We start from the raw sequence: 60,948 nt of genomic DNA, 5'->3' as shown, positions 1-60,948 counted from the left end.
AATCCACAGCCCTGGCATTTTTAGCACCATGCACTAACCAGCTGAGCTAATCTCACTACTCCTTCACCCTTGGTGAAGTTTGTTTAGCAAGGATTCAACATCACATTTCCACTCATTTCCCCTTTTAGCTGCAAAGAGCAGAAGGATTTGCCATGCAGCCCTTCACAACTCCTGGAAAACTCCAGCACCTGGGCATGAGATAGTGAGGATAAATGCATTCAGCACTCTATCTTTCAGGACTCATACAAATATAAGAGGTATTGGCTGAACACTTGTGTTCCAGCATTGTCTCTTTGGATGGCCAAAGAGACAGTGGGACGGGCAGCAAAGGCGATGTTCACATTGATGGGCTTTGTCTATGTCCAGAGGGAAGTGAAATAGAAGAACTTCCCATCAACACCTTAATTCAGAACTCAGTTCCTACAAGTGAAACCACAGATTTCCCCTCAGGGGAAGGGAGAGCAGCCTTCAGTCCTCGGAGCCATTGAGATCTGCAAGCCCTTCTACAGATTATTATCCTGATTACACATATGGAATGGAATTTGTTTTGAAGCTATGCACAGAGACGGACACACTGTTTTTCTAGGTCCATGTAGCATTTTAGGCAACATGGGTATGATGTCCATAGTCACAGGCTCCCCAGGGATGTGGCCACAGCCCCTCCAGATCCCTTTTTGCTAAGCAGCTTTCCAGCCACTCTTCCCCCATCCTTTAGCACTGCCTGGGGTTGCTGCAATGAAAATTCAGAACCTGTCACTTGGCCTAGTTGAACCTCAAACAATTGGCCTCAGCTCATTGATCCAGCCTGTCCAGATCCCTCCTGCCCTGCAGCAGATCCACACTCCCACCCAACTTGGTGACATCTGTGAATTTACTGAGGGTGCCCTCCATCCCCTTGTCCTGAACTTTGATACAGATATTAAGCAGGACTGGCTGCAATACCTTGGGAAGCACCACCTGTGACCAACTGGATTTTACTCCAGTCACCACCACACTCTGGGCTCAGTCACTGAGCCAGTTTTCCACACAGAGAAGAGTGTACCTGTCCAAGCCACGAGCAGAGAGTTTCTCCAGGGGAATGCTCTGTGAAATAGTGCCAAACGTTTAACTGAAATCTAGATGGACAATGCAAAGCTAGTTCTTCTCAATGCTTAGGCCCCCCATTTTCCCAGATATGGGGAATGATTTGGTGGAGATCTTGTAGGATATGAAAACTATTGTCCCACCAGAGTTGGAGGACTCCCTGTCTGAGGAGATTCTTCACTCAATTCCTTTCCACCTGCCCACCTTTTGCTGGCTAGTTCCTCTCCAGTCCACATACCAGGGCTGGACAGCCTGTACCCATCCCAGTATGAAACACAAGGACAAAAGTACAGGGATGGAGAGGAGAAGGTTCTCAGGTTGATTCCTCCATAGCTTGAGGAATGGAGCTCCCTGGGTCACCCTGCTGAGTGGACCAAAGTCTTGGACCCATCAGGAGTATCAGGTTATATTCGCCTTTTGTTCTGACTGTGTTGCAGTCCTGACAGGAGCAGTCAAGCAGAGAAACCTTGATGACATGAATAAATGAATAAACTTTGAATAAACTTTGAATCCATGAATAAACTTTGGCACCTTATTTAGATAACAACCTGCAGTTGTTCCCTCCAGTGCTTTCTGTTTGCTGATGGTGTTTGGGGAGCTGAGAATTACAGATTTGGCTGGGCAGGCAGTCACCTCCTCAGGGAGCCCACACAAGTGGGTTAAACAAAGCCTTTATTTCCACACAGTGTTCTCAGGACACAGTGCCAAGATATCACAGACAGCTCAAAACAAAGAGTGGAAAGGAATGCTATGCTCCTGTCATGCTTTTTTATTGCAAACAGCCCTGAGCCACAAAATGCATTAAAGCATGCAGTTAATTGCAGCACATCTGCCATCAGATATTATTGTGTGATGTTTGGACAGTGCATTTCTTCTGGTGAGAAAAGACCTTGAGGCCGGACATTTAGTCTTGCAGAGTCTTTTTGCTGCCTACTCTTCCTGCCCTCGTGTTTCTGACTAGTGTGGAGAAAGGTCAGTTGGTTTCCTGCAGGATTTCAATATTTTGAAATGCTATTTCAGTTCCAGCTTTTGAATGAAAAGGAGAAAATAAAGGAGGAGATTGTATGTAGAGATTGGACCTGAGACATCTGCCTCCAGGGTTGTTCTGGAACCAGGGACTGCAATAGCCCAGCAGATGGGTAGCTGAGGTGTCTGGCAAACAAACTCTAAAAACCAGGCCATTTTCCACTTGAAAACTGCAGAATGTTTTCAATTTGACAAATTTAAACAACAATAGAAAATAAAAAGTCTCCAGCACTTAAGAAATGCTTTCTATTCAAGACCAACTAAGACCAGCTGGGATTACATGCATGGTTTTGCAGTTTTTATCTGGACACTGGGTCTATGTGGATATCACATATTCCAGCATTGGTCGTTGGCTCTGGATCAGTTTTTCCTGAGCTTCTCTGTATATGTTAATGAACATGTTTTAGACACCTAGATTTGTGAAAATTAGTGTATTTACTTTCATCATCTCTTGTTTTTTTAAGTGTGGCTGAGGTCTGTGCTATCAAGTCTGGCTTCTAGACAGCCCCAAGTTGAGAACAGAAAATGGCAAAAGGAGGGTTAATTCCTTTGAATAAAGGAATTGTAATGTGTCAGCGAAAGCAGTCAATAAAAGAGAATCTGACAAAATTTTCTTGACTAAACAGGTCCTGTGCAGGAAAGGATGACAGGATGACACCTTGCACCAAGTAAGGACAAAGTGAAGGGGAAATGTCGCAGGTGTGGAGTCAAGAACCAAAGCAGAGAATTGCATTATCAGGATGCATCATGTGAGAACTTTTGTGGGTGGTCCTCGCAGTCCCTCCACCGGGTCCTGTGCTGTTCATCAGAATTTAGAGATGCTCAGGGAAGGAAGGAGAACCACAGGATGCTGACATCTGCAAATATTGGGAAGTCAGCTTGGGAAGGATTGTGAGAAATTCTAGTAAATGAGGAAGAAGTTGGGGAATGAAATTTAATACCAACAGCTGTAAAGTAACGAGCATCAAAGAAAAGCATTGTGTGCTTCTTGCACTGCACAGAACATGGATTCTCTTTCAATTGCTTCAGAGAACTCGCTCCTCTGGTCATTTTAGAAAGGCTGGAGGAGTACCCTGGTGTGGGATAAATACAGAAAAGCTCCCCTTGCTCACCTCAGTAGTTGCAGGCCTAGGAGCATGTTGTGCTGCTGCTCACACTGCAGCTGCAGGAGGCTGGAGGAGAGGATTGCAATCACCCAGGGTCTGGAAGTAATCCTTAGTGCGATGGCTCTCTTCATTTTGGGAGGTCTGTTAGCAACTCCATGTGCTAACCCAACCTTCCTGTATCCTACAGCTGACCTAGCAATCCTATAGCTCTTCATCAGGCTGGGTTTTACCCCTAAGAGCTTTCTCTAGCCCCACCATTTCACACAGCTTCTATTTGTGCATGATAAGCTGTACCTTCTCTGCCTTCTCCCATGTATTCTTTTATTCTGATCACTCTCTACAACTACTTCAAAGGAGGTTGTATCTGTCTGGGGGTCAGCCTTTTCTCCCAGATAAAAAGCAATAGGACAAGAGGAAATGGCCTCAAGTTGCACTAGGAGAGGTTCATATAGTGCATTAGGAAATAATTGCTTCATTGAAAGGATTGTGAAGCATTGGAACAGGGAAGTGGTGGAGTCCCCATCCCTGCAGGTGTTTAAAAGACATGTAGATGTGGCTCCTAGGGATGTGGTTCTGTGGTGGATGTGGCAGTATTGGGTTAATGGGTGGGTTTTATGACCTTAGAGGTCTTTTCCAACCTAAATGATTCTATGACTCAAGCCATTATTTGTAACACAGATGAGGCTGGTGATGAGTGCCACACTGGGCCTTTCAGGCCTGGCTGCAGGGGAACGAAAGGATGTGTGAAAGGCTAGAGCAGCAGTAACCCTTAGCCCAGGGTTGCATCCCCCGATGACCACTGTGTGTGGGTGGGTAGCTGAAGGTGGGTGAGAGTCGGCCTGTGCACAGGACCTTGCCAGACCACGTCCATTGTGTGGATTTAAAGGAGCCAGATGATGTGTTGTCTCTCGTGCATCTATTTGACAGATTCGTTGCTGGTGTGAGGATGGAATCATAGAATCATAGAATTATCCCGGGATTACTTACCCTCAGCTCTACTCCTGCATTCACATGGCTGAATTTTCAAACCCCAGAGGAGCATCTTCACATTTTTTAATGTGAGAGAAATAAGCTGTGGGGAGTGGTATTGACCGCTCCTCACATTAACATGCCCTGTCATGGGAAATTTTCCCAGACCTGGGCCATTGTAGCTGTTTGGGCATTCATCCATGCTGTGGCTGCTCCATATCTTCCTTGGATTTTGTGAATCTCACACCTTGTTGAGACCTGCTTTTAGTTACTGTATAATCCAGTGAATATGTGAAAGGGGGTCTCCATAGGTGCCTTATCCTCACAGGGAGATGAAAAGTAAGCTAAGTCAGCTGAAGGTAAATATGCAAACTAGGATGAGATTTTCAGGTGGAGGGATAGGTCTTCAAGGATCTTTATTGTCATATGCCATAAATTGACTACTAAAAATACTGTATGAAATACAAACTATATTCAGATACTGTTTGTTGCATGTAAATACATCTCCAGCTCTCAGTGGGTTCGCATGATTACATTAAAATTCACTCTATAACATTAGTGGTACAGCTTCCAGCAATCATATAGTACGTTCCTGTTGATAATGGTTACTACAATGTGTGCTTCCCTACCTAAGAATCCACCAAGTGCCTTGTCCACAATCACATGAGAAGTCTGATGTAGAGTAATAAAAATTTCCATTTGCTGCTTCCAGCCCACATCTTCCTCATTACAACATTCTAATACTAGTTTTGGGAGCAAAGTAATAATAATAATAAAAAAAAAAAATACAGTATGGGAAGAAATCTCATAAATGAACCTAAATCAGTCTAAACAGAACAACACCAGGAAAATAGAAATACGGTTTTATATTTATAACAGTAGAGGTAATCACACCCAAGGATGAGTCCTTGGCCTCTTCCTGCTGAAATTAAGAGGAAAAATTACCACTGACTTCAAAGAGAATAATGAATTATCCTGGGATTGCTAAAGTCACCAGTTACTAGAACTTTGCTTCTATACTACCCTTTCCCACAGATTTACTATCTTAATTTTTACAAGGAATTCAAAGAATGTTGTTTCTTTTAGAAGACTACAAGCTAATGAAAGAATTCAAAATTGTGTGCAGAAGTGTGGGTTGAAATCTTCTTTCAATCATTTTCATGGAAAATTCAGATTGATATGACCCACTCTGCTATGCAACAGGGTAGCAATGATAGATGGTTTTCTTCATATGGGAAAATAATGGAAAAGACATTAATTATGCAAAACTTGTTTGATTTTAAACCCATGTTTGCACAGACCAATCCAGCTAACATTCTTCTCTGGAAATGCACTTGGAGGTGTATTGTGTCAGAACTATCTGCCCCATGCCTCTTCCATACGACTTTTTTTCTGTATGAATTGTCAAACAGAAGGTGAGGACAGGGTAGAAAGTGAAGGCTTTCCTAATCCCTGTTTGACAGCTTGAGTGCTGTATGAGCTTTTTGACAGACGTCCTTCAAGGGCCAACTTCTCCTACATGGAATATTAACTCATCACTACAAAAGCAAAATCTTCTTTTACAAAAACAGGTGCCGAAGAGTAAAAGCTCATTATTATAGAGCATGAATGAATTTCCCTTCAGTTTTTGCTTTTTAGATGTTTATACTTCAAACGGATCTTACTTGGACAGTGCATGTTTTATACTTGATACAGTGAATTAGTTGTGAAAATACTGTGTTCCTTAACTCTGTGAATTCAGACCCACTTTGTTTCCTAATGATATTTTCAATATCTAATGAAAGTTGGACAAGTGTTTGTTGATTCTTATTTAGAATCTGAATGGTAAAAATCTTTTTTGATTGGTCTGATGAGAAGAGTTCAATTTGAGTTTGAGAAAGATCTCAGTGTTCTCAGTTAACACTTTCTGGTGGCAATATTGATTACATTACCATACCCTCTTCAGCCTTGCAGAAGAGAGAACAATTCTCAGAAGGTTGTCAGGAGGCAGATGTTGAGCAGCAGTAAAAAACATGGAAGAAGAAGGGTCTGGCACCAAAATTATTTGACTTTGAGGAAGTGTGCTCTGGTGGAAGTGCCTACAGGCCAAATGTTGATCCTTTACAGAAAACTTTTTACCCATAGGGAGGTTTACTTTATAGACAAGTGCCTTAGAGACCACTTGCAGACTGGAGGGGAAAAGAGTGATGGGTTTTAGGCTTTGCACTGCTTTAATGATATTTTCTTCATTCCCTCAGCCCCACTTTTGCAGGAAAAAACGTTCATATTTTTTTAGTACTACTCTGCTAATGGAACTGCATCTCAGTTTTGCAATATCATGGCATTTCAATTTTTAACCAGCTTTGGGATGAAAAGCATAACATGTTTTAGATATCCTGTATATATGTGTGTATATAGCAAAAAAAAGTTCTTGAAATTTAGATCGGGATTTGCGAATATGACATATTTTGACATTTTGAGCAGAATCTCATTTTGGCATTTGAAATAAATATTGATTCATACCAAACTGTTTCAATTCAAAACTGTTATTTCATTTTGAAAATAGTATTAAATTGGCATTTGCAGCTGAAATGTCAATTTGAAAGAAAATATTTCAGCTTAAGCTGACATACAGGAACAGAACATTTTGATTCAAAATTTCTGTGGGGGAGTAAAAATATTCTTTGTTGTTGTCCAAAACATTTTTTTCTCAATTGCACTAATTTTCATGAAACCAGACCTTCCCACAATAACAACAGGAAAACAACTACTTAACGTAAAACAGTTGAACCATTTTAGTACTTGGCATTATTTGTTTGAATTGATTTGTTTGAATCCAGGCCCAGGGGCAGCTGGACTTTTTAGTGCTGCTGTGCAGACCCAGCTAAAATATTCTTGGAGTTCTTCCTTGTGACAGTTGCTCATGAAGAGTGGAGCTACAATGATTATCAGCCTCACTTTCCTCCCTACACACATATACAGCTCTGAGATGGTGCCCAGTTTCACAAGAGATGATGGTCAGGATTCATCTGCCTGCTCAGGCTCACCCTCTGCAAGATGTAGAGCTTCATTAATTAAATTGCTTTGGGCCAGCTGGGAACTAAATGGAGACTGTGAGCTCTGTTAGACTGGCTTCAAGGTGTCCCTCCTGATCTTACTAGTTCTTTTGTCGTGTTCTTCTCAGATTTCATCCTCTTCAAAACTTATTTCTCCTTCATGCTTCCCAGCTCTTTGCTTTCTTAGTGTCCTCTTTGTGTCTCTCAGGACAGATTTCAATTTCCTGGTCAGTACATCTGGCCAGCTGTGAAACAGAAAAGAAAAGAGGAGTTAGCAACCCTGCTCACCAAGGCATGACTTTCCATTTAGCATCATTTTGTGTCAGCCAAAGCAGAAATGGTAAATGGTGGAGTTGAAGTGGATCTTTGCCTGCAATACTTTAAGGGTTTGTCAAGCCCAGCTTCTGGGACACCATGTGTTGGTGGGTTGCAAATTCATTATAGCATGATGGAGTTCTCAGAGATAAAATAACCACCAAGGACTTGTAAGAGGCCAGAAGCTCAGCAAATGGCAAGGCTTTAGGAAGGTCTCAAATCTACAACTGCCATGTCATGGATAAAGCATCATATGGAATAAGATTTACTGTGTATAATAGAAGAAAATATCATTCCAACTGTTTTAAACTAAAAAAAGCTAAATGCTAGTCCCTACTGATAACACCATTGCTATTATATAGAGATTAGAAAGAAATAGCTAATAAATAATTGTATATATACATAAATGTATGGTTTAAACTGTACATAGCATCATTGTGTGTAATGAATGTGCAATTACTTTAGAATAGAAATATATGTTAAAAACCAACTACATGAAGCAGGTATCCTGTAGAAATAATACAAAGGGTAATGTTTTTAAACTAAAACAGGATAGATTTAGATTAGATATAAGGAAGAAATTTTTTATGATGAGGATGCTCATTGCAAGGGGTATTGGACTAAATGACCTTGAAAATTCCCTTCCAACCCAAGCTATCCTATTGTTATATGATCTTATCTGCTGGACAGCTGCACCTTGCTAGCCAAGGGTTTGGCCAGCAAGCTGCAATTATTTGGGTATTTCCTGAACAAGAAAGAATGTCAAGGGATCTCCTGTCACTAAGCAGAGTTCATAGGATGAGGTGTCAGAATGCAAGCAGAGGCAAATCCTTGAGGAACAGAAAACCAAACAAAACAAACAAACAAACAACAACAAAAAAAAGGAGACAAAATAACTTGAAATATTGAGCCTTGGTACTTTTGGATAATCCCAGGCTGGTGCTTTTGTCCATGCAGGATACACTACCTGTATGCTTATACATCCAGAAGTCAGCAGAGCAGTACAGATTGTGCTAAGATTCACATACAGTGGGTTCCTCCACAAATAAAGCCATTACCAATCACAGAGGTGAAATCTCACCCCTGAGAACTCCAGAATGAATTCTAACTGACTTGCATGGGATCTAAGTCTCATCTACAAACTGAGACCTATCAATGGATCCTAGGAGTCACTGACCTCTCTGTGACACAGTTCTCTGTTGTGTTTTGAAGTTAAAGAGAGAAATCCCTTTCTCCTTTTCAGAAGTGTTGTAAGATGCTATGGTTGGGATTCATCTGCCTGAGGATATTGTCCAGTGGCATTTGATGCCATGGTTCATCCTGCGTAGTCTTCAGCTGTTGTTTGATCTACCAGCCTTACACGAGTGTCTGTGACAGCCATGGTGCCCTGGGCTGAATCCCACTTGCATGAGTGGGTTAGAAGGTCCATGTTAAGGTCACAGACCCTACCACAGGACAAAAGGGTCACTAATGATATAGCCCAGAGGTTTATCTTTGGGTAACTGGAGGTGCACTCTGGTGTTACTCATGTTTTGCTGAGTGGTGTTATCAAGATCCAGCCAGAACCATCACTTCTCTTTGAAATCAAGAATACACCAAGGACAGCAGACTCCACTGCCACCCTTTCAAGGTTAAAGGATTGACTCCTGAGCAGGAGAAGCAGTCTTGACCTTCCTCTAGACTCCAGGCCAGATGAATATGACAAAATACATAATTACCAAGATGGAGATCCCTATTGTACTGCAGCAAGAGCACTGTGGGACTCTAAGCCTTTTAGGGTCCCAGACTAAAAGGACCATAAATTGTATGAATGGACCATAGATCACTACATCTGAGATCCTTGTATAATGTTCCTTTATTTCCATCAAGGAAAAGCAAGGTTATTGGCAACATAGTCCCTTTCATCAGAAGCCTCTAAGATAGATTAGCTCGAAGCATCACTAAACCACCAAGCAGGCATGTGGGAATAAGTGGCTGTTGAGGACTTAATTGCCTCCATTGAAAGCTTTCTGCACACAAGAAGGATTGAACTAGGGCCATTGAAAAGATCCAGGTATCCATGTCTTATTGATTTTTCTGCTATTTTCAGTGGACTAAGCCAGATTGCCTAATGATGATCTTCTGTTCTCCATAATGTGTATTGCTGATCAGCCTGCTTCAGTGTGGAAGTCTGTGCCTGTGGGTTATAGATGTACTAAATACTTATAAACCAGTATATGTGCAGGTTTTGTCAAGCAGGGCTAACCCAAGTGTGAGATCCTCTTTGTCTCTGGCCTTGGAGGATTAGCTTGTACTCCTAGGTGTAAATCAGCAGGGCGGTCTTCTTGCCTCAGAACTTGTATTTAGCAGTGGGGGTTCATATATGGTAGCGCTTATGCAGGTGTCTTCAGAGTCTGCCCCATATTCAAATAATTTTGTTTATTTTATGTTTTTAATGAGGATTTTCTGCCCTTAAGTCCTTGATAGGGAGAACTTCAGACAAAAATTTAAATATCAGTTAAGAGAGATAAAGCAGCCTGGTAACACACCCTGCATCTTTAAAATATGTGTTTGGGAAGAAGGAGCACAGCCAACAGTTATCTTGTGGGTTTGATCCTTGCAAGAAAATTGGATGGAACTTTAGTCTTCATAGCAATCTATCTGCCTGATATGGTGTGTCTTACGGGTTTGTAACCTGCCTATATCTAGGTACTCTGAGCTTTCATCCTCCCCTCCTTTGTTAGGGGAGTGGACATGAAATGCACACTAATCCAGAGGAGGTAAGCAGAAGCATTACTGCTCGTTTTAGATATGTCATCAAAAATCCCAGCTCATACATCATTTTCAGGCAACATCACACTTGTGCAAATGTGGCTGTGCATGCTTCTATGCCAGCCTTGCTCTGATAACACCTACTTGATCAGGTCAGGCTGTCATATTCCATGTGACTTCCAAATTCCACACAAACCATAAATCCATTATCTCTTGTACCCATCAGTATCATAATGATGAATATCAAAGCTGCATCCTGTTACTGTCATGAGGTATGGAATTACACTAGGCAGGAGATATACATTACAAAAGCAACAATAGGCAATGTGGATTTTTCCATGCTTGAACTCCAGTTTTATGTCTGTGTTTACCAAGTACTGGGCTCTTCCTGGCACCATGAACATCAACATAGAGTGGATTGATAATACACTGCAGATAAACCTAGTAATGATCTGTGTTGTTCAGGAATTAATAGGATACTAGGTTATAAATTCACTAGGAAATCACCCAACAAGGCTACAGCTTTGCTGCTGTTCCAAGCACCTCTTGAATGAGACATGTTAGAATGATAACACATACTTAAAAAAAATTAAAAGGAGAAAAATAGAAGGAAAGGGGGAAGAAAAACCAGTAAAATGCAGACAAATAACACACAAGCAGACACTAAACAGCAGAGCTACATGGGGACTGTCCTACAGCTACTACCTCAGATCTAGGCTCTTTTGCCAAGGAGTTTTTCAGTTTTCCTCCTTTTGAACTCTGCAATTTCTTCTGGGAGTAACCCATGAGCTCTATACCTGCAGTGAACAGGTAGGCCATTAGAGAAAGAACCAGTACAGTTTCATCTGAAATAAAGAACAGACTGTAATGGAGACTAAAGAAAAGGTAAGTGTCTTCTGGTGAGAGAAAGGAAAACAAATATGGTCCTGGTTCTGGCCTTATTAATTCTTCTCTTGTACCACTCAACTTACTGCAAAGGATGAGGTCAACTAATTAAATTTTAAGTGTCTAGAGGGCTCTTGGCACTCTTAGACACTTCTGTCAGGACAAGATGAATGACTTTGTTGATTGAGGAGTACAAACTATATCTTTATCAAGGCTGTTTCCAGAATCAATTTAATAAGATGAATCCTGGGAGAATGATTCCGTTATTCCACTATCCTTGCCCACTTCATTAAAGGGAGGAACAGAACAAAACAGCAGTGAAGACCTTGCATTTTGTTCATTTAGTTCCTGCTTCAGAGCTTTTTGGTCTTCCAGGGATGTTTCTTTCAGAAGCTCTCAGCTCACTAAGCTGTGGGCACATTTCCTGGTGGAAATCCTATTTTACAGTCCCTGGAGAAAGCCAGTGGTGTCTGAAAGCTGAACAAAATTTTAACAGCCTTTCCTAAGGGAGATTAGAGTGAAGTTTCAGGTCTTTGACCAGTTCTGCTCTACAAATGGAAATGCCTAGACAAGTTGTCCTCCCATGCTTTATCTAAATTCTTATCTCTGGGAACATGTTTCTCGTTTTTAGAAACATTGACCCCTGTTTATAAACTTCCTCAAGAGTGATGGTGCCTTTGGGGCTGGGTCCCAAGGACAGGGAAGCCAGGAAAATACAGTTCTGATGGGTTCAATGAGGAATGACTGCTTCTGTGAATCTACAACTCAGGTGAGATTTAGCTCCCTGGAATTTTTTTATCTGCAATAGAGATTTCTTCATCTAAGCCAAATATCTTGGGCTCTATTCTGAGCTAGAGTAGGGAAGCTGGTGCTGCTGGACCACAGCAGGAGTTTATCCCAAAGCAGAAGATCGACACCAAGAAACATCTGCTTCTCTGCACTGACTTAAAGGACAGGCAAGGTGACCAGATCAGATGGAAGTAAATAACTTTTAAGAAGATTAAATCCTGCCTGTTGTAGGGAGAAAAGAAATCTTTGTGTTCAGATCCTTTATGGAAGCGGTAACAAAATTCAGCCACACATGTGTGAGCATCAGGGGTTTGGTTTTTGAGTCCACCCAGCAGGACTTCACCCACAGTAGGATGGAGGACATTGCTGCCTGTGTCTGCACAACACTGCAGCAGCTTGTGACCCACAGAAGGTGAAGGCCTGACCAGGGTATCTGGTGATCAAGCACAGTATTAGACTGCCTGAGGCCCACCTCCACACACTGCTCACACAGGTATCAAATAACTGCTTGGCAGTGACTTGACTTCCAACCACTGCACAACAGCAAAAGGAAAGATCCAGTGTAAACAGAACTTGCACACCTCCTGAGCTCACAAATGTCTGAGCAACTGGAGAGGTCTGGTTCTGCACTATCCATCCCAGCCTTAGGCAAAACCCCTCCTTTTGGAGACAGCTGTTACTTTTCCAAGGCCCTCTCTTCCCATCACCTTGTTTGCAAAACCAGCAGGAGAAAATCTGTGGAGTTCTGACTTGGCTTCCTTTCCGAACACTGCATTTAGGGTTTCTTGCTATTAGCACAAATTCTGTAATATTCCAGTCAATTCTCCCAGAAACTTCAGCATGCTCAGGAAGAGCTTGTTTAAATATAAAAGCTGGTGCAATCACATCACAAGTCAAACAGTCTTGTTGAAAGGGAGATGAGTCACCAACTTTCATTCCCTTTCTCATCCTCCATCAGATTTCAGAGAAAGTCTTCTTTGTCATTATGCCACAGCCATGACCAGAATACTTCTTTGTCTTCATTTTACTGTTGTGTTAGGTGGTCAGAAATAGTTTGAAAAGAAGGGATTGAGCATGAAGCAAAACACATCTGTCCTGACATTGCATGATCAAGCCTATGAGACAGAGAATGCTTTGATTTCCTTGAATAGCTCTTGTTAAATGTTATATGAAATTTATTTAGGAAATATTTTTATGCTGTTTTATAATTCCAGCTATGGGAGGACAACAAGAGTTTTTCACTGCTGTTTGGTCCACAAGCTCTTTTAGTTTTGATTTAAAAGCAGATTTGACAGACTTCAGATAGGAGCCCAAGTGGAAATGCTTTCAGTTTTCTCCTCAGAAAGACACATAAGCAGCAACAGCAACACGAGAGACTCTCTACATTTCCATCCTACCAGGGTGCTCCAACAAAGCAATGACAAAACAATGACAACCTTGTACTAGAAGGGTGGAAGAAAAAATCCCTCTTGTCCTAATGAGTGTCATTTTCCTGGCTCATAAAGAGGTGTTTCTCACTTGAGGTTGGGAGATGGATTCTTTGAGCATCCTTTGCTGCTTCTCACCCATTTATCTTCAAACAAGGATCTCAGTGCTTCCTCCAGGGCTGATCCTCATGCATGTGAGGATGAGAGGGCCCCAACACTCTCACCTGTTCCTGGCTGCATCTTCAGTGTTCAGTGATGTCGCACATCAGGTTGCACCTATCTCTGTGAGTGGCAGTGGGCTAGAATACCTATCATCCCTTCTGGATTAAGACTTAATGAATTCATGCTAGGTAAGGGATTTGGGTTTATGTCAAAACTCAAAAACTCTCATATGCTCTTTACCTAGGTACTGGGTTAATGGTTAAAAGCATTTGAGAGAATCAACAAAAAGTATCTTTGCTGAATTGTATTAATTTTTTCCCTCCAGTTAACGTTCCATAAATAATTTAAAGGGAAAGTTTCTGAATAAAACTACCTGCTGGGATAGAGGACTTCTGATGCTTTCAAATACTGTATTCAGTACCAGAGAAAAGAATTTCTGAACCAGGGTGGTGAAAGTAGGAAATTCAGTAGACCAAGAATTCCACTCATCTCCTTGGAATGGCAAATGAAAATCAGCCTGGCTCTAGGTTTTGTTCTGGTTTGGGGATTTTTTGTTTGTTTGGTTGGTTTGGTTTTGTTGGTTGGTTGATTGGTTGGGTTTTTTTCCTTTCTGAATTTCATTAGCCATTGAATTTTTCCTAGTCTTGGATATTTTTCCAGTGCTCTGCAAAATGCATCTGAGATTTACTCCAGGTCAGGCTTGTGTCTGGTAGTTTTGTATAACCTCTTATCCTTTCTGGTTTTTTGGACATGATGAGTACTCCACTGGAGTTGAAAAGATGTTGCCTGTCCCCAAGCATCACAGGATGCCAACTTCAAGTATCCCATGTTTATATACTCGAAACTTTGTGCTTTTTCCTTGTCTGATAATTCAGCCCCCCAGAGAGTCACCTAGTGTATCATCAAAAATTTCCCAGCCTTCCTTTAAACCTATCTGACTGAAATCTCAAAAGAATGTCTATCCTACAGATAGTCTGCTGCTTGACTGCTTGGCATGCTTGGTTTTGATATCTCTTAATTTTGTAACACCTTCTCCATGTCCAGTCTGCCATTATTTCCCGTGGCAGTACCAGGTGTATGTGTAGAAACCTGCCTTGAAGCAAGGGAAGGTCTAGAGAGGCTATAGAACTGTCCTGTGCTCTTCTATGTCCTGCAAAGTTAACCCAAAATTCCCACAAAAACCAGGTAAAACAGATTTGACCAGACCAAGAAAGAAGGAATTATCCTCTGAATAGGAACTTCAAAAACTTCCATCCATAGGATCTGACCCTTAAATCCATGGCCCACATGTTTTCAGTTCCATAGCATGGACATAAGACCAAGCACGATGTACCAACCTTCACTTAGTAGGAAACACCTCTCAGCATGGCAACCACAGCTGCCCAGCTGTAGATGTTTAGGCAACCCAAGCCACAACGTAAAGCAAGAGATATAAACAAGTGCACATAGACCTCATGGTAAGGAAATACCCAAAAGAGGGTGTCTCAGGACAGAGTGAAAAAAATAAGTAGAAGAGGAATTTATTTTTTTCTTCAGCTCAAAAGCCTACAATAACCCCTATGGAATTATAGGAGGCAGTGACTTGAAACCACCATATTGGCCAACTAGAGAGAAACAACTTCCAGCCTCTTGATTTTGTGCCAAAACATGAATCATCAAGATAAGGAAAGCAGGACATAATGTCCAATATCTATCTGGGAACAGCACAGCCTATGCATGAGGCTGTTCTCCAAATATTTGCTTTGCTTCAACATCCAGTTACTTCTTTCTGTAATTTGACATTTTGCCTATGGGGTATAAGTTTCATTTTGACCCCTCACTAGGACAAATATGGTTTTGTGTAACTTTACTTTTTTCCTCTGATTACTGTCAAAAATCACTCAACTGCTGTGTGACTGTGGGGACAGAGATACTGCAAAAGAAGAAATATTTGGGCCTTGGGACAAGAGTAGATCACCTCTGTCTCTGCAGCGTTAAAGGTGAACTTTAGAGATTACACATGGATGCACAAGATCCTCTGATCCTGAGCATGCGAGGAAATGGCGAAATCTTTTTATTTACTAAGAGGGAATGGGGCCATATGTAGAACAATATTGATAAGGAGAGGTCAGAGCTACATTAAACACACCTTGTTTGCTGTCAGACACCGGTCTCTGAAGTGGTTACTTTAGGAGCTCAGCAAACCAGGCATCTTGCAAGGGCCAATTGAATCAGACCCTTAGCAAGTATTTCTCTTTACTGCCTGTAAAGGGAGTCAAGGCTGACTGCTTCTAATGTGGGTGACCATGCTGTTCTTGTCAAACAAATCCAACTCCTGGTTTTTATGTCCTGACCACAACATCCTTTCCAGGCATTCAGAAGGTGACAGATGAACAGGGAGTATTCTGTGAAGCCAAGCATTGCAAAGCTAGAAAATGACTTAATGAAGGCAGCATCATTAAATCTTCAATTACATAAACAGTGTCAAAATATTTGTAACACAAAGCTTTCTTATTCTTCTGTTAGAATGAAAGGGAAGAAATATGTTTATACACTGAATGAGGCTGATGTTTTCAGCAGGAATTTGATGGAAGGGGAGAAAAATCTTGAGTGTCTCACATACACTGATGACACCAGAGACCTGAAAGTGTCCCTACCCTATATGCACCTAGGGCAGGAAGGAGATTCAAGGAGGAGCTCCTTGGTGTTCAGTCTCCAAGTGATTTTAGGGGAGAAGCAGGAAGTTTCCATGTCACTTGAGAACTGTCAATAAGGAGAGGTGCTGAAGGACTCGCATCCCTTCTGAGTGCCAGCACTATGCCTGAACATGTAAGTCACCAAAGGAACAGGATATAGATTTTGAAAACAGATAACATGGACAGACAAATATTCAGCCTATGAACTCTAAAAGAGATGTTTTAATTAATGTCTTGGACAGCGACAGAGTCACACTTACCCTGGCTTTATTTCAGGAGGTTTAGGTAAGGGTTTCTGGAAGCCTTTTTTCCCAACCAGCCAATATGTTTCTTCTACTCCTTTACCCTAAAATAAAACCAAAAATCCAAATAAAAAGCCGCTTTCTGGCTGCCCTCTGCTTGATATGTAATTTTTCTCTCTAGGTTTCTCTGGTTTTATACAGGCCATGCCTGGAAATCTTGGGCTGTCCTTCAGAATAGCTCAGGGATTATTTAAGTTTCACTTTCCTGAAAGAGGATATTCATTATCCTTGTCCCAACTGTCATTTACAAATTACCCTCATTGATCTGGGTCATTGGACACAGCTGAACAGAAATTGGAAACTACAGGATCACTAATCATCTTATTTGGCAGCACTAGCATTATTAATTGAGAGATTTTACAACTCATTCTGAACTGAATATCAGAATAATAACTTCCTCTCCCGCCATGGATGGTTTAGCTTGTAAGGTGTGATGCATCTGATGAACCCATTTGAGTCAATCACATTTGACTGAAGAAGGGGAGGAAAACCAACAATCATCTTCACATAAATTAGACCCTGAAAGTACTTCAGGCTTATAATTTCCTGAAAGGCCAATTTACCCCCACTAACTATGTAAAGGTTTCTTTCCATCAACTAGACCTGGAATATTTACCCCAAATCTCCACTTGCAGACATATGAACTTGAATGATTCCACTTGTCGTGCAAGATTGTTGGGAGACCTGAGGCCATATTCAGACATTTTATTCTAGGTATTTAAGGCAAGCAAAGCTCCTACTTCTGTATATTGACTATGTAAGGGTAGAAATTATGTTTATTATTATTTAGTACTGCTTTGTTTGGACATTGAAAAGTAGCAGCTTCTGTCAAGGGTGGACTACATAGTCTACTATATAAATACTTATATCCAGCACATACAGCTGACTGCTTGATCCCACAGTCCTTCAATAGCTACATAATGTATTGAAACAAATGAAAGGGACAGTTTTGGAAGGATTCAGATGAAGACTGTTGTATGAAGGCCAAAAAGGAGAATAATATGAAAATTCCTCAAGCAAGATGACTCCCCTGTGACGTGCTTCACACAGCCCTGGCCTTCTTACCCTCAGTTCTGTTTTCCCCCTGGGTATGATTTCATAGCCTTCATTCAGTTTCCGAAGTATATCCACTGTACTTTGGCTGACATGAATTCTGTAAGCTGGGAACAGAAAGCAAAGCAGCTGGATCATTGTACTGCACACATGCTGTGAATTCCCCACTGCTTCTTCCTGACAAGGAAAAGGGCTCCAAAGCAGCAGTGCTCCAATTCAGGTGTGTGGCTGGTGCAGCTGTGTGGTGCTCCTGTATGTGGAGTTTAATACTGACTGATGGACTCTTCCAGGCAGGGCTGTAAAGAGCACAGGGGGAGAGGAGATCTGCGCTGGGGGCTTCCTGGAGAAGGATACCAAACACACTCAGTGTAGAGGTCTATCTCTTCATAAAGATATTAAGTAGTTTCCAGTAACATTTCAGCTAGATTTCTGTTTTATCTATTGCCACAGTATAACTAGGGAATGCGAAAGAAATGAAAAATAGCCAACTGTCCTGCTGTAGACACCCAACATAACTTGAAAACTGGGATGAAGAGCAGAGAGATGGAGTTTGCAAGGGAACATAAAGAAAATGTGGCTATGCATGTAGATATGTCTGGATTTTTAGTAATTTATTCCACCCAGAGCTGCCATTTAGTCTATGAACAAAAAGGGCAAAGGTGGAGAGATTCATTGGATTTCCATCTTCCTCAGATTGTTTTACAGCCACTGCTGGAACTCGCTGAAATTTTTTATTGTTCTGCTTGTGTGAACAAGACAGGAAATATTTCTAAAACATTTCCCCCAAAGTATTTTTTTTTTGGGTTGAGCTTTTATTTCAATTTTGACAATCACATTGCCTTCCCCTTTGAAGGATGTGGTATGAGCTGATTAATTTTTTTTCCATAATAATAAGAAAGAAAAACATCAGTTTGAATATGTAGAGGAAGATCACACAGCTATGAGCTACATTGCCTGAGGGACTAACCTACAATTTGCCTATTTATCCATATGTATTTCTATTAATGTGCAACAATGTTCTTGTTCCTGCAGTGCTCCTGCTGTCTCCAGTCTCAGTGGGATTTCTGTGACCATGGCTATGATGGAAGCAGTGCCTACCCGTGCTTCAACCCTTGCTTTGTGAAAGGTAAGTGAATTATTTTACTGTGCAAGAACAACTCTGAATTAAGGGTTCTTAGCAGTGACTGAAAGCAAGATCCAAACCATGCTGGAGGAAAGTAGGGCAAGATTCATGTTGCTTTTGGTTGATGGGATTCCAGTCAGAGAACTGCAGCTGGAAGGCAGGGTCCTAAAGGCCGACCTACAATGGCAAAACTGGTGTCCTCTCCTTCAGGCTGCTTTGAAATCTGTCATTTGCCTTCCCCCTTTCTGTGGCTGTCCCAAACACTCACGCAGGCCCGTGGACTCCATCCTTGACGCCGTGTTCACCGTGTCCCCAAAGAGGCAGTACCGCGGCATGGTCAGCCCCACCACGCCTGCCACACAGGGCCCTGAAAGACACGGCAGCTGCATTACCCACATGCTCCTGCATAAATCCAGGGGTTCACTGACAAACAAATCTCATCTGCTCCTCTGATACTCAAAAAACCTATTGGGAATACAGGAGAGGGTTTTCTAAAGATCTCATGGGCCTTGCTGCTTGCTAAAATCAGTCAAAAGTTAAGCATTGCTCTGGATTTCATGCTGGTGTTTCATGTCTGAGAAAGGTCGTGTGTGGTAGGCCCCTTGGATCACCAGCATCTGGGAGAAATTTGTTCAGAGTTCATGGAAACTGAAGGACAATCATAATCTCATTTTAAAAAGGTCTTTTTCCATGTAAGAAAACTAAAGTTAGATCCTATGACATGCTCTGTAACCCGCTGAAACAGGATTAAAAATCAGCCTTGTGAGTCAAGAGGTGCTGGCAGCACTCTGGACCACCCTGTGTCCCCTCCTTGGAAAAGAAGACACTGTTAGCTGGCCTGTCTAGCCAAGACCTCTTTTTTCCCTCTTTCTCATTCTTCATACAAGATCTCTTCACTTCCTAAGTAGCTTCCAAAGAATCATTGCCAAGTTGTCAGGGAGAGATATGTGTGCAGGGTCCGCATGATCATGCACAGACTGGGAGATAAAATGTGTGGAAGCCAAACAGCAGAGACAATTTTCATCTGGGGCATTTGGCTTAGTTAATGTTTAGACTGCACTCTGAAAGAGGAGAGGCTAAATTTCATTGCCTACAATAGAAAATATCGGGCTTGAAAAGTAAATGCAAAAATAAAAATAAAAAGCAATGCAATAAGGTGTGGGGCTTCCTGCAGACAAAGGGCAGGACTCTCTGTATTTTCCATCAGAGGCATTTATGAGATATGCCTTTTCAGGCTTTGCCTGCCTTTTCAATGTCATGATCCTTCTGAGTTAAGATTTAGTACAACTGATATCTAGGAAATCTTTTCCTGTGCAAGATTACAAGAGATGTGAACATTGTACATCATCAACAGTACCTGAAATGGTGCTGTAGATTAGGGTTTTCATAATATAAAGAGGTTACAGGTTAAAATGTTGGGTTTAAAACAGTAATAATATAAATAGTAGTAATTGTGGCCTAATTTAGAAATGATAAGTTACTTAGTTTTGTACAGTGCAATTTTATGCTGATTTTAGCATTATTTAAAAATATTGATCCTTTATATGGTTTTCAGATCTATCTTAAAGATAGTAAAACTCCCTTGATGAAAGCTATGGGGAACTTCACAAGAACCCCTCTTGCTGTGACCTCTGAAAAGGTGTCACTCCCCAAAGTTGCCAGATTTTAAAATACTTCATGAGGATGCAAACTCAGAGGTAAGACAGATATTGACTCCTGCCTGATGAATCACTGTTTGATAAAAGATTTTTAAAAAAAGAGAGAGGAAGAATGGTTTATACAAAAAATATTACAAGGACTTGAGCAGCATGGATCAAACTGGATAAAACACAGCAGGCAGAGACTGCTGGATATAATGAAAACCTGATTTAAGGGGGTTTCTTTTCAACTGTGAGTGTACCTCAGACAAAACACTGCTCCTCAGAATCTCCTACAAATTAATTTCCATCCTTATCATTGCTGTCTAATTTGTTTCAAGCTTTTCAGGAGAGGAACTACTAAACTTCCTCAGTGGAGGAAGTTTAATTCAGGTTTTCATCTATAGGCACTTCTCTACACAACTATAAAGGCACTGTTGATAGTCTCAGCCAAGGATCATATGATTCCCTAACTGGTCTTTATTGTGTACATGTTAATGTTGACATATAAGCAAAAAAAGGTCTTGTTGGAGACTTCTTATTCATGCTTCATTCAGTAAGAGGTTTCTCTGAGAAAACACTATGTCACAAAACACTGCCTCTCTTCTTTTTGTGGTGATAAGGTGACAGTAGCCGTCCCAAATCTCATTAAGGACCAAAGCTCCTTCTGTAATAGATGCTGCAAGGACACAAAAAAGTGGTTCCTGTTGAAAAAACAGCCCTCACTGAGGAGGATTTGTGCTCCATTGGTTAGAGCATGCTGCTAGGAACACCAGGGTCATGGGCTTGATCCCTGCATGGGCTACTCACTTGAGAGCTGGACTCCATGATCCTTGTGGGTCCCTTACAACTCAGAGTATGCTATAATTCTGTGATTCCATTTCAGAAGCATACATAAAGGCAGACGAGCTTCTACTGTAGTCAGCGGAGACCAAGTCAATGTGGTCAACTGAGCCACAAGAGCTTTTCCACTCCTGCCCATGAACAGCTTTACAGGGTTCATTTACATGTCCTCAAAATGAGTGCAGACTCCCTGAAAGTCCTGGAAACACCTCCATGGGAGTGCCTGATTCAGGTTTCCTACTCTGCTGGTGCAATCACCCAGACATTTCTGCGCAAAGCTCACAACATAGAAGAGGCAAGATTTTTAGGGCGAGGTGTTATCTTTCTAGAATACTGCTTTTAAGTCTGTCCCATTGCAGAAGGCTCTCAGCTCAAAACCAACCCTACCATATAAGCATTCCCAAAATTACACATTCCCTGTGTTGAAAGCATTTAAGACTTAATTTGGTCACTGCCTTCACCTCCTGTATGTGTTCCCCCTTCTCCAAACAGCTTCAGCAGAAGGCTAAGAAAAACTTCCAATGGTAAATCTCCTACAGTTACAAGTTTCAGAGGAAACCAGACACCCTGTGATGAGGACATCATGGCCGAGTTGCTTAATTACACAGGCCCAGAGGTTTGCTTTGAAGTGTCTCTTTGCCAGGGCTTGCAAGGGTCAGTTAACGAGAGGCTCTGGCTAAGACTCTGCAAAGACCATCAGCAGCGCTGCAGAGTTTAAAAGTCAAGATCAAAGTGCAGGGCTGACTGCCAGAGAGCCTGACTGATACACAAATCTTCTTCAGCCTCTGTGGAAGAGCTTATCTTCTCACCACTGCTTTGGCTGACTGTCCTGCTCCAGCCCAGGCATGGGTAATGGGGAAACAGCTGAGTCAGCCGGGTTATCTTGGACCTGCAGTGAACTCAAGAGAGGACAGCCAAGATTCCAGGATGTGTTTAAAGAAGGGGAGAAAATGCAGACCAAGCACTCCTCATCCTGTCCTCTTTGCCTTACCTATGCATTGCCACAAGTGCATCATGGGCATGGGCCATCAGAAGTTCCCAGAGGTGCAGCTTTCCCTCAGGGTGGAAAAGGCATGGCAAAATGCCAATGCCCAAAATGCATTTACTGCTTTTCTGAGAGGGCATCATGAGCTCTTCTTGGCATCAGTTTCCAAAGAGCAGCTGAAGTACGTGACTGAGGGTCACACCCTTTTTCCATGCTTTCCAGTACAGTGAAAGTGTCAGCCAAGTTCTCCTCTCCCCCAAGAGCTTCCCCAAGGCTTTCATGATGCTGATCATTCCCTCTTCATCCATCTTTTCTCAGGAGAATCGGGGTCTAGGGTTAATCAAACTCAGCTGTGAGCTCTGTGGCTCAGAGAGCTGGTTTGCTTTGGAACGTGTGATTGTGGTTGCTCCCATGACAGTATGATGCTGCCAGATCTATGCAAAACAAGATGTGCAGAGTCCTCCACCCTCTTCCCTTCACACCCAATACAACAGTTCATAGCAATTCTGCTTTCCAGATATCCAGAGTTCATAAAAACAAAAAAATGTTACTACCCCCTGTAGGCATCACCTAGGGATGTATTTTTTGGCCAGCTGCATGGGAGATACATTGCAGAACTGCTGTCAACAGGCAGCAGCAGATGTTGCACAGCAAATTCCTCTCTTTCCATTTTGAAAATATGCTGCTGGTGCTCCAGAGGCTTCTGCTCTGGGCAAGAGAATCTGCAGCCATAGTCTCATCTAATTTCTGACAGAGTATAAAACACACAGTGCTAATGCAATCATTCCTTAATGCTTTACACTCCTGTAAAGGGTCAACTAAGAATCACAAACTTCAAAGAAAGCAGTAAGGAGATGTGTTTTAGAGATAACTCCAAAAGAGGGTCTTATAAGGTCTAGGATTCATATTATTGATTTTAACTCTGCTAAAGTCACAGCTCTGTTCTTGGGATATTCTGACTGAGATACTTCCTTTACTCTGCTTCTGTCTCCCAACAAGTACATCAGAGACCAGGATACTGACATCTGCAAAATGCTTGCACGCTAAAGTTCCAAAAGTGTGGATATTATCAAATAAGCAGAAGGATAAAACCCCATACATTATTAGGTCAGACTCCTGGGCATTCTTAGTCATTGTTTGGCTTCCCACAGTGGGCAGAAACTGGTACTTTAGAAGAAGAGGTAGGAAATCTGGTGACAAACAGCTAGAAAAAAAATCTATTAACACTTGTCTAAAAATTTGTATAAAATTATGAAGGTTCATATCTATAATACAAATACTGATTCATGATAATAGCAGATGTATTTTCCTACATTTAAAATACTTTTGCCAATATAACTGTAGTGCTACTGTATTGGAATTTTTTGTTTTACTTTGAAGTTTAATTACATTTTGCATATATATATATATATATAACTTCCTCCTTTCATTTTAAACAAGCAATCTTTCTGTTGATTGAATACATTATGACTTCTACATCAGAGATAATGCTTTCTTTATAACGTAACTTTTTCTTAAGAGCTGTATCACATTTTTCTTCCAGTATATCCAACCTGTAATAAATATCTTCAATCTTTTTTATGCTTTCACTTTATATGCCAGTGTTTCTGTGCCTTTTTATTTCAGAATGGAGTTGCAAAGACATCACTGGGTGTCTCGATATCCCACTTCTGAAGGTGCTATGGCACATTAAAGAGCTATCCATATGATGAAACCCTTGTGATTAACATGCCAGATGCAGTTCCTAGCTGAGACAGAATACAAATTCTCTCCTTAAAAGGATACTAAGCCACTTTTCTCCAGAAACCCTCTCTGGGTTTTGTTTTTCCATTTTAACTGCCTTGTTGATGTGGAAGATTTTAAAGTGCCTTGTAAGGGTGTTTTTTGGAGGGCAGGCATGAAGAAAGAATTCGGAGTTGGAAATGCAGTTGAGAAGGAGCTCTCTGATGTTCAGTTGCCTACCTGTGTGCAGCCCAATTCGTATCCTGAGGGGAATGTCTGGCATGTGCCTCATTTTGAATGTTCCCACGGAGCTGAGGATGTCCAAGGACATGTTGGCTATTTCAGCTGCGTGCTTGTTTCCATTCCGTTTTGGGAGCCCTGAGGCAACCATGTAGGCATCACCAATTGTCTCCACCTAGCAAATACCATCATATTAAGAAATAAATATAGAAATTGAAAAAGATGGAAAGGAAACACAGAATAAAATTACTTCTCACCTTATAAACATCATGGTTTCCAAGAACAGCATCGAAGAGAGAGTAAAGGTCATTCAGAAGGTCAACTACTTCAATGGGCTCACTGAGGGCTGAAATGGATGTGAAGCCCACAATGTCATTGAAGTAGATGGTCACCTGGTCAAAATACTCTGGTTCCACAGTGCCACCAGTCTTGAGAGCTTCTGCCACTGAACTGAAACAGCAACACAAAAAAGATGGCAGGGAACAAACCCTTTTCTAGTGCATACTCAAGAGCTCAGACTCTTGGTTTTCTGTGTTCAGATCTTCCACGGTATGGCTGTAACCAGCATTGATTAGAGTTTCTTAGTTTGATTTGAAGGTGCTTGTCAAAACTGATGGTCAGGTCTACAATGTTGCTCATTTCTGGGGAAGGGTGCTGTCCAGACTAGATATGGGCTTGTTTTGGGGTGGTTTTGGTTTGGTTTTCTGGGGAATTTTTTACCAGTTAAAGTACCAATACTTACGGTGGAAGCATTTGTGACAGCAGTTTTTCTGTCTTCTGTTTTTCAACCTCTAGCTCTTCAGTCCGCTCACTGATTAAATCTTCCAGGTTGCTTGAGTACTGCTCAAGCATCCTAAGCATTGAGTCAATGATATTGGTCTTTTTCCCTTTGTTGATGGTTTTGAACTGGAAAATCAAACTGGAGAGTTATTTGTCTGTCTCTTTACATCACTGTACCACTCTGAGTTTGGAGAGGAACAAAAAGCAAATATTTCTTTGGAGGTGTCATGCTAAAGACTGAATTTTTAAATGGCAAAAGTTCAAAGATAAAGGAAAAGGTGAAATGAAGGTGATGGCAGCAATCAGTGAGAGTGAGATGAAACATAACCTTACAGCAGTTGTCAACATGTACATTGTTACAGAGTCTTGTCTGGCTGCAGGTTTGCAACCCCATTTATCCCATGAACAATCTTTAGGGTAACTTGCAAAACTTTGCATTCAGAGGCACAAAGTTCAGGGTGTTAGCAACACTTACAACCTTTTTACAGGTTACAGCACTTAAATCCACCTTTGCACACTGACATGCAAGTGTACTGCCACCTCCATTCCCAGTTCTTCATTGAGTTGTGCTTTCTCCTCCTGACCTGAAGCTGAGTTGCTGGAACTTTTGGATAATTTGTGACTTTAGAGGCTACCTTAAACTCAACAGCGGAGTCAGCAGGTTCAAAATTATTCACAGCTTCATAGAACCAAAAGGCAAAAATTAAGCATATTTGTTTACCTCTTTTAAGGAAATGCCCTAAAGTTGTGTCAGGGAAGGTTTATATTGGATATTGATAATTTTTTTTTTCACAGAAAGGGTTTGTAAAACCTATTTGGAACAGACTGCTTAGGATAATAGTTGGAGTTACCATCCGTGTTAGTGCTCAAGAAACATGTGGATGTGGCACTTAAGGACATGGTTTAACAGCACACATGGTGGTGGTATGAGGTTGATGATTGATGATCTTAAAAGACCAGCCTCAATGAGTCTATGATTCTATCACCCTATAAAAACACAGAAACGACACTGCTTGATCAGAAAGGGGGTTATTTTGCCAGTACCTGTCCATGAGATTGGCCAGTAACAGATACCTAGGAAAGCTGTTTAAACAGGCCACAGGTACAGTCATATTTCCTTGGGATATTCTCCAAGCTTCCACCAATCTGGAATTGAGAGACCTCCTATGCCAAACATTCTATCTTTGTCTTTAACATTCTTTGGTGAATTTTTCTTATAGTTATCATTTAAACACTTTAGAAGATTAAAAGAAAAATTGGTCTGAAGGTGAATAATTTACAAATCTTTCATCTCCATGAGACCATCTGTGCAAGTACACTGCTAATGTGAAGACATCAAGCCCATGTCCAGGCTGCTTTATCACCCCTAAGCCAGGACAAGTCTAGGGCTCTGCAATGTCTTCATTCTTTAATAACTGAGTTAAAACAAAAAGAAAAAACCCAAACAATAAAACACTCTGCTGCCAAGAACAAACAATGGGATTACACCAGCTTCTTTATTTACTGACCTTATGAAACACCTCCTCAAATGTTGGACGTCGTTCAGGGGCTTCAGCCCAGCATTGCTTCATTACCTGGATGCATGCCAGGGGGGCTACCTCAGGAGCTACGTTTGGGCGACACAGGGGAGGGGGCTTCTTCACTTTCCTTATAATTTCTGTGGCAAAGAGAAGATTGGGAAACACATTGTAAGATGGAGGGCCTTGATAGGGGCAAACGACACGGACCTTTCCTTATGTCACTCTTAGTCCTCAGCACCCAGTGTCTGTGCCAAATGAAGCTGGAAGTTTCTGCTTTTCACTGTCAGGAGTCTCTTGAAGGATTTAAAGAAGATTCATGTCCCTGGAGAACCAGGTTATGAGTAATAAAGTGGCTGGATGGGGGAAGGACGTGTTACAGATGGATGTGTGAGCCTGCAGGCTTGTATTTAGTGAAATTGCCTCTGACTCTCTCCACTAGGACCTGCAGTCTTCTAAGACAGCAGAGGTTTATGTCTGAGCCCAGACAGGAAGGATACCAGCCTCTGATGCTTCATCATTAACTGGGAACCAGGACGTAGGAGGTTGCTGGGAGTGGCAACAGTGGAAAGTATGTTATGGGGGAGAGGTTGAGTTCAAAACAGTGTCTGGGAAATGACTCCCTGTCTAGAGCTCCCTTCCTAGAAATGAGGCTTGTAAGGGACTGGACTTGGGTTTCCAAACCCTGAGAAGTCAGTCTTTTAACACACACCAAAGTTATGGTATTTGAAATCTTATTTTGCTCAGTGCAGAGCAAGCAAACAGAGTGAAAACCTCTTTCTCTGGCAGAAGTCCTGCTGTTGCTGTGAGTACCCAAAGCTTTTCAGGATTTACAGTCTACTTTAAAAATCTTTGGCTCATCCCTCCAGACTCCACCAAATGAACTAATCCAAACATCTGGCCCCAATACTTCCAGGGGCAGCTGAGAGGAAATGCCTTCCCCAGATTGTTTTAATGTTCACAAGTGAAAGCTCCTTAGGATTGAGACACAATGACTAGAAAGTCATCATTTTATCAGGTTAGAAAACAGGACTGTGTTCAACATTTGCTGGAGGTTCTGCAGGAGGGACAAGGTGGGAGAAACCTGCTAATTGCATCACAGGTTCAGCTCTGATTTACAGAGTGGGATACATCATTAATATCACTGTCGTTGCATTGTGACAGCAGCTTCAGGCATAGAAAACTCAGGGCCTCATTTTTCCAGCTGAACTGGCACATACTGAATTGTCATACCCCACTTGATGGTTGTCCAGCTTAAAATGTGTTGAGAATGGGCTGTCACTGAAATCAACTAATTTTAGATTGTTGTCACTCCCTCCCTGTTTAAGTGCTTCTGACCTGACCCTGACTGCAGTGTATTTGTTCTTCCCATGGATGCACAGCACGGTTGCACCATGAGCAGTTCCTAAAGACTTCACCTGTTTGCTGCTTATGATACACATAAGCAAAAAGATACATCACTTTGACCTCTGTTGAAGAGAGGGCCTCTTTAGAAAAGAAAGGATTAAGGACAAATTGATGAGCAGATGGACAAAATAGGATGTTGGCAAGGGGTCCAGCTCAAAAACTTCAGCCTCCATGATGCACAAAAGAGGGACAATGAGTGGGAAGCAAAGGAGTTTCTAAGCTATGGGAAGTTCTACCCTCAGATTTCACCCCATACTAAGATGAAAAGTCTGAGTTTCCACTGGGAACGGGAGGTGCTGCAGAGGCCTGAAGCATCCTGGAGAGCACCCAGAATCCTGACCCCAGTGAAAGCAGTGATGAGACATGTACCAAGGCTGTGATGAGAACCCTACATTTTGATGTTTATTATGAATGTTATGTTGGAAACAGACTTCTACCACTGAGAAAGGTCATGAGGCTAATACATTATTGCCTTATTAGTAAGGGGACTTGGCCAGGCCTTTTATAAAGTTCTCTGCACAAAGCCTCAAAAATATACTGTAGTAGTTGCCTACCTTCAGCTGAGAGTTCTGATGTGCAGTAAGGTGGACCCCGAGCAACCACTTCTTGCAGGATGATTGCAAAGCTGTAAATGTCGCCCTTGATTGTGCCCTTTCTGCACATGTCTGGGTCCCGCAGTAACTCAGGAGCTGTCCAGAGCAATTCTAAAAAAATTTCAGAGCATTGCATTTCTTACACTTTAACTCAGACTATTGCAAAGTGAATGCTTAAATGAATACCTTATTTCAGTCATTTGATGAAAGGCTGGAAAATACTACATTATTTACTGAATCAAATCTTTTACTTCTAGTGGTATGTTAGAAATACTAAACTTCTGTGTTGACCAAAAAAAATAATTTCCAAGTTTTACTCTGTGGGTTTTCTTAAAAACTGCCACACCAATAATATGTATCATATAACACCAGCATGAACTTCAACATAAGAAGTCATCTCAACCCTGCCAGAAGCTTTAACACCTTTTTTTTTGATTGAAAATGTTCCTGAGACAAAATATTGGCACCAAATCTTGACTCTCTTGTTACAGTTGTTGCTCTTTTACAAAGCAACAATTAGCAACATATTTTCTGTAGTTCTTTTTAGATGAAAATAGTTTCTGTAAAAGCAATTTGTGACAATCTGATGCACAGTCTTTATAATCCAATAGTTCAAAGAACAAAAGACACAGTTGTAAAATATATCCAACTTCATGAAGAAATGAATCTTCAAACTGAGATTTTGTTACCCTGGTAACTGTGCATTCTGAGTAATGGGGATATGGAACATTTCTGCCACTGCAAATGTGTTTATCTTCTGTAAGGGAGGAGAAGAAATCTTCTGTCTGACAACTGCCCTATCTGAGACACTGAAAAGGTGTAAGCATCAAATCCCATGACAGAGGGATCAAACCATGAAATACTATTGGAAAACAAGTTTCAAGAATAATTTGGGATACCAGAAGAACCCCAAAGCAATGGCCACATGAAAGAATCCTGTCCAAGTCTCCAAACCTGGTCCCATGAGGGCTGTTCTTAAGTGGTGGGAATCTCATGTGGCAGCCTTTGGTGATTGGCATGTAGAGGACCTATTTCAAGGAGATCTACATGATTTTGTATTTTAGATTACTTATTTTAACAAGAAAAAGTATCTTTTCATTTTGGATAACATAAAACTCTAAATATTGGATTGGGTCTAAGGCTGTGAAGCCATTCTACTGTCTACAGTACTGATAAAATTTCAGGAACAATTCAGTCCTTCTCCAACTGCAAGAAGCTGAAGTTCTGTCATTGCCTACACTAAAATATATTTACCAAATCACTCTGCTATTCACTTCACTTTCAGGCAATCTGAAAAAACCTTTGCTTACCCTTTTTTATAACAATGCATGGTATAGAGGAAACCAGATGCAGTGAGATTGAGCATGAAAATCCTTGTGTGGCCACCGGCCTGAAATTGTACTTGGACAAACATCTGTTAAATCAATGGACAAATATTAAAAAAAAAAATATTTTGTCATCACACCTACCTTCTGGGGATGGCTGAATATAGGGACATTTCTGTGCCTCTAAGATCTCATTATAACCATAGTCAGTGATCTTCAGGACAAACCGGCCATCCACAACACAGTTACGAGACTTGAGACGTCCATGGGCAAAATCTCGGTGATGCAAATATCTGATTCCCTATGAAACACAGAAAAAAAATCCAGGTTGATCCTTAAGAATTATCTTATCCACCAGCACTCAGAGACACCAAGCCAATTTGTCACCTCAGATGGCATCAAATGCAGCATTGACTCTATGTCAAATGCAGTAGTGATCGAAACAACAAACCATGAGAGAAGTTTAGAAATGGATTAGGTACATGAAATAGGTTTTTCTGGGCCCTAAAGTAGTATTGGAAAGGTCTGACAACTTCAGGAAGAGTCAGATGCCTCCCTCTGTAGCCCCATGTCTCACTGCACCCAGAAGTTCTGCTTTTAGGTAAGGATGAGAAAGTGGACACAAGTGTTACCAAACAGGTCAAAGGAAGCCATGAAGAGATGAGTGGCCCAACCCATCTCCCTCAAGGAGGTTCAGAAGGCAGATCACAGACTACAAGAATGGTTCTGGTGGTCTAGTCTCTGGAATCCACCTATCCCAGATTAGTAGTTCGCCATTAAGACATAAAAACACGGGACATGATTGGAAGTGTGAACGCTGCTAAAGGGACCACATGTGCAGCCATCCTGCGGTAGGGGATGGATACTGGTTCTATGGTGGATGCATTTCTGATTTATGACAAGAAAGGGCCTTTGCAAAGAATAAATTTGTCACAAAATTCTGTTGTTCTAGATGATCAGTTGCAGCCTGATATGTAGTTTTAGCCTCTTGTCCTGCTGTGTAGTTGTAGTTCTATTACCCCAAATGGTGCTTCTCTCAGATGGAAACAAAATAAGGATAAGAAATCTCATTGAGAGACTGGTAGAATTACATCCAGATCTGTTTTCCCTGTGTTATTATTAAAAAACCAACATTCTGATTGAAATAGCTTAGTCATCATAAACGTCCCCTTCAGATCACGCCTCAGCAGGAGCAATGGGTTTACTTTAATTAGATCCATCACAAGAGAGGACTTGAACATCCAGTCCAGTTTCATATCCTCGTTTCTCAGCAAGTCCTCCAGGCTGCCTCGTGAGCAGTACTCTGTCACAATGGCAAAGATGCCACAGTCTGAGAAAAAGCCCAGGAACAGATTCACATTTTCATGACGCAGATCCTTCATCTGGAACAAGACAGCAAATCACAGTGAGACCAGGTCAGCCAGGCACCTGCTTGGTAGCTTCTGCTATCACGAGATGCCCTTTTCACACTTGCACTCCCAAACAGCCTTCCACTGAAAGATGGAGACACAAACAACCTCTCTGGTGCTTATTTTTGGCTACTCAACACTCTTTTCAAGCTTTGCTTTCCTTAGTCTATCCATTATACAAAAAAAGCAAGATAGCAAAAGCAAACTAAAGAAAAGTTTATGTTTTGTTTAGACAAACTGTACTGAATCTTTCACTAGGCAGAATGGCTTTGCTGGGGTAGATTGAGTTCAGCATGTGGATCTTGCTCTGAACTGGAAACAATACCATACCTAGGGAGTCCAAAGTCATCCATCAATGGTGTCTTTGGAGACATGCACTGGTAAATTTGTGGCTTTTACATGCATAAAAATGCCACTGCTATGTTAGCAATAGCTGTCAACAACTAATGTCCTTGGATTTAGAAAACAAGTATGCTTTCTTGCATTTGTAACGATAAAATCGGAGACCAAAATTAAGCATCTGAGAGGCATCTTAGGTGGAAACACAAAGCAAACTCCAGAGAAATGCACAACTGTGTCTGTGTCACACTGTCAACCCATATAACATGAAAATATCTACCAGTGCCTCTCACTGTGGAGGGATGAGGCACACCACTCTGCCTTTGCAGGCAAGGTCACTTGAAGGATTCATTGTACATTTAACATTGCACCAGCTTGGAAGTGGCGGGTCTGGGGTGGGGTTTTACAAGCTGCTGACTGGCATATGGATCAATGGTAAATTGTATCTATGGTCAATTTGTCAGACACAGTTGAGCGTGGTCCACATTTCACCAGACAAGACTCACTGACAACCACAAAGCATGATTTAATGGACAGACATGAGACAAGGGCAACAAACACACCCTGAAGCCAAAAGCACCCCCTGAGAAACCTTCCCTCCACATGTCATCATGCCCTATTCCTACCTTCCTTAAGATGCTGGTGGAGCTTTGCCTCAGATTGTGAATTGCTCCTGTCTCAAATTTTTTCAGCCACACTTGGTCTCCCTGTCCACAATCACAGAATCAGAAAATGGTTAAGGTTGGAAGAAACCAGAGATGGACCATCTAGTCCAACCTGCCTGCTTAAGAAAGGTTATCCTAGAGCACATGACACAGGATTGTGTCCAGGCAATTCTTGAGTATCTCCAGTGAGGCAGACTCCACATCCTCCCTGGACAATCTGTTTCAGTGCTTGGTCACCTGCACAGCACAACTCTTCTTCATGTTCAGGTGGAACTTTCTGTGCACCAGTTTCTGCCTTCTGCCTCTTGTCTACTGAGAAGAGTCTGGTTCTGTTCTCCTGACACCATCCCTTCAGATATTTATAGACATCAGCCTCAGTTGTCTCTTCTTGAGGCTGAACAAGCCCAACTCCCTCAACCTTTTCTCTTAAGAAAGAAGCTCCAGTCCCCTAATCCCAACACAGGTGGGTGACTGACAGAGCAAATCTCTGAGCAACCGATAACATTGGGATCCAAATGGGAATTTCAGGTCCTTGACTTTGAAAGTGGCTGGGGATTTTTAATGTTCTTGGCAACAGATTATTTATATGCTGAACCCAAATAAGAATATCCACAGCAAACCCTCAAAAAAGGGGTGAGGCAGGACCTTCATCTGCATCACAACTTCATGCCTGGAAGTTTTCTTAATACCTGATAAACAGCAATAAATTGATTAAAAAGGAAAATAACTCTGACCAGAGTTTTTCTCTGGCATTAATGATTGATCTTTATTTTGCTCCTCTTCAGGAAAAGTTACCATGCCATTTTTTCAAAAAGCTGCATTTTCAGGAAAAACCTGATGGATGGGGTGACTTTTCTTGCCCATTGCCTCTGCTTAAGCTCCATACAGTCCTATTGCCACAAGGGGGAATTTGATCTTCCATTACTCTATTTGGATCCTGTCTTGTAAGAAAGTTCCTTATCAGAGATGTTACCAAATAAAGGCTGTCTTGTAAGAAAGGTTCTTTATGGTGCCACCACCACCTTAGATGGTGACTTCTCTAACAGGACCAGACTGGCAATGTTACATGTGAATGTTGAATATTCCCATCCCACGTGACTCCAAGTGTCAGGGTGAGGGTTGGGACAGACTTGCCTTAAACACTGCTAAGTCCATGCTTGGGAGTAACTTCTGTTCATACTTAGGGTTTGCTCAAGTTATCTCCATCCTGGGACCTACAGTACTGCAGCCAAACACTTTTTCCCCTGGAGCAGTCCAGTGAACAGAAGCAGTGGGAGAAGACTGCATGAGGTCCCTACCTACCTCATACAAAGCCACGTTGGAGGTTTCATGGGTGGCCACTGTGCTTTTCAAGGAAGCGGAACGGGTTACGGATATCATGCTTCTGTTCTTGGCTGCTATGCTGTTTGCATCAGTCAGACTGTCCAAGGTCAGCCTCTGGAAGGCAAGGAAAGCCGGTGCTAGGCAGCTACCACTTTTGGGTGTAAACCTCCACTCCAGCTCTGTCTGCAGCATGGATTCTGGGTAGGGAAATCATGGGAGTGTCCCCCAGCAGGTCACCCGCTCTGTGTATGAACCAGAATGGACCAGGAGTGGTTCCCAGTGTATTTGAATGCAGACACTTTATTTTAGAAGCTAAGATGGTTTATCCTTTTGGGCATGCCCTGTGTTGTACCATCCAACCTCAAGAACAAGGAATAAGCCCTGGTAGCCAGAAGAAACGCAATCAAGGCTATGATTTTACATCATCATAAAAGCTCTGACATCTTATCTGAAACTCAAAAGCACTCAGTATATGGGAAATTTTCTAATTTGCAGAGGAAAATGACATGAAGAAGTGAAATGATGCTTCCAGAGCTTCTTGAGTATGAAAATACCACACAGCAAATCTGTTCTAGAGTGTTCCCCCAGATTCCTTTCACGAGTAGAAGGACTCACCTTTCTATGTATCTCTGGGTTGATGAAGACGAGGTCATCCAAGGTCAGTATGATCTTGTTTGGACCCCTGAAAAGCTGGTTGTTCAGGATACTCTGCCTGCAAGAGTTGGAGAGTCACAGTTTTCAGTTTTAGGCAGTGCATTGGGTCTGACTGAGGTAACATTCCCAGCCCCTACAGTGCTGTGCTTTGCACTGGTAGCTGAATGGGTGTGGATACCAGATCAGTGTTTTGGCTACTGCCAAGCAGCAGTGTCCTTCTGACATTCCCTCCCCTCACCAAAGGGAATGGGAGTGGGTGGGCAAGATCTTGGGAGGGGACACAACCAGGGCAGCTGATCCAAATTAGCCAAAGGGATATTCCATACCGTATGACATCAGCTTAGATATTTAAGCTAAGGGAGAGAGGAGGAAGGGGGGCAGTCATGAGTTTTCAATGTTTGCTTTCTGAAGGAGCCATTATGTGTGCTGAAGCTCTGCTTCCCAGGAAGTGTCCAAATATTGCTGCTTATGGGAAGTAGAGACTGATCTGTTTCCTCTTCAGCTCTCACACATGCAGATCTCCGCTTGTTTCTTTCTTTTTGCTGAAATAAAACTGCCTTGTCTCACCCTGCTGGTCATTCTACATTTTATTCTTTCCCCTGTCCCAGTGGGAAAGGGAGTAATAGAGAAACTGAGTGGGCACCTGGCACCCAGCCAGAGTCAACCCACTACAGGTAGGTACACCTCCTCTGAACTCCCCACACCTGGCTTCCCTGCACCACTGGACCCTGCCTGCAGTGCTGCATCCAGCTCTGGGTCCCTGACTTATGAAAGTCATGGACCTGTTGGAGCAGATCTGGAGAAGGCCATGAAGATGATCAGGGGACTGGAGCACCTCTGTTATGGAGACAGCTGAGACAGCTGGGACTGTTCAGCCTGCAGAAGAGAAGGCCTTGGCAATTCTGAAGAGCACTTTCCAGTGCCTAAGGAGAGGGGCTACAAGAGAGCTGGAGAGGGACTTTTGACAGGGACACGGGGTGACAGGACAAGGGGGAATGAAAGAGTGTAGGTTTAGATCAGATATTAGGAGGCAATTATTTTCTGTGAAGGTGCAAAGGTTACCCTGGGAGGCTGTGCCAGCCCCAGCCATGGAAGTGTTCAAAGCCACGTTGAGTGGGGCTCTGAGCAGCCCAGTGTAGTTGAAGGTGTCCTTGCCCATGGCAGAGTGGTTGGAACAACATGATCTTTGAGGTCTAAAATGGTGTGGGAGTGGGGAAGGATGTTGGTGAAAGAAGTGGACAAATCACCATGCCTTGGCTTGGACTTAAACGCCAAGTCATGAATTACCCATTTCAACATGGATAGCAACAAAAGCTATCATCTCAAATGGTCTTATCACAGATAGACAACTGGATTTGATCTGCTTACTAATATTAATTGGATGTGTATGTAAGCCATATTTTGTTTTGCTTTGCTTTTATTTGTCATATCCCAAATCATTCTCCATTAGGAGACAAAGACTAGTTTTATTAGTCCAGCTGGTCTGGTCATGAGCAAACCACATTTAAGCACACCAGTCTTTCTTAGGGACTGAAGCTGAAGTGTAGTTAATTTATAAGAGCTGCCTGGACACAAATTACTGTCTAAACATGCTGTCTGAGTGTCTATATTGTAGCGTGGTGCATTTTGAAGCACAGAGCAAGTTGTGCCCTTGTAATGGTCGCAGGTTTATACAGAGGGAAAAGCTGCAAGGGGTGAGCAGTATGGCACACGTGACATCACACCTCATCATTTTGATCCCATTGTTTCACTGGACATCAGGGTCTAACTCTGAACACAAAGCAGCAGTATCTACTAGACAGTCAAAAACACCTCAGCCAGGAGCAGAAAAGGGAAGGGAAAGCTCCCCTGTTGCCCTCAGTGTCACTTCTTTTGCTTAAGGAATTTTGTTAACACTACAGCAGATGACTGATCTGCACTCTCCTAAGTGTTTCCCTGATGAGGTGAACAATAGGTGACTTTTGCTGATGTTACTGTAGAAGGACACCACCACATAAAACAACCCCAAATCACCACAATTCACTTTTCCTTTCCATGTATCATTCTGGACATTTTAGAAGAGCATGGGCAGCTTTTTGAAGCTGAGAGGAAGCCTTGGCCACATAACCACAGGCTTTACTTTGGATGACAATTCTCTAAACACACTGTCCCAAGCCACCCAACTCATCTTCATGAAAAAAAATAATAATTTATGTACCTTTCACAAGGCCATCTGAAAAACCTCGCTTGATAAATCGCATCCTCTCCCTAAGCAGGGAGGAAAGCATCCTTCTGCCAAAAGCTAAGCAGAGAGAGTGGAGTGACTCATTTAAGGTCATGCAGCAGATCCCTGACAGAGCTAAGACCAAAGCTTCCACATTTCAACTCAGACCATGCTGTGGTTTAAATTTAGTTCCAGACATGCCCCTTCCTAATATAAATCACTGTCTGAGTCATGCTGGAATTTTTCTTCCCTTGCAGATGGCCATACATCTTTTCTCATGACCAAGCCTTCCCAAGCACAGCCTGGTGCTGGTGGAAGATCTTACAAACAGAGTAGGCAGAAAGATTGTCATTTATTTACTTAATTGTAGAGGCAGGAGGCCAGCAAACAGAGCAGGGTTTCACAGAGTGGGTGGGTGGAGGCGACCTCATGAGTGTCTGCAGCTCTATCAGAAGCAGCTGTGAAAGTGGGGGAGCTCTTTGGGGCGTTCCTTGCTGGGTGGCCCTTATATCTGGGTTCGGAGGGATGATTCAGGAGTGGAAACAAACATGTCTCGGAATTATTTGAGAGGCAAAGCTGGAGGGAACAATCTAGGAACTCTGCTCTGCTGAAGTAATTGCTGCTCAGTAAATGTGCCTTTTGATTTCAGTCTATTTTCAGTCTGAGTTCAGTCATGAGGACATCAATAATTAGAGACAAACTACTCCAGGGGCTATAGTGACCTCGCCAAGAGCTATCCATAGCTCCTGGACCAACCAATCCATTCTGGCACTTTTCTACCTTGGATATGGAGTTGGGACACAGAGGTGACATGCAATTATGGGAAATTATTCCTTCCCCAGAACACTACTGCCTTTACTCCTAAGATCTCATGCCCAGACCAATACATATATAATGGGAATGACCAGGGAGCTGAACCCCAGGTCAAAACAGAGTGAATCAACTTGATAATAAAGATGTATCCTAAATATTTGCTTCAAATTCTCTCCAGAGGTATTTTCTTTCTTTTTAGTGCATGGAGAAAATACAGAGGGTCAGCCTCACATGTTTAATAGGGAACATGATTATATTAAAGACAGAAATTCAGGCAAGAATGATCTCAAGTTAGAAAAATACTTGGTTTCAACCCTCGTGTCCTCATAACAGATTCCTGTATTTCGTTTCTATGTCATCCTTTACACTTCCAAAGTGATAACCACCTTCCTAATGTTTCAGAAACATCCAGCAACAAACTGCTGGAGCAGGGCAAGGGTGTGAGGAGCCCTTCCCCTCGGGAGGAAGGAGCAGCAGAGGCAATGTGGGATGAACTGACTGCAGCCCCCATTCCCTGGCCCCTGTGCCACTGCTGGGGAGGAAGTGGAGAATTTGGGAGTAAGTTAAGCCTGGGAAGAAGATATTTTTAAGATTTTATTTTATTTCTCACTATCTTACTCTGATTTGATTGGCAATAAATTTAATTTCCCCACATCAAGTCCATTTTGGCTGCTGTGGTAATTGGTGAACGATCCCCTCCTGAGCCCATCTTGAGCCATGAGCCTTTTGTTGTATTTTCTTTCCCCTGCCCAGCTGAGGAAGGGAGAGATAGAACGCCTTTGGTGGATGCCTGGCATGCTGCCAGGGCCAACACACCACAAATGTGAAGAGATATGTGGCTGGAGAGCCAAGAGCAAAATCAGACTTTCTGTGTGTGCATAGTCTAAACTGCTGGCTAAAGCACAAGACTAACAGAGGAGTTAAAAGTGGCACCAACTCAAATACCTGTTGCAATTCTCACCTGATGAGAGAAGCCAGGCCCACAGCACACAACACCAGGACAAATAACAGCATTACTCCCAAGAAAATGACAGCAGGCTCAATCCCTGTGCAAAGATGGGAAAAGAATCAGTGAATTAGAAAATCATTTTGATTTAGGCAATAATGTTAAAAACATCAATATCAGGCCATTGGATTAAAAAGTCAAATATTCAGCCAGAAGAATGCTGGAAGACAATTTTAATGCATTGTTTGTTTATGAATACACAAATACTTACTAACTTGGCATACATAAGACTTCAGCTATGCTAATTATTTATTTCCATGCACTTTTTTTTTTTTTTTAAACCAGACTTAGAGCAGTGGACCAGTGGAAAAATAGTTTTTCTTCAAGTAAATAAATAAACAATTCTTCCAGGAATTGTTAAGTTTTAGAGGAAGCTTCTGCAAAGTTCATAACTTTTTAACATTTGGCCCTTTTCTCTTGAAGAATTGAAATGCTGAAACAAATCTTTATCTTGTGGTACCAAACCAACAGCCAGGGTGAGTCACTGGCCCATCTGGGCTTTTTCATTCTCTGCTGCAGATTTCTAATGTTGAAAAGAGAAGAAGAGGAGGAGCAGCAGAAGGTTGATGTTCTCCTCAACACATCCATCAGCAGAAAGTACTGGAGCCAGACACTTTGCTGATGAGTGTGTTTACTAGAGAGCTAAGGGAAGCTGATATGACTGCATAAGCTAAATTCCAGTGGGAACTGTTTGCTGTGTCTCTTCTGGTTTCTAACTTTTCTATTTATTCTGCTTATATCCATAGATCTATAAACACAAACAAACATGGAGAAATTTGAGTTGACAAAAGGTTCATGACTCTTATCTTACACTGGCACCTATGTGCAAGCACTGAGACCTAGAGCATTGCAGTGAAAGCTGAAGGCATTTTTGAAAACTGGTATTTATTTCAGGAAAAGTCAGAGCATTTTAGCTGAAATTTCGCTGCTTCGGTCTAGGGCCCCAGGCCCTGACTGCCCTCACACAAACACAGAAAGAGGCTGCCCATGAACGCTGTGGCTGCCCCATCCATGGCAGTGTTCAAAATCAGGCTCCACAGGACTTTAGGCAACCTGGTCTAGTGTGGGATCGGAATAGATGGATGGCCTTGAATCATCCCTCCCAAGACATACTATAGTCACAACTAACCAGAAGTAAAAGTAAGCTAATTATGAGCTTATGGGAAAGAGCAAACTTACAGCATGCTTGAGGGAATTTATGGGATTGAGTTAAAGTCATTAGGGAATGCTTTAAGGGAGCTGCAGGAGTACATGAAACTTCTCACACGATCTTTAGGGGAAAGGGCAAACATGGGTAAAGGGAGAGATAGAATGGATCAGGAATGCTCAAGTATGTGAGAGAATGGGGATGCTGGTCACACATAACCATGCTGTGCATTTTTTTCAAGCATTTGATCACTGCAGTCATTCCCACCTTCTTAACCCCATCTACGTTTTTTTCCTGAGTAACTCTGCTCTCTGACTGTGTATGACATTTACAGACTTAACATCAACCTAACTCACAGGGAAGGGAAGTCCTGGAGGCTGCAACCCATGAGAAACTGCAAGTCTGGAGTCAGCCCCTGCAGAGCCTGAAGGGTTTGAGAGATGGCTATGGGAGAATTTAGGTTCGTACAATCTGCCATAGGATGCATTTGTGAGTCTGAAGAAATTGAGGCTGTGAGATCTGCTACCAAACTTGGAGCCTTATTATGAGGTGCATAAGAGCAGCACCAGGCCATTTCTGATGTCCATGTCTCAGCAGTGCCTGTAAAGACATAACTCTCCTGTATGTGTTACTCTGCCAGTGACTGGCTGTGTGTGCACTCTGTGTGTGTGTGTGTTTGTGTCCATGTCCTGGGAACACCAGCTCAGCCCTGCTCCTGGTGAGCCTGGAGTTAGGAAGCACAGCAGCCTGACAACTTCTCATCCAACACCCCTCCAAGCCTAACTTCATACAAAAGCTAGAGTGAGGCTTGTATTTAATTCTAGCGATCATAATAAATTACTGTTTAATTGACAGATGCCTAGAGCTTTATGCCTTTGTAAAGGTATGAACATAAAATCTGAGCTCTCAAAAAATCAGTGGGATTTTTCTATAGACTGCAATGAGATGTTAAATTGCTACATTGTTCCTAGGGGCAGTGTGAAATTAGATATATGATAGTATTATACTTATCTCTTCTATTGCTTGCCAGTTTCTACAAGATCAGTACATCTCCAGTTTTCATGGAGTGACACTGATTTATGTGTCAGCTTAGTTATGCCTAAGCCAAGGAGAATGGTTTTCTCAGCTACTGGATGAAATATTCCATAGATGTAGTTAATTTCATTTGTTTAAGACATAATCTGGAGCAATAGGTGTAAATGCTTAGTATTTTAAGCAAATATGAGGAGGAGGTTGAGTACCCTACCCTGAGATTTTGGCTTTCCTGTGAACTTTAAGACTGCACCATAGTTGCCTCAATTTAAAAACAATAGGTAAACCCAGTGCACAGTGCTTCCTTCAAACCTAGAAAGTAGCACAGGTATCTCTGCCCCCAGATTGATTACTGCCTTGGTTATCTATAATAACTCGAATTATTTTGAGTAATGATTATCAATTTTTTCTCAATGAGCTGAGCTTTGATGGTCCTTCACTCCTCATTGCTCCCTGAAAACAGGAGCAGAGGTGAACAGGCAGGATGCTGAGGGCATCTGCTCTTGTGCAGCTCTCTTAGGCTGTCTTCAAGGCAAATCCTCTTAGTGTCCTGTGCCCCAGAAGGACAGAGACACAGTGCTGGGTGCAGCCTCTGTTATATAATGGCTACTGTTCATATTGGCAGGTGTTGAGTGTTATACCCAGAAAACCCTTCAACATATAACAGTGGTAACAACAACCTTATTGGCCCAGAAGAGTAGTGGGATTAATGGCTCTGGAATTGTTGAAAAAATTGTGTAGTTGTGATATTTAGTGGTAGGATTGGCAGTGGTAGGTTAGGATTCAGTGATCCTAGAGGTTTCTCCCAACCATAATGATTCTATTATTCTATGATCTAACAAGCAATAGGAGAATATTGTGGCTTGATGGTGTTACCTCTGCACAGGATTCCCATTCCAAACAGCATGATAACTGGGCATCTTTATATTAAATCCTTGAATTTAGACTTTTCTGCTTGGGGAGTTCTAATTTAAAGGGTTAACCACTTGGAGTGAGAGAAAAGATGAAAAATGAGAAGCATGAACTCAATGCCCATTCACCCAATTTTTTGGTTCTTTCTTTTCTTTCTTACCTTCAGTGCAGAGAACATCTGGATCAAACCAACAGCTGGGGTCTGGTTTGGGTGGAATTTCATTGGGAAAGTGGATGGCCCGGCCTAGGGGCAGCACAGAGGCTGCAGACATGTCCAGCAGGTGGGTTGGGAAAAGCTGGTTCCCATGACCATCTGTGTCCAGTACCACGTACTTGTCCAGCCCCTTCCCACAGCTGTCTGTCTCTACCTGGTGGCTAAACCCAGGGAAGCTGAAGTTTTTTGTGTGCTCAGCTATGGTGGCTCCTGAGGCTCTGACTCCGTTCCTCTGTGCACTGTCCATAGCCATTGCCACGAAGTAAATGGCATCATAGATTGTTCCAAAGAGTGGAGAAACCTAAAAATGCATGAGAAATTGAGGATAAACTGCTCCTAACCTTCTGTTCGAGATTGGTGGCAAAAATACTTTCCCCATGGCTAAGCTGTAACTTAAATAGTGAGACGCCAGAACATTAAGGCTCACAGAGCAATGGGTTTGAAGAATCTTAGGTTGAAGGTAGACCCAATATATGCATGATTTTGAATATCTGTCTTTTCTTATGGTGGATTCACAAAATTCAATTTCAAAATATTTTTTAAAACCACGCAAAATTGCATTATGATGGGAAAAGCCAAGATTCTGAGCTTGATGTTCAGCTGAAATTTATCACAAATTTATCCTGCCTCAAAACATTTCACTAAAATATCTTCTATAAATAGGAGATTGAAGTCAGAGGCTCCATACCAAGACAGGAAAAGTGTCATGCCCAAAGGATTGGTATTCTCTGTCAAAATATTATTTACCCCAAAGATGCAAAAATCCCCCAGCAGAGCCACAGCAAACTTGTTCTGTGGGGTAACAGAGCCTTTTCTGTTTGCATTGCTCCCTTCCGTGCCAGACTTGATTTAGGAAGCTTTAACACAACTGGTGACTTTTGTAATCACATGGTCATTCACAGCTGGGAGGTGAAGAGAGATTACAGCCATACACCTGTGAGAAAAATGAGGAGTGCCCTTGGGAGCCGCAGGCAAATCTGACATTTGTGGGATTAATTGATCAGATGTAGAGATCTGAAATGAAGTACCTGACACTCAATACAGTGAACCTGGGATCTCATTAAAGTGAACGGAAATAAATTAATGCTTGCAAGGCATGATTCATCTTCTTCTAAAGTAGATCCATGCAGATCTGATAAATTATGCCTTAAAAGTACTTGTAATTTTTTAAAATGTCATAGGGTGATTTGAAGAATAGCTCAGCTAACTCCTGTATCTCTTCACCAGTATAAGATTCTCCAGTTCTTGTAAATGTTCTCAAGGTAAAAACTGATTTGGTTTTTAATAGGCTACCGGGGATGTTTAGATGATCATGCTGACAAAGAATAACCTTGACTATAGTGCTAAGAAGAATGCAATAGCAATGGTCTTAAATATTTCCCTCTAGAAGCATCCAGTATTTCTTTAGTCTGTCTCATCCCCTCAAATTCTCAGTCATATGGATATCTTACTTTGATTCCCTGCAAAATCCATGGACCTTATCCACCTTAAGAGATACCTTTTTAATTCAAGTCCATTGCAGCTAGCACACAGCAAACCAAATCTGAGAGCCTCAGGCATAGCCCCTTTCTCTTGAATTCCCATCATGATCCTACAGTTTAATCAAGTGAGTTATATTGCCAGACATCTGGGAAAAGTGACCTTTCCAGATGAGTGCAGACCACATTCAAATTTCTCTGTATTTTTCTCAAAATGAAAGTGTGCAGGCTGGAATGACTCTTCCCAGTACTTTCTCTATAACTATTGCTATGTTTCCTACTGATAGGTCCCAGAAAACCCCAAGGGAAAGACTGTTTACCTGTGTGGCTTCCAAATCCCTGATTATTTCACCACTTTCTTTAGCTTCCCTGAATGCATCATAGAAAGTCCTTTCTCCAGACTCCAGTGTGATGGTCAGCACAGCATCATAAGCCTCCCGGAGCTTGCTGTCATTATCAAAGACACTGAATGAGATGTTTTGGTAAGGCAGACTGTACAGCAAAGTGTCATAGGGAACAAAGATGTATCTTCCATCTGCTAGTCCCATTTCCAGAGCTTTTGTGAGCAAGGCAGCCTGTTCCTGCCCTCCGATGAGAACAGAATGCATGCACAGGAGAATAACTGGAACACAAGGACAGTGGAGAGTGTTAGTAATCTGCCTGGGGTTTTCAACATGACATAGCTCTTGCTATTTCAGTAAAAGAGCTGCCTGAACTACTCTGTCAGGTCAGGTTCTGATGTTAGGTGCTGGGGAAGCTGAGAGCCACACCCGTTTTGTTCAACCTCTAGAGGTCTGTACCACCTAATAAAGGAGATTGTGGGTGTTAACCATTTCTGGAGCTGTAAAGAAGGAATGGAGAGAAGCTTTGACAGGAGTGAGGCACAGGTGAAGATGGGCAGTTGTGGTCATTTCTGTCATTGACCCAAACTTGAGCTTTCCCTCTCTGTGTGCTGAGCTGACAAACACAATGCAGCTGTAAGCAGTGCCCAACTTCCAAATGCTCACCCTGCCACCAAATATACAGATTTTAGGTTGACACAGCTGGGCTGTGTTTAAACATCTGGTCCATGCTTGACTGTCCCAAAGTCTGTGCCTTTTCTTGCAAAATGTCATGGGGCCAATGTCTGGTGGGGAGATCTGAAATACAGGACGCAGCATCAAAGCAAGATTTTTGATATTGATATTGATTTTTGATATTCCACAATACAAATCACCTTAAATACAAAACCTTCCTATAAACTCTTCTTTACACAAGCCAGGCACAGAAAACCATCTACAATTTTTTTTTTCAGACAAGCTGGACCCAGTGTTTCAGGTTGTAGTAGATGATTTTGACCTATATTCATCACATACAAAATGCCTAGCATTCTTTTATGTGAAGCCCTGTCTGCATTAGGATCAGAGATAAAATTCTGCTTGACTTAAATCACTTTAAGTTTTCATTCTCTAAAGTATGTCCATTGGGTAACAATGTGGTCCTACCCTGGGGAAAAAAAAAAATTAAAAAAAGGAATGAGACTCAAAGCACTTACTTTTAATGTTATTAACTTGTTTAACCTTGTTCCAGGTGTCTTCAATGCCTTTTTCTCCCTTATGCACGGATGTAACAATGCCTACAGGTAGCCCATGGTTCCTGAGCGCGGTTGCTGCCTCCTTGGCTGTGTACATCCAAATATCATCACTGGATGCAATGATGCCAACATGAGCCCACCTAAAATATTTCATTATTGTAAGCAAAATTTGCATTGGAGAGGGCAGAGTTCTTGCAAATGCATTATGGTGGATGGTGGAATCCAACTTATAATTGATGCACATCCATGAAAAGATAGCTTTATTCCAGTTTTTCCCTAAATGTGCAGCCACCTCACAGAAGCCAGGGTTTAGAGGGCCTATAAAAGCTGAGGAAAGCTTTCCAAAGTCAAAAAATCTAACCAGAGCTTTTGGCGTGTCACATTCTTCTTGCAGAACCACATAATCCAGCCGGTGGCCAAGAGCTAGTGAAGGATCTCTGCTTATTCGTCCCACAGCTAACCTGGCAGCCACATGGGGAAAGGCTTTGGAAAAGAAGGGGTCACAGTTCCAGGGTCCAAGCAGTCCAATTTTAAAGACAGAGCAACGTACTGGGGAACAAAGTAGGATTATTCCAAAGAGCAGCCACCAGAGATCCTGGAAAAATGTCTTGAATGAGTTTCCAGTGTTGAAGTGATGCACTCTGATGTGCCTCGACAGCGCCCACGAGGAGCTGTGAGGACTCCACAGGGGAAATGACATTGTTTCACAAGTGGACAGATCTGCACCAAGTTCTTCAGGAAGCAGGCAGAGTGTTACCAGATGCTGGAAGGAAAGCAGATTACGTTTGCCTTTCACCACATGTATCTGTTCCGTGCATGCAGGTACAGCTGAGTCAGCCCAAGCTTCACAGCAGCTCCCAAGGCACAAGTCTTTGGGGAGCCAAACCCACACACAGACACGTGGGTCCAGCCAGTGTCAGACACGCCATAACCCTTAAATGCAGACTTACATAAACATTTTAATATGTTTTGCAATATACTGTGAAACCAGGCAGTGAGGAATGAGTCTGCTTTGTTTGCAGCAGTAAGTACAAGTTATGGGTACACTGTGCTTCTGGTTCCTAAGAAAGACAGTTTCAAAGTCGTGCAGACATGCACCTATATAAGAAAATTAAATGGTGGAGTCAGCTAGGCCATTAGCTTCCCTCAAAAATCCTCAGTGGGTTGTGAATATGAATCAGAGCCCATACAAAGACAAAAACTCACACACACATATTCATATACTTAGAGATACATATGTATGTGCATACAACTTTAAAACTTTCTGGAAAAAAATTTCAAGGGCAACTCAGTCTCTTAAATCTGACAAATTGAAAGGTGGATAAACAGATAATCAGAAAATGAGGGAAAGGAGGATTATGATTTGAATTTAGATAAAGAACTGCTAAATAACTGTCAGGTCAAAACCTTTGTGTATGCAAGTGTGCTTCAAATATTCTTGGTTAAATACTAGGAGCCATAGGGTTGTTTGGGGCTTTTTTTAAATAACAGTTTCCCCCTTCACAGCCAAGCACAGAAATACCAAAGCCATAGCAGGCTCTCCTCCATCTGCAGTGTCACCCCATGGCTTCGAAAACTTTGCAGATCCCAGCAAGTTTGTGCTCTAAAAATAGCAGGCCCCTTATTCTGGCTTACCTGTTCATTCCTGGAGAAGTATTTTTATCCTGGATGCTCCAGCACCGGGACACACAGCACGGAGCACTGCAGGTCAGCCTGTGCTGCAAATGCACCCGCAGCTCCTCTGCCTGATGAAGGGAGACCTCCAGAAGGAGCCACCCACAGCAGAGCAGGCTCTCTCCAGAGTCAGTGGCTGTCCTTGGATGGGGGTACCACCATGAGGACAGGCAATGCACGGTCAGCTTCCCCTGCTTTGGCGCCCGCCTCCTTTAAATTCTTGTGTGCACAGGCCATTCCAGCTGGGTGGGTGCTCTGGGATCCTCTGTGCCTTGTCAAAAGCTTGTTGTGTCCCTTTTGGTGAGGTCCATTTCTCTCCTGAGGGTTTCACAGCTTGGGCTGTAACCACCCAAGCCCTTAGTTCCTTGAGGGTCTTGCTGAGGTCCAAGTCTGCCTCACACTGAACTGTCTCAGTACAGATTGTACTCCAGTGTAACCCAGAAGCTGGCATCTTAAAGCTCTGCCCTTGGATTAGTGGGATTTAATTCCTGGGATTGGCTCCTGCAGAACAGCTCTTTAAATCTCTCTGCACCACAGCAGAGAGTGCTCCTCTTCTTGAGCTATTTAGGTTTGGGGTATGCAGCGTATTTGAGCTTTGGCTTCATCATTTTGCTGATGTGCCATGTTCCTCTTTTTCCTATTGTTGTTTGGGTTTTTTGTTTTATTTTTTTTTTTTTTTTTTTGTAGCCATTATGACATACACAGAGCTTTTACACTTACATCAAAGTCTTCTTGGGGGGTTGGACTAGATGACCTTTAAAGGTTTCTTCCAATACAAACTATTCCATTATGTAATGACTCTTGGTTATTTCTACGGATCCTGTATATACCTCCCTAGAGATGAGCCCTCCAATAAACCATTCCCAGGCACCTTCCTCCTGGACCTGGCAATACAATTATCATCGTGGAAAAGCCTTAAATGTCTCCATGCCTGTCCGAGCTAGGAAGCCCCTTGCAATAATTTAGCTGCGGTCAGAGGCCCAGCATTTGTGGTCTAGAGGGAATAATTTGTAATTCAACTACATCATATAAATTATACACATCTCAGTGGCGTGAGTTTAGGAGCAGTTCCTCATGACTAATGATTGAGGGAAGCCACAGAGTCTCTCAGATGCAGTGGGGAGAACAGCTCTCTCTGTTAATTTCATTCATTTGCTCCTATTCATTAATTTCCACAGTCCAAATCCAGGGAGGTTCCTGGGCATGCACTTCATTGAAGGCTGTTACAGCTCAAGATTGTTATCAGGGATTATAAAATAGCTTCATATTTGGAAAGTGCCTAAGACAAACTCAAGCCTGAACTCAGAACACTGCTTTGTATGCCACCAGTATATCAGGTTTTGACACCCAGTTTTACTCAAAAAATAACATTAAATAAATATTTTCAGTTGAGAGTCTTACTAAAAAAATATTTGAACTTATAAATTTGATTTATCCACGTACAGATATGCCTATATCTCTGTCCATATGTCATATGCTCAGTGCTATCTTTCTGTATCAGCAATGGGGCTGCACAGTTTAATTCCACTTCAGGTCAGCAGACTCAGAGTCTCCAGGAGAAGCTGCAAAATTCCAGTGACTCACTTCTAGAGGATGTTTGTTTATAGCATTCAAATCTCAGCAATGAAAGATTAAAAAATAATCTTGGCAGTCTATTCATTAGCATAATTACTCTGCCCTTAACACTTCATACTTTTCCATAGCAAAGTGAGTTGAGAACTTAATCACTCTCTTCATTTTCTTCTCTTTTTTTCTGCTGATGTAATAACCTTCCTTCCATTAGGTAATAACTGTGGCATTAATCCATCCTCCACAGAAAATCTGGTTATCCCAAGTGGCTCCAGCACATCTCTCCATGCTCAGGGTATTCAAGACTAAGGATAACACTCCTACTGCTGCAAAACAAGCTCAGGTCCTGGCACTGCCTGATTGGTTTCACTAATAAACAAACAAGGTAAATCAAGCAGCTGAGGCAAAAACCCCCAAGTATTTATGTCACCCATCTGGCTGAAATAAACATTGAATTTTAAAAACCTGCTTATATCTCCAAACCCTGCTTATGTCCCCCAACCTTGGTTTTTCCTCCTCACATCTACAGCTTATCATTACTGCCACAACCACACTAGAAAGCAAAGATTTCTTTGCAATGTTTATGTTATTTGCATACCATCAGATTAGTTCCCAACACTCTTCAGTGCTCACTGAAGTGGGTGAGTGACACAACATTGCCTATGGGACAGTAAAGCCACAGCTGCATCGCTTTGCTTTTAATTTTTAGAGCAGGAGAGGGTGCTCTAATCTCTCAGTCTGACCTCTCTCATCAAGCCTGGCCAAGCAGCCTCCCAGGAGCTGCTGCTGCTGCTCTGAGCTCTTCCAGCATCCTGGATACAAAATGTGTTTTGTAATGAATTATACCAGAGGGTGCCGCTGAATAAAGCTGATTTCTCTGGAAAATCTCTGCTGTCAGCAGAGACAGACAGGGAAAAGGCTTGATTCATGTTCTGCTCTCCCTGAAGAAAAGTCTTATATCTCAACTGATTATAGAGAAAATTGAGGGAGAGCAGTACAGCAACACTCACATCAGCCTTTCTCCACATCCTCTGAGCCCTAATTAAAAACTACAACCTTGGAGGATCTACTGGGTTCCTATGGCTACTATTCCAAGAGCTAATTACACTCAACATTAAAAATACCCACTTAACATCTAGGGTGTCTGGCTTCAGCTTCCTGCAACTGGCTCTCGCTCTGCCTTTGCCTGAGAAAGAAAACCAAAACAAAACAGGAAGCACAATAAATATCACCTCCCTGTAGACATTTGCACACCATAATTAGCTCACATCCCAGTCATTCTCTGGGCAAAATAAATTAACAGCTCGTTAAGACTCTTGCCATAGTGCATGCTTTCAGGATTCCATCCTTGCAATGTTTTTTTAACGTTCATTTTTAATTTTCTTTCTTTTGGCCAAGTTAAAACCAGTATCAATTAGTAAGCCTCACTCCTTAATGCTGAATATAGGTGTCATGGCATCCTTTATCACCTATTTGATTTTTTTCTGCACTTTAATTCTATAGCTTGGATGAACACAGTTGCAGAACCACTGTTTTTAAGCCTTTTTCTGCTCTCCTTAGTGCAAACATCTGCCTTAGAAGTGTAGTATAAATTTTTCTCCCCAGATGTTTACAAACCCAACTGGTTAAGTAGGTGCTTTTCAAAAATTTCTATTTAATCAGAGGTCCAGACTAATTTGCAAGTTATATGAATAATGTTTTTTCTCTGTCTTCCAAGTAATATGCTAGAGTTATTGAACAGCACTGGGGAAAAAAAAAATCATATCCCAGAGGCTCCACTAGAAAACACTAACAAAGGAGAGTACTCATCTACTATTTAATGTCAAAAGAGCAACTAAGTTCTTTTTTTCTATTGTGCAGACACATTGGCTATGTAACACTAATTTTCTCTTCAATATCACCTTTCAGTAGGATGACATTTTGTAGGTATTCAGGAAGACAGCGTCACCATTTGACCTTACATCCCAGAATTGTGACTTAACCGCAAAAGCTACATAAAGTCTGACTGACAAGACTTATTTTCAGTCCAGCCTCATGGTCTGGCATTAGTAAACCTTCACCCTTTCATTCTTTAGAAGTTCCTCTCCACTTTGTCCTTTCCATGACATTGAGTTTGCATGATGTCAACCCAACCTGAGCTCACTTTCTTGACTCTGCAGCACAGGAAGTATCTGATATCCCATGGTGTTGATGGGACTGGAATTTTTGGGAAGGATTGTCCTGCTGTGGCATATTGTCCTGGTTGCAAGATGCAGTCAAGCCCTTGGAAGCCCTTTTTCTCCAGATTATCTGGTTTGCACCAGAACACCAAAAGGTCATCCCTGAGTCCTGCAGAGTCAAGTTCAAGTGAGTTCACTTTCCAAAAAAGGCTAGATTTATTTGATTTTCTTGGAAACAGATTTTGTAGCCTGTGAAATCTGATGTCTCTGGCACTGGCATTAGTGGAATATGTGATGTTGCAGGTTTAGATAATCAATATTAGAGCTGGCAGGAAAGAGTCTCATAACACCAGATGAGATATTTGTACATGTATTTATTTAGGCATCAACGCCCAAGTGTTGAATCTGACAGCCTTCAAATTCACTCCTCTTACAGGGGACATTTCCAAAACTTTTAGAATATGAGAATATGCGAAGTAGCTACAGTTCATAATTTCTTTTTTTTTACATGAGGCATAGCCAGACAAGACTTTCAATGAGTAAGTTAAAGCCATCTGCTGAAGGAGATGTCTTCCCACGGGCAGGCAGGTGCTCAGCCATCTCTAGGAGAGCAGGGCCCCATCACAGATAATAGTGACCTGGACAAACCTCACTCCAAATGTCCTTTCCTTCCTCCCTCTTCCCCCACTTTGTACACTGAGCATGATGCCACACTGTCTCAAATGTCCCTTTGGTCAGCTGGGGTCACCTGTGCAGCCTGTGGTTCCTCCCAGGCACACCCAGCTTCCCCATGAGCATGGCAGTGTGAAAGCAGAAAATCCCTTGGCTCTGGGCAAGCCCTGCTCAGCAGTAACAAAAACATCTCTGCATTATCAACTCTGTGTTCAGCACAAATCCAAAACACAGCTCCATAACATCTGCTGGGAAGAAAGTTAACTCCACCCCAGCCAAAACCAGCACACTCAGTGACAACTGCAATTTCATTGGTGGCCTTGACAGAAAACCTCAGGGGAACAGCAAACCCTCACAGAACTTGCAGAGTTCAGGAAGCTTGTCATTCCTTGGATATTTAAAAAGTAAATGGCTTAAATGAAGCGTGGCAAAAAAATCCCAAAACAAAACAAAACAAAAAAACAACAACAGAAAATATCACCATAAATCTTCTGGCAGACAAAGAATGATGGGTTTTGGCCAAGCCTGCACACAGTGAATGATAACAAGATTTCCAAATGCGTCAATGGACTCATGGATTGCTGACGTTCTGCATGATGTCTTAGCCTATGCTATGTTGCAAACTTTCCCACAACCACATAATCTCACTGGAGCATTCATCAGATCCTGACAGATCAGATAACTGGCATTTATCCCTAAAATAAAGCCAGGAAATGACAGTGAATTGCATCTTTGCACAAGGGCTTTACAAGCCCCATAGAGGAAATTACACCAGAACATCTTCTATCCCAATAGATCTTTCCCAGCCTCTGGCATCTTTGGCAGCTTGAGGAAAATAGCCAGATTTACAATTTTATCTAAATTATCTGACCTTTCAAATGTCTGCTGGATAGACTTTAACTTGGATACCGAACCACAGCACAGGCCACCCAGGATTGGTGTTATATCTTCCTCCAGCTCTCATCTTGCCTATCAAAAATTTTGTTCTCTGCTATCACAATACCCAGATATCTAGCCATAATTAGGAGCTACAGAAAATCTATAAATCAATGAATTAACTGGTTAATTAGTATGGAGCATGAGCTAGGTATGAACATCCCTGGGTAGATGGAAGGTCTCAGCAGGTAGCATCTTCCTGCAACCCAATGTCTTCATCTCTTCTGCTTCTGCTTCAGCTATGTGTATATATATATATATATATATATATATCTTCAGCTCATAGAGTCATAGAATTACAGAGTAGTTTGAGTTGGAAGGGACCTTCGAGACCATCCAGTTCCAACTCCCCTGCCACAGACAGAGACACCTTCAAGTAGATCAGGTTGCTCAAAGCCCCATCCAATCTGGCCTTGAACACTTTCACAGCTTCTGTGGACAACCCATGCCAGTACCTCACCACCCTCACAAGGGAAAAATGTCTTACCAACATCTAACCTTACCCTGCCCTCCATCAGTTTGAAGACATTCCCCCTTGTCTTATCTTTCCATGTCCTTGTCAGATGTCCTATCTCTCCTTGTCCTCTCCAGCTCTCTTGTAGCCCCTTTATGTACTGGAAGGGGCTCGAAGGGATTCCCAAAGCCATCCCTTCTCCAGGTGAAACAACTCCAGTTCTCTCAGCCTGTCTCCACAGCAGAGGTGCTCCAGCCCTCTGAGCACCTTCATGGCCTCCTCTGGACTCTCTCCAACCCATCTACGTCCTTCTTATTTGTATGCATATATATCTCCATATATCCTCTGGGCTGCTCTTGCAGTGTCTGACAACAGCTTTGCATTGCATTGGAGCAGGAGAGTCACCACCTTTCCGCACCCTGTTTCTCTTCACCGCACCCTGGCTCCCTTCAAAGCTCTCTTCCATGAAAAGCCTATGCTCTGCCCCAGCCTTCTAATCCCCTTGTATCCACAGGGCTGGACCAGTGCCTGCTTAATTTGCTGGAATTTAACTGGCCCTGTTTCAGACTGACAGAAAAGCTAATCTGAAGGATTACTGGCATTTTTAAAAACTGTATTTAACGCCTTTCTGACAACCCTCCCTCTCTAAAGGAAATATTTTCATTATTTCCAGAGCCTGGACAAAGCTTAATGAGGGTCAATGTATGTGGTTTCAGAGCACACCTACTTTTAGTGCCTATTAATTGTCATTTATGAAGGCAACCCTTGACATGACTGTTTCCAGGGGACATTAGAACCACATGGATGGTTGCAGATGGTTATTTTGTAGTGCTGCTCAAACTCAGTTAACCCATCTAGAGTAACACATCTGTTAAACACATTATTTAGCTCTTCAGCAGGACCAGAGATAACAGAGCAAAACACATCCCAAGTTCACTTTTTGATTGCCTTCTGGGATTATAGAAGTAATCAGTCGTAACTGCCACCCAAAGAGCAAAACCTGCAATTCAACTAACCACAGAAGGGAGAAAAAAAATATAATTACCAATTGTTCATATCTTCCTTCATGCCAACAGTGTGATTTTTTTTTTTTAATGGAATTGTAATTTAATGAAGATGTTGACAGAAGCAAGACAAAGGATAAACCTTGCCATGTTTCAAACCTGCTGTCTGCAGGAGTCCCAGACAAGCCCCCAGGTATTAATCCCTTCATCTGAAACAAGCACATCCGGGCTCACACCTCACTAAGTCTCCATTAGCTGCTGCTGCTGCACAGTATGGAATGCTACAGCAGGGCAACTGAGGAATGCCCTCAGGGAGAGGGAGAGGAAAACAGATCAAAACTGTTGGTGGAAATAAGCACTGACCCAGAAGACAGACAGGCATTTTTAAACACCAGCAGCCTGCAGTGTCCTGGTACAGCTTTTCCAGGTGGCCATCATGAAGGGTGCCTTCCAGAGAAGTGAGAGAAATAAACAGCATGTTCCTCATGGAAAAGAAAAGCCTTCAGAGAAATTTGACTTTCTAAGCACATCTGTGGCTGAAAACCAGGGCATTAACAGTTGGGGATCAGCACAGCATCACTGCATTTCATAGAACATTTTATTTCAGACACGATGAAGAAAGGAAGAGTCCCAAGAGCTATAGCTCATCTCTTCTGGTGCCCATTTAAGGGAATTGATAATATCTATGTCTCTTTGGATGTGAAAGTGTCTCTGCTGATTAAAATTCCCTGACGACCTACATCTCCTAAGCTGATAATGATAAGCCTCTCAGGCTGACGGTGTGTTGCTCTGATACCTGCAGCCCTGCTGTGGATGAGGAGCAGGCACGAGGCACAGGCAGTCATTCTGCAAGCCAGAAGGGAAATCTTGAATGCTCAGAGCCACAGGAGAAAAAGGGCAGCACCCAGGCCTGGGAAAGCAGCAAAACTGCTGCCCTAGGAAACACTCGGCTTGCCATGGGCAGATCCAGTGGCACAAATGCCTGCAGGTATTTGTAGAGAGAACTGCTGGGGGATTTATCAGAGGAGGGTCAGAAAAGCCCTGTCCTAAACTGTCCATGGCTCTCATAGACTGCTTCCAATTTTTCAAGGTTCCAACCTCATTGGCCTTTTCTTCCCATTACAGATCAAGAGATTCCAAAAGCCTCTGAGCCCAGACTCCCAACCCTTGCCAGGGCAGTTCTCATTTGTCCTTTCAAACCATGTCAGAGTATTTTTATGAGGCTTGCAGTGCTCAAAGGTAGGCAAAACAGAGCAGTCTGGTGAGAAACCACCTCCCCACTTTCTAGGACTGCCTCCTTCTCAGATGGATTTAGTAGGAGAAAGGCACTGGGGAGGACAGCTCGTCTTTTCCCACTAGCAGTGCCAGCATCAGGCTGTGAAATAGGGACACAGTCCTTGCCTCCTTTCTTCCGTCACTTTACCTTCCGCAGCTGTCTCTAAAGCAGACCATGTGGTCTTGTACAATAAGGCACTGGAACGTGGGGTACCTTTGCCTGTGTTTTAAGGAGCACAAAACATGAGCAGGCCTGCACCTGGATCAACATCACTCTGAGTGACTGAAATACCAAGTGCATAATGCAGCAGGTGCAGCAAAGAACTGTCACTTCTGCTTCCTCCCTAAGACCGTGGGTGTATGTGCAAGCCATGTTTTACCCCATCTTGAGTAAATTTATGCCACTTTTCCTGAGCACTAGGCTTGTTTAGATGAGGACCTGCCAAATGATTTCCTATCTGGTTGACTGGGAGGAGGGGTGTTGAGCAGGAGTGTAAATACGCCAGCAGTATTCCATCTGTGTGATATATATGGTATCCATGTAATATATAATGTAAATATCAATGTAAATATTCCATCTGGTGAGGAGTGAAGATGTTCATCTACAGCAGTATCCAACTCTGGTCCTATTCCAACCTCTGAGCATTATCGTCTGAGAGGAAAGGCCAAGGAGAAATTCTCCTGGGCCAGGAGGAATCTCAATACAGTAAAGTATGTAAGCATACTACAGTGAAGTGTGTAAGGATATGCTCAACTGTAAAAATCAGCATTTTGCACATTAACTCAGCTCCATTTATTGGATCTGGGCTGGGAAAAGCTTTAGTTTCCTCCCTGGGGTTTTCTGGTGGCTATTTCCCAAGTAACAAGCTACAGGGCAAGAGGTAATGGCCTCAATTTGTGCCAGCGAAGGTTTAGATTGGATAGTAGGAAAAAATTCTTCCCTGGAAGAGTTGTCAAGTGCTGTAACAGGCTGCCCAGGGAAGTGGTGGGGTCAGATCTCTGCAGGTGTTCAAATGCATGTAATTGTGGCACTTGGGTACATGGTGTGCTTGGCAGAGCCAGGTTAATGATTGGACATGATGTGATGCTCTTTGAGGGCTTTTCTAAGCTTAACAATTCTGTGATTCTATTCTAGTTTCTAAACACTCCTGGGCCATGAGATGCAGCAGAGATGGTTACATGGGCACAGTGTGAGAAGAGCTCCTCTCAGTACACCTAAGCAGGTCCAAAGAGGTAGAGGGTACTCCAGGAGGTGAAACAACTTGTTTCAGGCTATTGTGCTTTGTCAAAAGCTTTTTCTAAGTCCAGAGGGAAATTATTTCACCCACTCAGCAAGGACAAGTATGGCTGTCTGCCTTGAACAAACCATCTTGTATCAATTAACAGGCTCTTCTTCTCATCATCATCATCATCATCCTCATCTGTGTTTCTTCTTTCTTGTGTTCACCACATTCTCGAGACTATAGGCAGAAGAATATTCACCTTTAATTGCCTGGTCCAGCTCCCATCCTCAGCTGCTGGCTGCTTTGCCAGAGCCCCAACACAGGGGAAGTTAGAGCAAACCCAGTATGTCTGTGCCTTGTGGCCAGCTGTCCTACATGCTTCTGCAATCCACAGCCCCCAGCCAGGGGTATGGGACATGTTGGACCTTACCTTTCATCTCAATTGGCCTCAAGCAGCTCAGTGGGTGCCTAAAGCGGCTCTGACTCTGAGGGGGGTTTATTTGTGCTCCTTCTTCCTTGGCTTTGCAAGGGGAAGATCAAAACAAGCTGACATCTGGTTGCACTTAGCTGCTGTGCCTGTTTATGTCACGGTTTTCTTCCCCAGTCTTTATTTTCTTTATTAATCACCTCTGAGCCAACATAGCTGACGCACGCTCTACTCACACTCTGCATAGCCCACAAGAGAGCGCTCCTTCGCTGGTAGACTGCACATTTCCCAACTGGTTAGACTGGAAAGCAATTCAGCTGGGGCAGTTTGATCCCTGGGCTCCCCTCTAATCTCCTGCTCATGCTCAAATGCCACCAAAACCAGCTCCCTGGGAATCAGACACGATGCATCATCATCGGGTCTGTCAGAGAGGGATTTCTTTTCCAGGAAAGAGATTTGTGCAGGGTACAACCACTTGCAAGAAAAACATGAGAGCATGACAAGGGAGGGGATTTCTGTTATCCCAGTCACACATTTTTCCATGTGTAAGTGTGATTTGCCAGTTCATCACTCAGACTAGACCATCATTATCAGGATTTTGATCCTTAGGCCAAGCTGAAATCAGTGCTGGTAAAATATATTTCACAGTCCTCAGCCTTCCTTCTCATATTCCTGTCCAAAAAAGCCTTGGTTGTTCCACTAAGTTGCTGAACACAGTTTGTTTCTCCAATTAAGTAGTGAGCTGCTCTGGAGAAAAAAAGTGTCAAGCCCTTCTCAGAACTCATTTTAATTAAGTTTCCCTTTCAGTGAACATCTGAGTATGACAATACTGAGGACTCCCTAAATGCCAAGCTTATAACCACCCCTGATTTTCTGTTATTTTGAGGGTTTTTCCCTGCTCAGATGAGGCTGGATCTCATCAAGCTATGTGTGCAGCAGTCCTGGTGCTAATCAGCAAGCCAGGGCTGCAGCCCCCCAGCCCTGCGCCCTGCAGCTGCAAAGGAATCCATGAAAACACTTACTGAAGCATGATGCCTGGAAAGCACCTTGCTCATTCCTCCAGGGAGCAGCAATGCCCTCAGCCATGGCTAGAGTGATGGCTGGGGGGAGGATGGAGCCTGGTGTCCTGTGTCTGTCACACACGGCTCTGTCTCAGACAGCAGTGGAGCCTGTGGCTGATCCGTGATCCTGCTGCACTGGCAAAGGTCTGTCTTCTTCAGAGCAGTGCAGCCAGGACATTGTGGATGGCAAGGTAAGTCCCTGCTATAAAACTGGGGAAGATGAGGGGCCCAGCACCCCACTGTGGGTCCTGGGCTGCCCTGGGCTTCATCTCTTTGGATAAACACCAATGGCCATTGGTTGAGAAGCCAGGTCCTCCAAAAATGCCTTGGACATTGAGTTTGTCCCTCCTTTCCCAACCATTGAAGCTTCCTTTCCTCCCAGCACAGCCCTTTAGCTATAAGAAATCCCCTCCCAGCTGTGCCTGTTGGCAGATGTGTCCCCTGCAGTGTCACTGATGGGATTTGAACCCTCCAGCTGATGCCAGGGTGTGTTTCCATGCCCACAGGGTAACTGAGCTCCCATGTAAGTGAGTGTTTTTGGAGCCATCAGGGAGATGGAAAATAGCTTAGGTCCTGCTAAAACATTGGAGAAGCTGGGTAGCCCCATTCAGCTCCACTCCCAGGGTACAGTGACACACATGATGTCCTCTGGGTCTAACACATCCACATGGTGTCACACAGGCTTTAGGCAGGAATTACAGGCTCTGCTGGGCCTTCACTGCCCTAGACTGTCTTCTGTCCCACACAGGAGCGGTCTCACAAATCCCTTTTGTTCCCTAATGCCTTCTGACCTCCCTGAGGTGTCCCACCTGGCCTGCCATTGACATCTAAAAAAACCAGTGGTCTCTCAAAGGCTATGTCACACCTATCATCAGCACCATGCCCAGAGAAGCTGCAGGTGCCCCATCCCTGGGAGTGTTCAAGGCCAAGTTGGGTGGGAATCTGAGCAACCTGGTCTAGTGGAAGGTGTCATTGCTGCTGGGCAGAGGGGTTAGAACTAAATGGCCTTTTTGGTCTCTTCCAACCCAAAACATTTTGTCATTCTACAAAGCACAGCCTCAAATGGGAAAACCAGAGAAGGATGGCTCAGCTGTGGATGAGAGCAGATAGGACATGGCAAAGCCTCTGGGTCCCTGTGCATTGGGATGCTCAGCCTTCTGTCCTTCCAGGGATAGTACCCAGCTACAATGCTCATATACCAAGACAAGCACTAAATTCATAGAAGCAGGGGTAAAAATAAGAGATTTCTTCTGCAAATTACAGCTGCAAGTACCCTCTCTGTGTTTCAAAAGGATCATCTTCAGATTTTACTGAAACCACTGTTGGAAAAAAAAGGGTAGAAATGATAATTGCTGAGTTTTTGATGGCATAGGGTTCAACACTCTATTTTACTCTAATTACTCTAATTTTCTAATGTCTTGTTCATACAGTGCTTTAATGTGTCCTTTCAAAGCTGAGGGCCCAGTATGTGCATGGCAATTGGTGCTTGGATACTGCCCTAAGGCAAGGGTCTGACATAGCTTAGCTGGCCACAAGGAGGGGTTTTAAAGGAAACCCTACCACATACTACCTCGAGTGGATGGAGCTAATGAAGGGATGTTCTACAAGTTAATCTCCTTGAGATGGTAGCTCCAGGTCCAAGCATATACAGGCATGTAGGTACTGCTGTGTCTGAGCAGGGGTGTTGTAGGAGGGATTGCTTTGGGTCAGCATTCAACTTTGAAATCTTCCAGAAATGTTCAGACATCCTCTAGCCAAGATTTTCTGTCCTCTAGCCAAGATTTTCTGTCTCTCAGAACTCTGCCTGGACTTCCTTTAACTCATAAAGCACCTTCCACCTGCAATTCCCCGCTCCTGAGCAGGGAGACACTGGGATGGGGTGCTGGTGTCTGGCTGCTTCCCTGCCATGACCCAAGGTATGGAAATGAATGCACCCCTTCAACTGGGTGATAAAAGAGGAGGATTAAAACACCTCCAGCCATGTATGTAGCATGTACAATACCTCCTCAACTCCCATGGTTGTTGCAAAGAAAAAAAACATGAAAATGATGAGACACTCCATTGCTATGGCAACAGAAGCCATTGAATTATGGGTGCATGTAGCCAAGTCAAAATTATCATGGAAATGCATTTGTGTCTCCAGCTCACTGTTTATACAGTTATACAGGTCTTTTCCCACTGGTGTTCCCGTTCTGTGCTATTCCAGGAACAGAACACAAAAGGTTGTCTCCCCTCCCTGGCCAGAGGGCATGGTCTCCCCCAAGGCTTTTATGTATCTTTATCAACATTTTGTGTTTCTGAGGTCTTGTAAAACACACACCTCTCCCCCATGGTTTGTTTAGTGCTAACCCCTGCTATTTCATTGTCTGGCAGAAAAACAGATAAACAGAAGAAAGGCATATAATTCCCCTGAGTGGACATCTGTGCTGATCCTGAAGGAGCTCCCAGCAAGGAATACAGAAAGGATTGTGCTCTGCTGTGAGCTAACTTTTGCAGTATGGGAAAGGACCATGTTAAAGGATCTGTTTTGCACAAAACTTTTCCAACCCTCACCCCTGGAGCTGAACCCTTCAGCTGGGTGGACATCTTTATTTACAGCATCCATTTCATCACAAGGAAGCCTTGTTCCAGGGAGGAAGACACGTTGTTCCAGGGAAACAAACCCTTGACACCAAGCAGTGACTAAGCAAAGATGAGGTGCAATAATGAAGGAGGATAAAGTTTATTGCTAACCAGATTTCAGCTTGCATTGTCACAGTGTCAAAACCTGTGTGCTTATATTCAATTATCACTTAGATTAGTTCAGGGGGAAATGAGGGCAGAGAACTGATTCCATATAATTCCATAATGATTAAGGAAACTGAGCAGCAGCAGCCTAGATCTCAACAGTGGTGGCTTAGACTTCCAAGCTATGTGAATGTGATGCATGAGGACAAACACATCAGGCTGAGGTTTTTGGGTCTTTTTGGAGGCAAAGATCATGGCTCAGGCTTACTAACTACACCGAGGTTTCCTTGACAGCTTGAACATAGCCCACTGTGGATGTAGGAAATAAGGGAAGAAGGAAGGAACAGAGCTGGAAGAGGGGGAGAGATAACTGTCCTGGCATTGCAGTCTTGGACACAGTCTGAACAGTATTATTTGGCCTCAGAGGTGAATATTCCTTAGTAGAACAGATGAAACAGCATAGTCCAAAGAGATTGATGGGAAAACAGCAAGGAGATGGCACATCTTCCCTGGAGATTATAGAAAATTCAAAATTAAAATTCAGCAGAAGAACCCCAATCCCACAAGAACTGGAAACTCATAAAGCAAGAAGGCAAAAAGAAAAAATGGCATGCACCTATGTAGGAATCAGGCCCTGATTATGGTTTTCAATTTACACATTTTTCCTGTGTGAGAGGATGGATTTCCATTTAACATTGGTTAAAGTGGGTCACATCTCTAAAGAGCAAAGGATAAATGTCTATTCCTGGCTATCATTGCCCCATGCTGAGAGTTGTTTTGCAGACTTTCTAAACCTCTGCAGCAATTTGTTATGAAGCGAACACTTATGCTTAACTTTTAAGCAGCATAGATCTCCATATAAGTCTATAATATATGCAGAGGATCATTAAAATTTTATTGTGCAATTCTGGAGGGGGAAAAAAACCAAACCGAAAACAAAAAAACAAGCTAGCAAGCGAAATTTTGAATATAAATGGGGTGTGTTTACTTAATGTGATATTTTTACTAGAGATGAAACAGAGGTGTTTTGGAGCTGTTTGCCCAAAAGAAATTTAAAACAGGCTTCTGTGAGAGGAAGAAGGTGAAATCTCAGAAGCCTTTGTTGATGCCCCTGAAGCATAACTTTCCAGATGCTTCTAATAAGCCTCAAGGTACATAATGAATACAGTTCTGCAATAACACCATTGGCAGTATTAGAAAGCCTCATTAGTTTTGGTCTGATGCATTTTCCTATGGATACAGGGGGCAG

The 60,948-nt window shown here is 42.6% G+C and overlaps 1 protein-coding gene across 1 annotated transcript; it reads right to left on the bottom strand.

Annotated features, from left to right (window-relative positions):
* Positions 1-7,343: 7,343 nt before the first annotated feature.
* GUCY2F (guanylate cyclase 2F, retinal) lies at positions 7,344-45,218 on the bottom strand. Its single transcript, XM_058045525.1, has 19 exons — positions 44,480-45,218; positions 43,266-43,567; positions 41,414-41,768; positions 38,118-38,202; positions 34,102-34,198; positions 33,466-33,600; positions 32,125-32,205; positions 30,956-31,132; positions 29,895-30,051; positions 28,387-28,536; positions 26,417-26,565; positions 24,871-25,034; positions 24,386-24,578; positions 24,129-24,303; positions 18,970-19,068; positions 17,591-17,685; positions 16,484-16,569; positions 8,897-8,902; positions 7,344-7,464 (listed from the first exon to the last, which is right to left on the bottom strand). The coding sequence occupies exons 1-19, from the start codon at positions 45,216-45,218 to the stop codon at positions 7,344-7,346; spliced, it is 3,366 nt and encodes a 1,121-aa protein (XP_057901508.1).
* Between the last annotated feature and the right edge of the window lie 15,730 nt (positions 45,219-60,948).

Source organism: Melospiza georgiana, chromosome 2 (genome assembly GCF_028018845.1).
Source record: "Melospiza georgiana isolate bMelGeo1 chromosome 2, bMelGeo1.pri, whole genome shotgun sequence".
NCBI classification, from domain to species: Eukaryota; Metazoa; Chordata; class Aves; order Passeriformes; family Passerellidae; genus Melospiza; species Melospiza georgiana.
Note: the sequence above shows the minus strand (reverse complement) of the source record. Positions and strands in the feature narration are given on the sequence as shown.

Coding starts and splice junctions, on each gene's coding strand:
- GUCY2F (XM_058045525.1), bottom strand. CDS start 45,218: ATGTCATTTCCCCTGTGGAGTCCTCACAGCTCCTCGTGGGCGCTGTCG. Junction 30,052..30,955: donor TTGTGATGGATCTAATTAAA/GTAAACCCATTG, acceptor TGTGTTTCATAG/GGAATCAGATATTTGCATCA. Junction 25,035..26,416: donor TTGAGGAGGTGTTTCATAAG/GTCAGTAAATAA, acceptor TTGATTTTCCAG/TTCAAAACCATCAACAAAGG.